This window comes from Talpa europaea, assembly GCF_964194135.1.
Source record: "Talpa europaea genome assembly, chromosome: 14".
Taxonomy (NCBI): Eukaryota; Metazoa; Chordata; class Mammalia; order Eulipotyphla; family Talpidae; genus Talpa; species Talpa europaea.
This window is the reverse complement of record NC_140082.1, coordinates 83,451,893-83,523,981: the sequence shown is the minus strand read 5'-3', so window position 1 is coordinate 83,523,981 and position 72,089 is coordinate 83,451,893.

The window sequence follows — 72,089 nt, the reverse complement described above, 5'->3', positions numbered from 1 at the left end:
CACCAGCCAAATGCCTCAGATTATAGACATTATTGACTGAATCCCCCAGCTTTCAGTCCTGGATCTCAATTGCTCCAGCAAGGTGTTTCTCATGAAAGAAAATCCCTGAGTCCCATGAGGTAAATGCCTCCTCCAAATGTTTCTGGGATTGAAATCTTCCCTTATGCCACATGATTTCTGTAAATCAAAGATGTTTGCGTCAATGAAACTGTCCATGTCCAATCTTTTGAAAACAGAAAACTGCAGGAATAGATGGCAAACCTGGCCAGGGTGGAGGAAAAGACTTCTGCAAATATACTTTTGAACTCCAGAGAACAAGACCCATTCTCAGTCTGCAGAGCTAGAAGAAGAAATAGAAGACTCTCTCTCTCTCTCTCTCTCTCTCTGACATATGTAGAACATTTGTTTCCGTTTTATTTCTGCTGTCATAATATGATGGTTTTATTCAGTTTTTAAACATGCTTCAGCTGGAAACACTACATCTTTAAATCAGGCAACCCTGGCGTCTGTGTGAATCCCCTTGCTGCGCTCCCTCACCTTACCCAGGTGCATGTTAAATCAGTATTAATGACAATATCATTCTTGTGCAGTCATCTCCTGCCTGCAATTTGGTTTTAATTACCCGCCACGTTGTCTTTCCCTCTCACTGACAGCCATTAAATAGGGAATGACACCAGAGCCATAGCTGTGTGGAATATTCACATCGCCAGATTGCTTCCCCTTCATAAAGCAGGCTGCAGTGCCTCCTAGTGGCGGAGGTCGGAAAGGGCCCTCAGAGTTTTCTCAGCACTTCTCAGGTTAAAGATTGAAAACGGCCTGTTTCTAAAGGAAAAATAAAATTAAATTAAAGAAGTACTTATTAAGGCACAATTGTGATTTGTTAACATGTTTTTTAATTGAGATATAACAATAAATTCGTGCACTATTTAAGTCTTCTCTGACCACCTAAATGGTGGCTTAGAAACAATGATCTTGTCACTTAAAATGTAACTATGGAACTGATCAAAGTTCTTAGAGCAAATCATTCAACAGACATGAGCTTCAAGTCCCCAATGAATGAGAACTCTGGTTCTCTCTTTTCCAGTATGGTATTTTTCTTTTATGCCACCATAAGACTCTCTCTCTCACTCTCTCTCATTTTTTACTTGTTTTCCATTTAATATAATCCCCCCTTTTTTAAATATGAGTTACATTTTTTTCCTAAGCTAAGAGTACATAAATGTATGCAAGCAGTGTCTGTATGTGCAGTTATAAAGCTAGGTGTTTTTTAAATAAAGTTCTCCCTTACAGAGGAGTTTAAAATTGAAGTTGTTTGTCCACATGTTGAAGTCAGACACTGTGCAGATGCTTTGGATCAAAGATGTTCTTTTAATCGCGATCACATCTTACATTTGGGGGAAAAATTAGTAAAATGAATCTGCAGCATGTGCATTTCACAGGCAGGATATTGGACTGAAATTAAAAACAACACGTATATACCCTACATCCCAGTATCCTGGAGCAAGAAGAGGAGACACTCACAAGGAAACAGATTCACTTTTCACTTTCTGATTTTTTTCTCCCCAACAATTTCTTCGTAGTTGGAAAGTTGCAAATCTGTGGGATGCTCTTTCTTAGTTGTTTTCTAGTTTCTTTCAACAGGCGTAATTATTCATTTTGCATGCCGTGAAATGAGAATCATAGCTAGCTGCTTTAATTAGAATTTTAAGCATACATAGTATATGTGATAACTTGTACATGCATTTATTGTGTGTCTGTGCTTATATGTGTGTGCTGATAAAAACCCAAACATAAAATAGAGATACCAATAATTAACGAGCATCTCACTCACTCTACCTTTTCCAAACCAGCACACAGTGATGTTACACATAAATTCATTTGTGGTTATTGCTGCTTCTTTTTAAAAGCAACTATTTATATTTTTGATTTAATGTGAAAATCTGAGCATTTTGTTAAAAATGGAAGTACTGAAAAATAAATTTGAGTAATGCTAAAATTATATTGGTTAGGGCTTGATCTAAAATTTTTAAAAAGACTCGGGAATAAGAACTTTTGCTAAATAAAAAATAAATTGCCTCAAAAACCTGGTTTTTAGTACTTCCGAGAGCATCAGCAAAAGAATTTTAAAACTGTCTTTAAAATTTGGGAAAATGTCATACAATTTTAAAGGGAAAATGTGCCCTGTTGATTCATACTTTCAGAGAACAATATTTGATCTTTTGAATGGTGCCTGAGTTGATTTGATTTATTATCTTAAGAATAATTTGGCATCATTAAATAATAGCTAAGGAAAGTGTTATTCTTTCCAGATTGAAACAGGAAAGTTTATAAATGCAATGATGAAGGTTTAATCTCTGATATCGTTTACATATATTGGTTTACAGCTCTATTGAGTCCAGTTAGACTGATTTTTTTCATTCCTAATATGAAACTTGATGCTGGGAAATCTGATAAGTGAGTTTCATTTCCCTGGAAATTTATTGCTTCTATATCCAAATGCAAAGAACTAACACAAGCAAAAACAATACAGAGTCTGTATGCAAAGCACTAATGAGGACCTCTATTTTCTCACGAAGACTGCATTGGGGAAAAGGTGTTTGAGCCATTAAAATAACAAAGCCTGCTGTTCCTTTTAGGATCTAGGATCGATGATGATCTTTCCCTTCAGCCTGATGGGTGTGATTTCTAGCCAGCCAGTTCTTGAGCCATGTTAGATCAAGAAGAGGTATCTCAGTGAAAGAAAGAGGGTATTTGTATGCCATTTTCAGGGCACTCGCCAGAGAAGCTGTCATGTGGGGCAGGCACTGGAGTTCAATGCCTTCTACAGGCTACCCACCCCCATATCCTCTGGCCTCTCCCCAGAGTCCCTGCTCCCCTGCAACATGCTTGGCTCATCCTGATCTCTGTTGCCTCTGCCTATGGCTTGATTCATTACAGATGGGGCAACAGAAGCTGAAGAACTTTTCAGAGAGCAAACAGTATCATCACATTAATTAAATCCATGTCTAAATTTGTTCCCAACTGCAAAAGACCCAATGCCTGACACCAGCGAGGACCATATCAGTGATATTTATTGAGGGGACTCTGTTGCCAGATACTGCACAGAAAGTGCCTGACTCTGCCCTGCAGTCAGCCCAGGTCAAGGCTCCCTGCCCAGGGAGGTTGGGACTGGAAGGCTGAGGACAGCCGCCCACCAGGAGGCCCTGTGGGGTTTCCTAAGCCCTCCTCTGTCTACCTGGCTATAAAGTTGATCTTTTTTTTTTTTTGCTGAACAGATTGCTCATTTCAAGAAATTTAGACTCTCAACTTGCATTAGTTAAAGCTGATAAACAATGTAACTTCAATTAAAAAAAATAAGTTACATCACATAAGAAAAAAAAGTGATGTGCTTCCAGATGTAAATGAAAGCTAATATTTATAAATAGCAGCCAAAACCTTGTTGGTCAGGAAGGGAGTCCTTGTCACCTCACACAGGACAGGGAATCAGGTTGAGAAGATGAAAAGACACGATTTTGTGGGGTCAGGATGCTGAGATGAGGCTGAGAACCGGAGAGAAAACACACACACAAGCTTGCACAGATAAATAGAGACCAAAAGTAGGGGGTGTGCATGTTATTTGGGGGGACAGTATATAAACCTGTCTCATTGAATAAATTTTATCCTTTAAGACAGTGTTTCTCTGGTGGGCAGTGAAAGGTTCAGAAAGTTTGAGTTAAACAAAATCAGGCAGGTTTCTTTCAAGAAGGACTTGTCAAGCCTACGTATTTTAAAGCCTGCATATTTCAAAGCCTACATATTTTAAAGCACTTAGAGAAATTTAGAATATGTTATCTCCTCAACTAATTTAGTCTCAAAATGTTTACTTCTTTCTAGTCCTTCTGTCAGGGAAAGGTTACAGACACCCCAGAGGAACTGTTACTGCTGAGAGGAGGGTAGACAGAGGTAAGGGGCAGGAATCCTCCAATACTTGATGAAGACAGACTTTCTCCTGTGGTCCATAAAACGCCACCCGGGTCTTTGCATGGGGGGAGTGATTTCTACTGTTACGTTAATGACAGTTCCAATCTCCAAGGTTGAGACAGCAGACAAGCATATTCTCAAACACCGTGGGGCCAAACTTGTCAAAACAAATACAAGACGCTTCCTTCTTGCTGTACAGCGTAAGCAGGCGTGTGCTTTGCGGTGCTGATTTACTGGAATTAGTCCAAGCTCTGTGGTTGGAAATAACCCACGCTTTACAGGTTTTATGGAGTTCTGGGTTGATATTTTAATCTCACTGAGTATTAAGGATAGCACAGAAACGAAGCTGGTGTAGAGCAGTAAGCGTCTCAAAGGTTTTTGAGCACATATGGCATCTCCCAAGAAGAAGAAAGCAGGAAATGTGAGCCCATTGAAAATGAGGGGTGGGGGGTGGGGGTGGATGCACAGACATTTGCCGGCCCTATTTAAGAGTTACAGTTCTAAATTCTGAAGGTTCCAGACTTCTCCCAAGAAGCGACTTTTCTAAATGGTGCCCATTATCATGCAGATTTTTAAAAGCTCTCCCTAATATAGAAATAAGCCACAGGTTCTGATGCCAGTGACATTTTCAGATACTGAACCTTAGCAAAATTTTGGAAAGTGCAGCAGTCATAAAAGCTGATATTTATAGAGAAATTGGGTATGTCGGACCCTCTCTACATATTTACACTTTTAATTCTCACAACCACCCCGGAATAAACGCTGTCATTGTTCCTTGATTTAATAATCAGAGAATTACATCAGAGGGAGTTAAGAAGCTTGCTAAAAGCTTGCAAAACTTGATTAAAATTAGTTGGAAGTTAGAGTTTAGCCCAGTTGGGATTGAATCGAGTTGGTAGGTATTGACAGGCAGTCTGACCAGATCCCTTGCTCTTAACCACTGTGCAATTCAGCCAGATTCTGGTTAGAAATGTGGCTTACAAAGCCTTCTCTGTCCCTCTGGTTCAGCTAAAACAGCAACAATAGCAGACAGATTTAACTATGGGCCTGGCAATGTGTGAAACCACTTGCATTGTTTATCTCATTTAATTCTTGCAACCTTCCCATAAGATAGGCAGTTATATTAACTCCATTAAATATACGGGATACTGAGGCACAGAAAGGTTAAGCCCTACATCCAAACTCACACTGTAAGGCTGACACTAGAGAAACTTACTCTATTGAACCATTTCCTCTGGAAATTTGTTATATTACATAAAGTTACAGGTGAAAATCAAGGTCAGCTCTTGTACTTATTGCTTTGTATTTTCTTTCCCCAGTTAAAGAGGGAGATGGAAAAATATTTATTAGCCTCGGATCCCAGTGCTTTCGTGAGCTGTGTTTATCTTACATAGGCTGGGGTGTCTATTATGTAGCCACAAAACTCATTATGATCTTCTAAAATTGCTCTTTTTCATGTTCTTCTTTCAAATAAAATGTTCTAAACAAACAAAAATCATACATGAGTGTTTTCCTTGAAAGCCAAACACTAATGAAGCCCGACTGCCCTATTTATAGCGTTCTTTCCTGTATTGATCAAGCCTATTGGGAGAAAATGAATGTGCAAGAGCGGCAGGTTATACATAATGATATACTGGTTGACTATTTTAAAAATTGGGAGATGGAAGCATTGCAATCAAAATGAAAGATTCTTTCACCCAAATGATTTTTTATGTTGTCATCTTTCTTTGAAGACATTGATTGAATATTTCTTTATGAGCTCTTTGCTGTCAAAAGGTCTGCTTATCAGTAAATACTGTGTGTAATGTCTGTTTTGAATTAAAAATTTAAACAACTTATAATGGGTTCTCTGATCTTATTTTTGCCCTTGACAAACATTTTCTTCAAATCACTGGAAATATTTATATAGAGGCCTTAGATTCTGATTTTCCTGCTTGTAATGAACATATAGCTGTGGCTCAATATTTCCTAGTAAAACACTATCGCCAAATGTAATATTAATACATTTTTCTCCTCTGTACCTTCTTTTGGGTATATTTGGAAAGTTGTTGAATACCAGTAAAGACCTTTGTTTACTTCAGAACTGAGAGTCCTTTGCTAGCAACAACTGTGATTCCATAAAGGGAGCTACAGTTGCTGCATTTTGAAGCCTGTCTCTGGAATATTTTAAGAAATTAGAGTGTATTAATATCCCTGGTATATGAAAGGTGTATAACAGATATAAAATACCTCTGTTTTAGAAGGGCATTTGGAAACATCTGTGCAATTCTTGAGTGGCCATTTTAATCGGTTATAGATATTTGAGGGTGATGGATATAAATAAGTGTGCTCAGGCTTGGCCAGTGCTATAAGTCAGTCAGCAATCGTGAAGTCTCCACACAAATGTTTACATACAACCCCATGGGAACATGCGCTACCTAAATTTTCAAATGACAGTGTCCATTTGGTCCTACAAATATATCCGTGCATGAGATTTCCATGCAGCAAATAGAAACAGTTTTTTTTAGCAAAGGGGAATTAAAATAAAGAAATTAGGTCCTTTCAAAACAGAAGGGCTGGAGAAGTAAACTCTCAATTGTAACTTCAGGAATGATTCAAAGACCTTGCAAACCTGGTATGCTGATGAAAAGACAAATTGGCAGGACTTTGGAAGATGGGAATTCCAGAAAGTGCCACAGGCTCGCTGGATGTGGCCAGAGAGTGACACAGGGAACACATATCCACGAAGTACAAAGCTGCCCGTGCCGCGGTGATGGGGCCCATTTTTACTCTCCATATGTGTGCAGGCCTCACTCATCACCTCCACCAAACCTCACGTGCCAGCGCCCTACTGCCCCCCCTCCCCATCACCTTCTCCCTGCCCCGTTCTCTCTAGCAACCCATGTACTTACCACTAAGTCTAAGCCTCGTTTTTGCTGTGCTTTGTCAGTATGTTTTTTGGTTATTTATATTCCAGAGATGAGGGAAGCCATCCCGTATCTGTCTTTCACCTTCTGATTTATTTCACTTAGCATCATCACCTAAGGACCATCTATTTTCTCCCGAAAGATAATATTCCACCTTTCTAACCAGTATTCCAGGGAGTCTGTATTCCACAATTTTTTAGCCAGTCGTCTGTGGGCCCTTAGGATGGCCCTATGACACAGCAATTGTGGAAAGTGTTGCCATGAACTATAGAGGCACATATGCCATTTTCTTTTTCTTTTTTAAAGATTTATTTATTTATGCATACAAAAAATGGGGTACAGGCCAGAGGTGTGGGGTGTAAGTGAATACACCAGACACAGAGTGGGGAGCAGAACAGAAAGATCCACTGAGATACACTGCTGAGGGGAGCAGTGGGGAGACAGGCGAGGTCTGCTGCGCCCTGTGGGTCAGTTCACAGTGCTGTGCTTAACAACTTGCACCACCAGGGAGGCCCCCACATATGTCCTTTTCTACTGGTGTTTTCATATTCTTTGAGCATATACCCAGCAGAGGTGTTACTGGACCATATGGGATTTCCTCTTTTTTTTTTTTTTTTTTTTTTTTTTAGCATCTCCATACCATTTTCCATGAAGGCTGCACCAGATTGCATTCCCACCAACTGTGGGTGAGGGCCCCTTTTGCTCCATTTTCTTGCCAACACTTGTTTCCATTCTTTTTGATACAGGTCATTCTCACCACAGTGAGATGTCCTTGCGGGTTTTCATTTGCATTTCCCTCACAATAAGCGATGCTAAATAGTTTTTCACCTACCTGTAGGGCATCTGGTTATGTGCTTTCAAAGTATCTATTTAGGGGGCCTCCCTGGTGGCACATGGGGTTAAGACACAACCTGTGAAGCTATTCGCAGCCACTGCAGCACGAGTTCGATCCCCAGCCAGGGAGGTGACCCACATGGTGCAGCAGACCTCTCCTGTCTCCCTGCTGCTCCCCTCAGCAGTGTACTTCAGTCATTCTGCCTGTTCTGTTCCCTACTCTGTCTCTGGTGTGTTCACTCACCCTCCACACCTCTGGCCTGTACCCCAGTTCTTGTATGCATAAATAAATAAATCTTTAAAAAAAGGTATCTATTTAGGTTTCTTGCCCATTTTTGGATTTAGGTTGTCTGATTTATTTTTGTTGTTGAATTATGTACGTACTTTATGTATTTTGGAAAGTAACCCCACTGGGCATGCAATGTGCAAATATATCCTCCCATTCTGTAGGTTGCCCTTTTTGGTGGTTTTGTTGGAGTTTCAAAAGCTTTTTAGTTTTATATAGTCCCACTTACTTATTTTTGCTTTTGTTTCCCTTGCTATTGGGATTATATCTATAAACACATCTTTGCAGTCAATGTCCTGTAATGTGTCTCCTAAGATTTCTTTGAAGGATTTTATGGTTTCAGTTCTTATGTACACATCTTTAATCCATTTTGAATTAATTTTTTTGTGTGTGGAATTAAGGATGGATCTAGTTTCATTTTTTCATGGAAAAAAGAAGGAAATTTCACAATATGCTTAATATGGGTGGACCCTAAGGACATTATGCTAAATGAAATAAGTCAGTCACAAAAAGACAAATGCACTATGATCCCACTTGCATGAAGTACTTCGAGAAGTCAAAATTAAAGACAGAAATTGTAATGTTGGTTGCCTGGAGCTAAGGGGAGAAAAGAATGAGGAGTTATTATTTAATAGATATAGAGTTTCTGTTCTACAAGATGAAATTGTTATGGGATGGATGGTGGTGATGGTGTCTCAGTGGCAGTGTATTTAATACACTTAAAAAGAGCTAAGAGGGTAAAACGTATGTTTATCTGTATTTTACATTAAACAAATAAGTCCACACAAATACTTAAACAAAAACTATTTCAACAATTTCCTACTCACAACACTCACAATAGGAGAAGCACTATCAGTGGGGAACATTCTTTGATGTCAGCTGCATTTATACTTTCAGATGACAAACTTTTAGCAGAAAATGGTTTTCTCATCAGTGACACAAACTCCTTCAATGGTTCCATCTGCAGATTTGGTCTCAAATGTCACTGTAAACACAAGTCCATGCAGAGTAGTTTTTTAAATAAACTTTTAATTTTGAATTAAAAAATATACCTCTTTGCATGCATACCAGCCATAATGAACTCATTCTTGGTGTGTGAGAATTTCCTTGAGATTTCACAAGACTAATGAGGGCAAGGGTTATGGATATAACATTACATATGTGGCTTTAATTTATTTTTCTTTCTTCTATTTTTCTTCCCTCCACCCCCCTTCCTAGTTTCTGACCTTCCTTTCTTCCTTCCTTCTTTTCATTTTTTATACAAGTTCTGCATAAATGACAAGATTAGGTGTTTTTCTTCCAGTCTCTTCCTAGACAGATACTTACAGACAAATTCTTCATTTTTCTTTAAATTAAATCAGAGGATGTTTATTTACTTCAAGTTATAGGTTATATACAAATATTTTGAATTTATTTTAGAAAAAAATAATCACCTTATAAACGGACTTATAATAAATTTCCTAAATGGACACTTTAAAAGCTACTATGTATTTCTTAAAGAATAGAAATTCATTTTTATATTCTCCTTTGGGGACTGTTTTGAGTTTAAGCAAGCTAGCCCTTGTAAATACAGACATTACATCAAATGTTGTGAAGACAACCAAAATCCTACTCTTTGAAGAAAATTTTCAATCACAATAAGTAGTCAATGACGACAAATCATGCTTAAATACAATTATTTATAAAATAACATCTCAAGAAGCATATTAAGGGCATAAAAATGAGTAAAAAAATTATCAGGGTCATTTACACTTTGCAACCTCAATTTGTTCTTCTAGAAAATACCTCATCAGATGCTATTTCTACAGAATATAATGTGAACAATGTATTTTGCTCTCATCCACATCATGAGTGAACCTCTAAACATATTTCCTGTGATTTGGAGGAGATTATAAAATGTTGAATCAGCCAAGTGTACTTTATAATATACGATTGCACCTTCAATGTCAAAAATCAGCTGTTGCTTTAAATCATTAATTTGGAAGTTCTTTGAACAAGGGCAGTGGAAGATCAGTGTCTTGAAGAAAGCACCCAGAAGAATGCAAAGCAAATCAGGATCAGAAAGGGTTTTGTAGAAGTGATGTCATCAACAAGAAGTCAAAGAAGCTGAAATGTGTAGATGAGACACAGTTCCATGAAGATATGAAAAACTCAAGCAAATTTCTGAGTAATAATGGGGATTTCAGCACCACTGTTACTGCAAAAACTCATCAGGTGCTATTTCCACAGAATATACTGTGAACCATGTCTTTTGCTCTCATCCACATCATGACTGAACCTCTAAACATATTTCCTGCAATTTGGAGGAGATTATAAAATGTTGGATGAGCCAAGAGTTGTGAGTGACTGAGATGAATGCTGATGAGGACACAAGGATGGAGAAGTGGATGTTTGAGAGGAGACATGTAGGTCAAATGCAGTTTGGACAGAGCGTACAAAGAGGCAGATGAAATTAGGCAATCACGAACTCATATAATTTTGCTTTATTTGATGGGGCTTTGAATGCATCAAATTTCTGGGTACTGTTGTAGGTCTTCATAAGACAATTCTGAAAATGCAGATTATTTAAAAATATTTGATGATGTGTATCCTGTAGAAAATGGGAGAATTACCAATGAGTTTTGGGCAGAGAATTATCATAATCATACTGTTGTTTTAGAACAATTATTCTATAAATGCAGACTGGATTTTCAATGGAATAAGACTTGGGTATAGTTTTTGGGTTATTTAAGAATCCCAGATTGAGAGTTTAGCATCTAAAAATAGTTTGTGAAAAGAAAATGAACTGAACAACCAAAGATGATGCAATAAGGATCACAGGACTTGATGACCTGAAGTTGTGGACAGAACTTGGAATATTACTAGAATGATAACTCCACAAAAGGGAATCCTGCCTTAAGGAGTTGGAAATAGTAAAAAATAGTAAAAAAAAAAATGTTTTTGGTATTGAAGCTGCATATTTTTAACACCTCCTTTTTGCAAATTTTCATTGCTCTAGTACCTCTATAATTTGCAAAGATATATTCAAGATTATCATGAACAAAGTAATGCTGCAAGCATTTGTAATTGCACTTGATTGCTATTATCATGCTGTGAAAAAAAACTACCAAAACTTCAGTGGCTTAAAATGCAATTAACCATTACTTCTCTTGAGTCTGAAGGTCAACTGGGTGGCACTACTAATCTGGACTTACTTGATCAAAGTTTGGCTAGCTCAAGTCTCTGCGGTCAGGTGGAGATCAGTGGTCATGGCTAGTTCTACGTGAGCTTCAACTATGACCACCCTGATCTTCCCCAGCTGTCTTTCACATCTTTCACCAAGGTAGCTGAGCATGTGCTCATGACAGTCAGAAGACCCACACAAGTACTGGAGATGCAAAAGTTCTGTTGAAGCCTCTGTTTACATCAAGTTTGCTGCTGTCCCGCTAGGACTAGCCACCTAGCCAAGCCCAGAGTCAGTGTGGGAGGCACCACAAAATATGTGATCCAGGGAGGCATTGTTGAGGAGAATGCATCTAATATAGGGATTTTCAAAGTCCCATAATGAACATGGGGTATCAGATGGTTTACATTACTCTAACAGTGGGTTGTTGAGTTGATGTAATGATTTTCTTGTATACACTTCAACTTCATCCTTGAGACTTGGAAAATTGTGCTGCTCCTCTGATTACTTCCACTGTTTTCCATAGTCAATACCATAGATAAACTGAGACAGAATGGATATCTTTTTTTAAAAGATTTATTTATTCATACAAGTACTGGGGTACAGGCCAGAGGTGTGGGGGGTGAGATGATTCACTACAGACAGAGTGGGGAACAGAACAGGCAGATTGACCAAAATACACTGCTGAGGGGAGCTGCAGGCGAGACCAGAGAGGTCTGCTGCACCATGTGGGTAGCTCCAGGGATTGAACTCGGTGCTAGAGTAGCTAAGGACGGTTTCACAGGTTGTATCTTAACCCCTTGCACCACCAGGGAGGCCCCAGAATGAAAATCTTAAGTAAACTGCTCATTTTTGCTATCTCCGAGTCATTTAGATAGTTTTCCAAATTTAGGGAAGTTTGTATTACCATTGAAGGTTATCTTTACAAGGGCTGATCCATGTAATTAAGATTTATTTTATTTCAAATAGCCAAACTATATTTTTCTCTGAAAATATTTCTTCTGCCAGCATTAATCAATGCTTATATAATATATTATTTAAAGAGTGTCGGTATTGGACCTCCCTGGTGGCACAGCGGTTGAGTGCTGGGTTGCAAAGCTGCCCACAGCCTCTGCAGCGCCAGTTCGATCCCCGGCTGCTCCCCGGCCACCGGAGGAGGGTCCCGCATGGCGCGCAGACCTCTCCTGCCGCCCACTGCTCCCCTCAGCAGTGTGCTTCGGTCCTTCTGCCTGCTCTGCTCCCCGCTCTGGCTCTGGTGAATTCTCTCACCCTCCCGTGCTTCTGACTGTACCCAGTGCTTGTATAAATAAAATACATAAATAAATAAATCTTTGAAAAAAAAAAGAGCGTCGGTATTATTCTAATTTTAATTTTAGTCCTGAATTTTTTCAGAGCGCTATGTCATTTATAATAGTGACCATTACTTTGAAAAAGCAGTTCCCCAGCTATGTTCAGTTGTGGGTTGCTGTGTAGACAACATAGAAGATTCCATTCTGCACATTTCAATTTTCATTCAAATATTAGTTTCAAAGAGGTAAATACCCAACCTTCCACCAGGGATTACCCCTCCACAGACTGAAGATCCATAAAAGTATGAGAAGCATATTGATTTACTGAGGTTAGAAGAACCTTCCAGAAGATGGTACTATCACATTTATTTTATACTATTTCTCGTGTAGGTACTTAAGTCCTGTAATTACTTTAGAATTTATATTTTAAATACTTAGTTAGATGACATTATTTCCTGAATGCCATTTTTTAAAGTGTTCACTAGTGTTTCTTAATTAGAAAGAATCATTTTTATCTTCCCTTTTTGTTCAATCAGGAAAATCGCTGCTAGCTAGCCAGTGTCCTTGCTTTTATTGGTCTTTCAAGCCAATATGTATGCATCACTGTTGAAGACAAATAAATGAACTTAAAAATGAAAATAATAATTGTTATTATGATTATATTATAAAGCAGGAAGAATACTTGTGAACACCCTAACAAAGGTAGTATATGTGGACTAATGGAGTAGAAATGGCCATCAGCATCCTGACACCTGATTTTATTAATTTTTCTCTTTCCATGTGGTTTCCATCTGTTGCTTGTGAAAAATTTCACTGGGGTCCAGTTCACAGTAGGGCTAACTGAGCTCTTTAGAAGAGTCTGACCCTTAACTGAGCATTTGGGTCTAAGGTATAAGTCTTGGATCTGATTACGTCTCCATCCTGGCCCACTTCAGGAAATTAGAACCTGACCAGCTGTGTTTCCAGGTTTATAGGTTGGAGGCAGTTACCTGGTTCTTTCTCACCCAGTTCGTTGTCCTTTACACGGGAGTAGACACAGATGTATTCACTAAACCAGTTTTCCCCAATGTTCCGTCATGATTTTGCCATATCAAGTCCCACCTACAGTCCTTTTTACTTAACAGTGAGTGTGCGTGTGATATGGAGTCACTTTTGAAAATATTCAAATTTATTGCAAGTAAAGCTTTGCGTGAATAATAAAATGGAAAACAACTATTATCTTAACTGTAAGTTAGATAGCCACAAAAAAAGAGTGAAAACAAAGCACAGTTTCTAAATTTGAGTTATATATTTTAGCAGGTCAGGGCTCTGAAACTGATGATCAACTGTTTAAAAGACTAGCATCAAACTCAGCCTTCTTACCTGGATAGTTGTTATGAGGAAAACACCTTGGCAGGAGGTGTCTGTGACATGGTGATTCATCATTAAGATCATTGTATGCATCATCATTTCAGTCACATCGTTAAAGTGTAGTGTCTGCCCTCACATTTGGAAACACTCTGATGATCAACTCTCAGCCCAAAAGGACAACCCTGGGGCCTCCCCAGTGGCTCAAGGGGTTAAGACACAACCTATGAAGCTATCCACAGCCTCTGCAGCACAAGTTTGATCCCCGGTCAGGGAGCTACCCATACTGTATAGCAGACCTCTCCTGACTCGCCCGCTGCTCCCCTCAGCAGTGTATTTCAGTCAGTCTGCCTGTTCTGTTTCCCACTCTGTCTCTGGTGAATCCTCACACCCCCCACATCTATGGCCTGTACCCCAGCTCTTATATGCATAAATAAATCTTTTTTAAAAAAAGGCAACCCCAGCTTTAGCTGATGATGCGTGGAGGCAGCAGGCAAGGGGATGAGATGAAGACTCTATGAGCATCCTCTCCAACCTTCTCTCTCCAACCAGATTCTGCCTCCCCTCTTCACTGTTTTGCACGAAGCCCCTCTCCATGACCTCGTTCCAAACCTGATGATATTCTTCTTTTATGAACTAGCTCAAGATGTACTCTCTTCCTAGGTTTTTAAAATGACCCTGCAACCAAGTATATTCAATTCCTCGGTGTCTAATTTGGCTCTGAGAGGTGAGGAACTGGTGCAGCTGAAGGAACTGTACACCTGGTGATGAACAAGTGCGGATTCATTTGTGAGATAGAGCATTTCTGTCGCTTTCCCTTTGCCTTTCAGGTTGATTTAGAATTCATGAAATTGTGTCTATACTAAAAAGCTTTGAAGCATTAAAGAGAATTATTTAACAAAATTTTTTAAAATGCCACTGCAAATTGGTTTGTCATGAAATTCTGGGGCTTTGTTATTTTGCCACCAAGAAAAAAGCTTGAAAAAAGCTGGAGGGAAAATATGAATGTAATAAATATTTCATTTTTGTAGCACATTGTGCCTTGTTCTTCAGTCTCAGACCTTGCCAGCAGTCAACACAGTAGTAAATTTCAGCACCTGTGGACCTGTTTTGGTAATTTATGATTTCCATTAGATTTCCATTAGAGATGGGCTGAAATGGTTCGGGCAAGTTCATGCTCCCCAGCCCTGCGCACGGTTGGCCTGAGGGATTGTTTGCATGTGGGGATTGGCAGCTCTGGTTCTTTGTTGCCTTTGTTATCTTTGTTATCATTTGGGGCTACTCAGAACACAGAGAGATGTTAAAGACACCTCCCGTTTAAAATTCCTCTTCTGCCACAATCTGTACTTGTTTTATTCATTCATTTAACAAATACTTAGTGGGCACTTGTAGAGTGAAGATTCCCGCATCACTGGCACATTCAGATGAATAGGAGCTGGTCCCTGATATAAAGAGGATTGTAAAGGAAGAGCTAGCCCTCAAAAATAAACATAATTAAGGATTATTATGATTAATAATAACTACGATTAAACAAGTAGAATAAATGAACAGTGCAACCAGCGACCTGAGGAGAACTCTTGGAAGAAATATCAAGAAGATAGGAAGAGGCAGACCCAAAAGCAGAGGCAAACCTAGGTGTGCACATCCTCAAGAGCAGGGAGCACTGATGATGTGTGCCTGTGTGCTAGGGGCACAGGACTTCTGGACATGGATTGGCAAGACAAGCAAGGAACACAGGCAGACGGAGCATATGGATGATAGAAAGCACATGGATGGTTGACTATAATGATGATAAAATTTTAAACATTATAATGGGATTTTCTCTCAGGCAGTATTGTGTATTGTACCTTTTCCCTCATCAGTTCAAGCTATCAGTCAACCTGGTCGTGATGGTGAATTAGAATTGTGGCAACAGAAATGAGAAGAAAAAGAGAGATGATTTCTTCCTTGACATCCAAAATGGAATCTCGGTCTCTGTAACAAGGCATTGTGCTTGAAATCCTGACCTTGGCGGGGGTTGGGGGGGCTGGAGGGGTGTACAAAATAATGTCCCCGTCTCTCCACCGTGAGCCATGGGCAATCTGACAGACTGGGCCTGGAGTTTAACTGGGTGTTCAGAACAGAAGAACTGAGGATTTGGCAAAGGACGGGATAGTCCGTAACCCATCATTTGGGGACAGAAGACGATGGGTAAAATAAAGAAAAAAATATATAGAAAGTTGGGAAAGGAGCCTAGTGGATCCTATTTCCCTGGAAACCTCACTGTGTTGGGTGTGTGTGTGGAGGGGGGAGGTGAGGGGGAGAGGCAGGGGGGGGTGGGTTGGGACACTGAATTCCACCCAGACACTGGGTCACATGAGGGCACTGAGAGGAGGGTGGTGCTGGTTTCTTCCTGGCTCTTCCTACACAACACAGAGATGGCGGCAGGAGATGGTGTTTGAGTGTAGGCAAGGAACCAAACTTAGGGGACTGTGCTGGTTGCTCATGGCACCCTCAGGTAGATTCACACTCCAGAGAGGGAATGAGAGAAGGTCAAGGCCAACAGACACTTGGGATCTGAGGGAAGAGGACATAGGATGTGGGCCTTTACAAGAGTCAAATCACCGAGGCTGCAGACCCAGCTGTGGCTCTGAACAGCCTCATTGTGCGAATGTCCTCATGGTGTCCAGTGAGTGGTACCAGCCATTCTGGGGGCCCAGTGAGAACCCAGGGAAAGTCTTAACTTTCCCTGACTCCAGCCCACCTGGAGAACTTATAGGCCACATAACCCTAAACATAATTTTGTAGAAAACAAGGGAAATGAGGAAAAATATCTAAGAAACTGAACATCTCACTAATTTACTGAGCACATGTTTAAAGCTTCACATGTAATTTGGAGTTTTACATTGGGCTGCACTTGCCAGCTTAAACTAAATTTTATTATTTAAATCTTCTCATTGGATATAGGCTCATTAAGAAAGATAGCTCAATTATTTTTTAAAAATACATTTTATGTGTGTATCAATCTTGACATATAACTTTTAGGAAGCAAATATGCTACATTGCACTAAATTGCTCAGTACAGTTTGATTTAATCTTTTCTTTAGTAATAATCTGACAAAGTCTAGGAGTTTGGCCCCAAAAAGCAACAATGTAAAATATGAATAACACTTCCTGGCATAAAGCTATTCATTAAAGCATTATTTGTAATTACAAAAAATAGCAACAATTCTAACTGCAGAAAGTAAATGCAGTAGAAAAAAAAAACAAAATAATTTTAATAGCATTAGAAAATTTGTGTTTACATCATTAATTTAAAAATAAAAGATTAGATATAACTGGAAATAAATTATTGTTCAGTTAAAGAGAACTGGAGAACACTAGTAGGAAATATATAAATATATCAAAAGAATTCATTGCTAAATGTAGCTTTGTGGTTAGTTGTTTTACTTCTTCAGTTTAAATTTTTTCCTGTAGCATATAATGCAGAAGTAGCAGACGGAAGACTATATAGTGTAAAAAAATTTTTTTTTTACTTTATATTTACAAGATGGCAGCAAGAGGAGGAGACATGGAATGAGAGATCTGAAGATTGTGTTTTATTTCCATTCTTTGACAGGTGTTGATAAATGGGGTTTAAATGGGTAGAAATACTTATCCCTTATAGAGCTAAGCTAGGTCAGTAAGCTGGGACCTTTAACAACATGTATGAATTGGGCAGAGTTTAATTGATAATATTAACCTACCATTTTTGCTGTCTTTTTCTGTCTGTTCTGCTAAAGCTTTCATTTTGCATAAATCTAAATCATTTATTGGATGTTTTCTGATATAACTTTGCCTATAGTCCTAGAAAAAGATGAGGTTTTATTAATTCTTCTTATCAACAACTGTCACCCCTTACAGGGTAAGCAAATTGATAAGGCTTTTTGCACCACTAGCCTCTGTGGCTATCACCTGCGGCCTTGATGGCCAAGAAGGCACTTGGGAGTGTGAGCAAGGGGCAGGTGTGCCTGACTGTGGATACCTGGAGCATAGGTGTACACACATGGGTAAGCGTGCACACCTGAGCCTAGAGGTCAGCGCTATAAGGGCAGCGTCGCTCAGCCATGATACTACGGGAGGAGGTAGTCGAGGGGAGGAGCAGCTTGACTACAGGAGAGGAAAGAACCCCAGAAAACGCCAGATAGCGAGCCTGGAGAAAGTGTAAAGATTCGCTAGGGGCTGGTAGATTTGCCAGCCTGCTGGCCACCCCTGGCCTGGCCTGCCTGCCTTGCCAGCCTGCAGTCTTGCTGCTGCAGTCCTCCATGAGTGATGTTATTGCTGCTGCTCTCAGAAGATGCACAGTCCCCAGAAACTCAGATGCACCCTGGAAAGCAGTTCTCCAGCATCTGCAAGGTATGTCCTTAGCGGGAGAGTGGAGTGTTCCTTGTGCAAAGGATTCTGTGTTCGACGACTAAAGTTTAAATACATCAAATGATTTTACCCCCTATCTTGCTCATGCATAAATCTTTTAGGGGGAATTGTGCGTATAGTATTCCCTCACTTTATTTGACCCAAAGTCCTTCCAATTTTTCAAGAAAGGGGATTCAATTTTAAGCCAACTTTTTCTAGAACTTCCAAACATTGCCAAGACTGTGGCTTCCATGAGAGTGTTGGTGAAATACCTACGTCAGTGGGGCAGGGAAAAACTGAAAATTCAAGACAGACAAGAGACTCTGGGGGCGTCAGTAGGAATAACTCATAAACCAGATGGAGAAATAGAGCTGTACCAAGAGGTGCATCTTCATGGCTCACAAGGGAAGCCTGAGAGCAGTTGCAGCTACTTGATCTGCTTTGCAACCCTCCAAATCACCAGGTTTCCTTACAATAGCCTGTTCAGGAGGATGAGAAGACCTACCAAGTCTTGGTAGGAAGGTAACAAGGTAACAAGGTTTAACACTAGCACTCTCCTGGGATGCAGCACCTGCTTGAGAACATTCATGTTGCCCGGAGATAGGGTTCAGCAGTCAAAGCACTTTCAGGTCTGCTCCAAGGTAAGAAGCAACGTATTTTATGCCCTTTTCTCATTGGCTACACTGAGGCTGGGGTACATTCTTCTGTTGCGTGGATTTGTGCCAGAGTCTCAGTTTTAGAAGAAATTTCAGTATCACTTAAATGTCAACTTGGTCATTTCTGAAATGATCGTATATTCATACATATGTGGTCGTCAGGATTCAACGATCTACTCTTTATAAGGTGCTTGGGAAGGGCCTGTCACTTTGCAAGTGCTCAATAAACAGTAGTTAGTGTCATAGCATTTAGCACAGTAGTTACTTGTGTTGGTGTAGCTGTTCATTTCATGTCTAGTCAGGCTTCATAGCATATGAACCTGAGAGGGGAATTAGAAATTATAATATTGAACTGAACAGGAGCAGATAGACTTGTTTAAGAAACAGAGATTTTGGCATGAGTGCTCATTTTGATCTAATTTTATTTTGGTTTATTAATTCCTTAAACATATAATAAAATCATGCACGGTTACAAGCAGTGGGAAAACGACATATGTGAGTAATTAAATTCCCATTGACTACAGAATGCAGAGACTTTCAGTAACTCCTTGCAGGTCAATGTTTTGACATTGTCAAGAAACACTTACTGATTTCAGGCTCCAAATATTAAAGTTTCAGATATGGCAACCCCATGTCCCGCAAGAGAAGTACTGAATCTACAATTCACTCAGTGCTTTTCATCAGGCTGAGAAGAGAGATGTGCAAAACCAAGGAACGACCTCCCTGCTGAAGTTTTATTTAATTGTGGTGTAATTGAAGCTTTTGGTTATGAAAGTCAAGGGAAGGGTCAAAATACCTGCTAATAGGATCTATCAAGCTTATGGGTTTCGTCACGGTCAGCTTCTCTGGATTTGTAGTCATTTTAATTCATTGCTGTTCTAAACTGCCCCTCAGGGATATGGCCAGGGGAGTTCTTCGCCCTGGCCCCACAAAACCCAAAATCTCCTCACCATTCACTATCATCTTCTGGGGGCAAGATCTGAGGAGGCCCTTCTGAATGTCTGAAAGTTCAAAACTTTTTGGTACTAACTGCAATGATAACTGCAAAGAGCCATGATTTGAATTTCCAGTTTCAACCCCTGTTCCTCCTAGGCCGGAGGCTTCAGCCAAATTGAATTCCATCAGTTTCCTGCAAACATCATGCATTTCCCGCTTATATTCATGGCCGGTCTGCTCTTTACTTCATCTCCATGAAACAAATCTTATCTGTCTTTCAAGGCTCAGGTTAAATGTCATCCCTGACTCCTTTCATGTCAACAATAATTTAGGCTCTTTTCACTTAATTTTTACAATATTTTTTCAAGTTTATCGTTCTTTTTAAAAAAAATATTTTATTTTATGTATTTTTACATCATTTGTTATTTTTGCACAATGCATGCATTTTCATCTTGGTTATAGTCCCCATAAAATCCCCACCCCTTTATTTTGACCCTAATCCCTCTCCCCACCAACCCTCCACAGTGTGCCTCTGGTTTACAGTTGCTTGTTGATTTTTATTTTTATTTTATTATAATTAGTCTTTTTCCTGGTCCCTTGTTTAGGTTTTCTAAATTCCTGCTATGAGTGGGTGCTCCTTTAACTTTAAATGGCTAGGGATCCCTTATGGCACTTACTACTTTGGAGATGCATAGGTCTACATTATATACATGTAGATGTGAAACATGCTTTAGGATTTTGGTACGTATGATCTGTATATACTAATGTATGTTTACTCTCATCAGTGAAAGATGGTAATTGATATGCTGTTGATTGTGTCTTTGTTACAAAACAAACACCAAATCAGATGGATTCATAGTCTGACTTACATGACTCAGTTGAGTATTACTTTTTTTTAAAAGATTTATTTTTATTTATACAAGAACTATGGTACAGGCCAGATGTGTGTGAGGGTGAGAGGATTCACCAGAGACAAAGTGGGGAACAGAACAGGCAGTCGGACTGAAAACACTGCTGAGGGGAGCAGCAGGCAAGGCAGGAGAGGTCTGGTGTGCCATGTGTTTCTCCCCGGCTGGCTGGGATCGAACTCACACTACAGAGCCTGTGGACAGCTTCACAGTGCAGCGCTCAACCACCTGCACCACCAGGGAGGCTCTGAGTATTACTTTTATATTGTGGGTCAGTTGTGGTCTTTTATCCATAAAAATATTTATAATGCATATCCCCTCCCCCAAGCCCTCAATAGGTCCACTTCACATGGTGCTTTTGAACTTAGGTTTTACTTTAAAATAAATACTGACACGTTCCTGTATCTTGGCGATATCGAGCAATAATGGTGGTTCCTTTTTCTTCTTCATCTTCCACTTTCTGTACCTACAAATGTGAGAGTGCTTTGGAAACAGTGCCCTCACTCCTATCATATTTGCAGCAACAAGCATTACTAATACTCTATGGAGATGAGGCAGATGTGGGGCTGCGAGGTGCTGGTGTCACGTTCTCCACACTTCTCCGGGGGTGGTGGTTTTCCCAAATCTGTCACCTTAAGCTGTGCCACTCTGGGCCTGTGCCTCGCTGTCACAGCCCTTCCTACAAGAACATTTTACAGTGATTTTCAATGCCTCTAAGAGTAACATTACCACAGCAGGAGTCCTGACAGTCACCTGTGGGAGGGGAACTTTGTCCACAGGGTGAGTATAAATGGAGTTTAAAACAGTGTTTAGCCACTGTGGCCGCAGATTCAGGGAAGCAGAGTGAAAGCGAGACCTCCAAAGGTCTGCTGACATCAGATAGTGTTAGGTGCAGCAGTGTGTGCATGCCTGTGTTTCTAACTATTTATTTTTAGACTGCGTTGGGGATTTTTGCATTAATTCTTATGCCACAAAATTGGAAAATAAAGCATGTCATCCATCCCTAGCATGTATGTACTTGATTCCCTCTGTAAAAAACCTATTTCCATGTACTGTTTTGAGGTGCTTAGATTAGGACTCCACATACCATTTTGGGGGTCGTAATTCAACCATGGTTGTATAGGTAGGTAGATGGATAACTGAGACAGATAGGCAGATGAAAGCATGTTAATTTGGTGACTATTTCAAATATACCTAATTGACTTTGAAGTTGGTGCTTCTGACCTGACAACGGGTCTGTGGTGCAGGTATGCAGGGTCATATATTTGTAAGTGGGAGAATATTAGTCAATTCTTCAAATGGAAGTTTCCAGTTGTATATAAAATGCTCTGGTCTTTGTACGTAAAATGATTAATTAGATACAGGTTTCTCTTAGGAACTTGGATCTGAGAGTTTCAGTGAAAATTCCCAACTTCAGTGGATCCATTCAGGGCATCTTTGGACCAGCACCCACCTCTTACAAGAGTTCTGATTCATAATTCTGAGTCTGTTCATTTCCAATTTGCGCTCTCAGGATGCTCCACCCCAACCCAGCCACTGGCTCCTTGACTCTCCTGAACTATTTGCCCATTTATTTACTTCAAGTTTAACCTCCTTTGAAGGATGGAAAAGAGACTCTTGTGGCACTCACGTCCTCCCATCAACACTAAATGAGGCTCAAAGGATTTTTCATGATAAAGATATGTTAGAGATTTTCATGCCCCACACATGCTTTTTCTCCCAGTTTTCAACGTTCCCCCATGTGAGTGGCACATGCAAAGGTACATACCTACACTGAACCTACGCTGATGCATCCTCACCCAGAACCATAGTTTATATCAGGGTTTGCTCTTGATGTTGCATGTTCAATGGGCTTCACAAATGTTGGTGGCCTGCGTCCATCATTAGGGTTTCATACAGAGTATTTTCACTGCTCTAACAATCCGCTGTGCTCCACCTAATCCTCCCTCCCCCTCCTAACCCTTAACCACTTATTATTGTCTCCATTGTTTTGCCTTTTCTAGGATGGCAAGTAGTTGGACTCATACAGTATGTAACCTTTTCAGAATGGCTTCTTTCACTTAATCTTATCTATTTAAATGTATATTTAAAGTTGCTCCCTCCACATCTTGATAGCTCTCTTCATTTTATTCTATTATATTTTTATTTTAGAGGCACTAAAGTTTACTTATCTATGCACCTTTTTAGGGGCAGCATCTTGGTTGCTTCCAAATTTTGGGAATTTTGAAGGAACGTCTAGGCAAAAAGAGGAATGAGGAGCTGGCATGTGCAGGCTTTTGTGTGCACCGAAGTCTTCAGCTCCTTTGTGTATGTAGCAAGTAGTACAGTTAATTGCTGGATCTTATAATAGCAGTATGGTTTGAGTTTTGTAAGAAACTGCCAAACTGCCTTCCATGGTTGCTCTACCATTATAGGTTCCCACCAGCAGTAAGTTCTTGTTGTCCCATGTCCTTGCCAACATTTGGTGTTGTCAGGGTTCTGAGTTTGGACCCTCTTAATAGTGTGCAATGCATCTACTTACTTTAATCAGCATTTCGCTGAGGACATGATGTACAGCATCTTTTCAGATGCATATTTATCATCCTTCTATCTTTGGTGAGGTATCTGTTAATGCACTGGGTTATTTTTAAATTGAGCTATTTGTTTTTTTGAGTTTCAAGAGTTTATTGTATAATTTGATTAACAGTTCTTTTTCAGATTTGTTTCTAGTCTGTGACTTGTTTCTCACTCTCTTGACATTCCTTGTCTCTCTGAGAGCAGAAATTTTTAATTTTAACCAAGTCTGGCTTACCTGTTTTTATCAGTCTTTGATGCACTTTTCTTAGCATATACTTCGATGAAATTCTATTGTATTTATAGATTTTTGTAGCAACTCTAAAATCAGGGTACAGAATTATAACCTCACCCCCAAAACACTCCTTCATGTAAAACTTCACACTAAGACACCTCTCTTACTAAATTTTAAACAGTAATCAAGGTGTCAGAGGTTGTGCTCACTCTGGATAGCCCAGTAGGGAATATCTTTGAGCTTCTAGTGGCATTATTGAGTTGTCACCGTGTCATTCCAATCCCTGCTTTGTCTTCACATGACCCTGCCCTCTTCCATCTGTCAAATCCATGTCTGTCTTCTTGTGATTAGGACCCACCTGGATAATAAGGATAATCTCTTTTGAGATCCTTAACCACTTCCACATAAAAAATGTTTTATCCAAATAAGATAATGTTTACAAGTTCCAGATGTTAGTACTGATATATTTAGGGATCATCAGTCAGCCTACCAAACCCTGTGAAAGGCACCTTTTTTGTTTGTTTTTTTTCCCATTTTGGGTTATTACAAATAAAGCTTCTAAGGACATTCATGTACAGATTTGTATGTGAACCTAAATTTTCATTTCCCCAGAAAGTTACCCAGGCAATTGCTACACAATATGGTAGGGAAAGGTTAACTTGTTAAGAAAGCACTGACAAGTTTTCAACAATGTCTGTGCCATTTTACCTTTCATTGGCAATGTCTAATAAATCTATTTGCTCTGTCAGCACATGGTATTGTCAATATGTTATTTTAGCCATTCAAATATATGTGTAGGGGTATTTCATCATGGCTTTAATTTGCATTTCCCTAATGGTGAATAATGTTGAGATATTTTCATGTGCTTATTGGGCATCCTCATATTCCACTTGAGGAAGAATCTGAGATTTTTGCCCATTTTCTAATTGATTCCCTACTATGGAGCTCTTAGCTATTATTCTGGAAAGAAGTTATTTGGGCTTTGTAAATATTGTCTCCCAATGTATCTTATCTCATTGTCTAAAAGTTTTTTACACAGTTTAATTTTATGCATTTCCTTTTAACAATTTTTACTTTTAAAGATACTGTTTTTGATGTCATACCTGAATCTGTTATCTGCCCCTAAGTAAAAATATTTCCTTATGTTTTCTTCTAAGAGTTTTATGTTTTAAATTTAGATCTGATATACATTACAGTAATTATTGTATATGATGGGAAAGTTAGATCAAGATTTGTTTTTCACCAATGACTACCTATTTTCTCTTATACCATCTATGAAAAACTATACTTTCTACCTTGAGTTGCTTTTGCATCTTTGTGAATAACCAGAAGGCTATAATTATGTTGGCCTGTGTCTTGCTCTCTATTCCTTTCTATTCATTCATCTGTGTTACTCCTTCTATTAATATTATTTTTTGATAGCTATAGTGATGTAGAAATCTTGCATTGACTTTCAATCCATAATTGTCAATGTATGGGCATAACCATGCATAGTTAATGAATTTTGCAAGATATTCTAGGTCCAGCAATAAGCAAAAATGTTTATTTTGGAGGCAGATTTGTGTGAAGAATATTTGTCAGCAGGGAGAAAGACAATGTGCTTGCTTGACCAGTTCCATGGGAAAGAATACCCGTCACAGTATACTAGCATAATAAAATGGGTTTCATAAAATTTTAAAGAATATATTTTTAGACTTTTAGGAAAATTGCCCAGAGCTTATGAAACATACTCATCTTGATCTCCTCTACTGCCATTGCTTTCCTGCAAATTAATTAGTAAACAGAAAAGAAATGTCAGAATCACCAACACTACAGAGTTAAAGATGGGAGCATTTTATTTGTAAAGGGTCAGCTGGACGCAGTCTTGAAGTCTCCTCTGGGTGACTGTGGACTATTGATCTCCCTATTGTGGAATGTGTCTCAGTTGAAGGTTAGCCAGGGATCCTCACAATAGTCTTTCTGCAGGCAAGCCTCCTTCCTCTGTTCATGATGAAACTGTTTAATTCATAAAGCTTTGATGCTTAAACTGCTTCTGACCTTCTGTGAGCACTTCAAAGGGGAAAATTAGCTTCCTGGAAAAATATAATGACCTAAATCCAGCAATTTGGAACACACATGTTATAATCTGTTGAACTCATGTTGACTATTTATACTGTTTCATTGGGGAACAGATTGTCTTGGAGGCCTAGGATTGGAGAAAGGTGCTAATGTGAAAAGTTTGGAAATGAGTAGGTATTGATCCCTTATTTCAGGGTCATTATTAAGACCCTAGCACAGTGGTAAGGTTTCAGAAGTGGGGCATAAAGGTTTTTCCTCTGTATTTGGTCTTTATTACTGGTATTTGCTAAAGTAAAATGATACTCATGATATATACAAAGGAGTAGCTGTGAATTTTTTGTTTTGCTTTTTGTTTTCTCATTTTCAAAATTAAGCTGTTCAAGAGAAGTTTTAATTTCACATAAATTAAGAAAGTAGGGAGAGTCCCCACTTACTGTCTGTGCCCACATGTATAAAACATCCCCACATCACACATGACAGTGCTACCTTTGTTGGAACTGATGAACCCATCTCAACACAGCATTGTCTCCCAAAGCCCATAGTTTACATTAGGGCTCACTCTTGGTGGTTTGCATTCTGTGGGTTTGAACAAATGTGTAATGACACATACTTATCATAATGATATCATTTAGGATATATGTACTGCCCTTTGTAGTCTCCCTATAAATCCCCCCACTTCTAATACAACCAATGATCCTTTTTCTTCCATCATAATTTTGCCCTTTTGAGAACATTACATAATTGGCAGTGCACAGTGTGTGACCATTTCAGAATTCCCTATCTCTTAGTAATATGCTTTTGAGATTTCTCAATGTCTTTTCATAACCTGATAGCTCATTTCTTTTGATTATTGAATAATATTCAATAATCTGGGTGAAACACAAATAACTTGTCCAACCACCCACTGAAGAACATCTTGGATGTTTGCAAGTTTGAGCAACTATAAATCAACTTCAATGTACAGGTTTTTGCGTGAACATACACTTTCAATTGATTTGGATATTTGTCAAGGATTGTGATTTTTAGAGTATGTGACAAGCATATGTTTAGTATTGTATGAAACTGATGAACTATCTTCCAAAGTGACTATATCATTTGGCATTCCAACCAGCAACGAATTCCTCAGGTTGTTCACATACTTCCAGTATTTGGAGTTGTCGGTATTATGGATTTTGGCCATTTTAATAGGCAAATAGTGGTATTTTATTGTTGTTTGAACCATTTGTCTATTTTTCCATTACCAGTCTTCATTACTCTAGTTTTATAGTAAAACTTATAGTAGGGTCATGTAAGTCCTTCAGCTTTTTTCCTGCTCATCAGTATTGAAATGGTTATTCTGAATCTTTTGCCTCTTCATATAAAATTTAGATTCAGTTTATCAAACTACTTTGCTGAGATTTTGATTGGAATTGTCCTTGAATCTATAGATCAAGCTGGGATGCACTGACCTATAGACAATTTGTGTTACTACCCAAAAACATGGAATATCTCTTTATTCCTTAATTTCATTCTTCAGAATTTTGTAGTTTTCTTCATATAGATCTTGTACATATTTTGTTAAATTTATACCCATGTGTTTCAATTAGAGGCTGCTAATATGAATGATAAAGTATTTTAATTTTAAATTTTACTTGTTCATTGTGTACACATAAGTAAGCAATTTATTTTGCTTATTAACCTTTATATTCTGCAACTATCCTATAATTACTTTTTGTTCTAGGCACTTTTTGTCAACTGAATAAAAAGACTGCATAGGCAATAATGTCATCTGTATACAAAAACAATTTTATTTCTTCCTTTGCAACCTGTATATTTCATTTGTTTTTCTTATTGTATTTGATGGAACTTCAAATATGATGTTAAGAGGCAGTGATAATAGGAAATATTTGGTCTTTGTTCTGTTCTTGTGGAATAAATTCAAGTTTCTCACCAAACTCTAGGTTTCTTGTAAATATTCTTTATCAGAGCTAAGGAAATTCTCCATCTGTAGCTAGATTACGAATAGATTTTATGTTAGATATGTCAAGGATTTTTTTCTGTATTGATTGATACAATCATGACTTTCCTTCTGTAGTGACAATGATATATTTGTTTATATTTATCAATTTTTAATACTGAACCAACACCATATGCCTGGGATAAAGCCCACTTGTTCAAGGAATATAATTCTTTTTTTTTTTTTTGCATTGATGGTTTCATTTTGATATATTGTGTTGAGAAGTTTCATGTCTATGTTCATGAAAGACATTGCTCTGTATTTTCTTATAATGCCATTGTAGAGCTTTGATTCTAGATAATGCTGGTCTCATAGAATGAGTGACTAGGGAGTCCCTCTGCTTTTGTCTTCTTGAAGAGATTGTAGAATATTCATATAATCTCTTAAATATTTGCTAGAACTCATCTGTGAACTTATATGGTTCTAGTGCTTTCTCCTTTGGAAGGTTATTAATTGTTGATTCAATTTCCTTCACACATGTAGGACTATGTGGATTCTTTTTGTGTGAATTTTGGCCAATTATGTCTTTTAAGGAGTCAATCCATTTCATCTAGGTCAGCAAATTTGTGAGCATAGAGTTTTTCATAGTAATCTCTTATCATCTTGACTATGTCCATGAAATCGGTAATGATGTCCCCTCTTAAATTTCTGATAATAGTAACTTGTGCCACCTCTTTTATTTTCCTAATGTTGTTGGAATCATCAATTATTTCTAAGTTTGATATTATAGCATTTGATTTTCTGTTAATTCACTGTCTTCTATTTCATTGAATTCTACTATAATTCTTTTTTTTCTGCTTAATTGAAATTTAATTAGCTATTATTTTCAAGTTTTCTAAGATAGACACTTGGATTATTGAGTTTAGATTATTGTTTTTTCCTAATATGTTTTAAATGTTATAATTTGACTCTAAGCACTACTGTCACCTCACCCTACGAATTTTAAGAAGTTTCATGTTCTTTTTCATTTTCTCCAAAATATTTTACATTTGTCTTGTGATTTATTTTTTGAAGCATGTTATTTAAGTGTGTTGCTTAATCTCTAAATACTGTTTTATATGTTATTTCTATTCTTTTCTGTTTCTTTATCTGATATTTCCCAGTATGCATATGTAAAATCTTTTCAAATTGTCCTACAGTTATTTGATATACTATTCAATCTATTTTCTCTCTACTTTCAAGTTTTAGAAGTTTCTATTATCCTCAAGCTCAAAAACTTCTTTCCTTAGCTGGGTCTATTCTACAAACGAATCCATCAAAGGCAGTTTTCATATCTGTTAGTTTTTGCTCTCTAGTACTTCATTGATTCTTTCTTAGAATTTCTATTTTTTCTGCTTACTTTACCCTATGTTCTTGCATGTTGTCTACTTGTTTCATTAAATACCTTAGTAAATTAATTAGTTTCTTTAAAAATGTATGTCCTGATAATTCCAAAATTCTTGCCACAGATGATTCTGGTTCTAATGCTTTCACTTGCATCAAACCATTTTTTTTTCTCTTAGTATGCCTTTTTATCTTTTCCTGAAAGATGAACATTATATACTTGGTAAAAGAAGTGAAAGACTTGGGTATTTTTCTTCCCCACATATGTTCCACCCCAATAAACCCCTGCAGTGTCATCTCCCATATATAGTTCCTCCTGAGTAGCTGGTTTACTAACAAGAACAGAATGCTCTGGTGTATTTCAAAATGTATTCTTTCCCCTCTCTTTGCTAATTGCACAAGGAAATTTTTGTCTGATAATTACTGTGAGGGCCTAATAGAATTCCTAGAGGTCAGAAAGCCAAATGTACAGGGGTTCCCTATGACTGGATCCCCCTAGAAATTCTAGGCTCAGATTTATTCACAATGAGCCTGCAGAAATTGATAAATTGCGGTTTAGATTTTTCTACCTGGAACTTGTTCCATAGTTTTCACTCCTGGGTTTCTGCCACAGGAAGCCATGAATTTCTGTATCAGCCTGTCTGTCTCTCTAATCTGTGAGGCAGCAATTTGTCCTGTGACCTCAATTCTCTGATGCATCTAAGAAAAATTAAAATTTCAGCTTATTCAGCTTTTTACTTATTTTTAGAATGGAGTGGCAACATCTAAGCTTTTTATATGCCAAACTAGAAACCAGAAGTCCAGCCATAAAATTTTAAGTTGAAGCCTTTCATAGATGTTCTTAGTTTCACTATAATTTTAAAGTAGTAATTTCCCTCAACAATCCTAATATCTGTAGCTAATTTTAAATAAACTTTCCATATAAATTAGCTAATAATTTCTTCATAAAGACCAAATTCAGACTAATGAATAGCTTCCAGTTAGAAAATTTAGGGTACAGCTCACAAAGCTGTAATTCAAATCTTAGAATTCTGGGGTATGGAAACCAAAAGGATCCTTGCTATGAAAAAGAAACAAAAGCAAAATGTGTCTGTAAAAAAGTAATAAATACAGATAGCAAAATTGAGTGTCTACAATTCAAGATAATCATGGCAGGCCTGTGATCATCTAGAATTAGACAAGAGTCATCAAGGATTGAAGGGTAATAATTAATGAGATCATATGTAGTATTGTGCCCAGGACAGTAAGTCTGTACCTTTTTTCCCTGGCATACTTAGTAATAGCTTTCCTAAGTTGATTTATACATTAAGTAGAATGGTGATCCTAGTAATAATTGACATCTACAAAGAAAGCCTCTAACAAGAAGGTAGATATTCGGGGCCTCCCTGGTGGCACAGGCAGTTGAGCCCAGTGCTGTGAAGCTGTCCGCAGCCTCTGCAGTGCTGGTTCAATCCCTGCAGGCCATGAAGATACCCACATGGCGAGCAGACCTCTCCTGTGTCACCCGCTGCTGCTCCCCTCAGCAGTGTATTTCAGTCAGCCTGCCTGTTCTGTTCCCTGCTCTGTCTCTGGTGAATCCTCTCCCCCTCCTGCACATCTGGCCTATACCCCGGTTCTTGTATAAAAATAAATAAATAAATCTTAAAAAAAAAAAGAAGGTAGGTGCTCTTACATTAGGAAAGCCGTTGATTCCAGAGATAAAGGAGCATGTTTTGGAAGTGACTTCAAAATGTTCATCAACTTAAGCACCTTCTGCTGTGATGAACAAATAGGTATCTTCCAACATTTCTGAGCTAAAGATCCAGTTTTTACTTTTCTCTTGGGCATTTTCCCCATTAATATTCTAATAAATACTGACACTATGTACCAAAGAATTATTTTGTCTTCCATATTTGCCTTCATTCTCACTGTCTTCTGTCACTTGTGTCTCTTTTCTTCTCTTAGAGCAAAGGTATCACCATGCCCTGTTTATCACGCTCTAAATTGTGCCCAAATTGCTTCAGTTTAGATGATCTTTTTTTAAAGATTTATTTATTTATTTATACAAGCGCTGGGTACAGTCAGAAGTGCAGGAGGGTGAGAGAATTCACCAGAGCCAGAGCGGGGAGCAGAACAGGCAGACTGACATAATACGCTGCTGAGGGGAGCAGTGGGCATGGCAAGAGAGGTCTGTGCACCATGCGGGACACTCACCATTGGCCGGGGACAGAACCAGCGCTGCAGAGGCTGCGAGCAGCTTCGCAGCCCAGCACTCAACCGCTGTGCCACCAGAGGAGGCCCAGTTCAGATGATTTTTTAAATCTCAAAATAGGGACAGGGAGAGGTCTCCCAACCTCTATTATCAAATTCCATATTATGTAAATTTTCAGAAGTGGATTATAGCATTACCTACTTAAAAATCTTAGATGCCTTCCCATTGCCTTCAGTATAGTAAGCCATATTCCTGAGAAGGGCATAGAAGGGCCTTCATAAACTGGCCGAGATTCCTTTTGATTCTATACCACTTCCACACCAAAGCTCCAATAAGAGAGAACTACAACTATTGCCATGAGCAGGAAACTCACACCTTCAAATCCACATTTCTATCCACATGAAGTGGATCCTAGGTAGGTCCCACTTGCCCCAACTGCCAGGGTTAATTCATCCTCCAGATCTATTCCTTGTGGTCACTTTCTCAAAGACTACAGACTGACATGATCCCTTCCCTGCATATGTCCAGCTACTGTATATTCACAAGTCTACCACAGCTGTTAGCTTATGGCATTGTATTTAAATGCTCAGTTTGCTTTCTCCCCAGTGAGAAAAACATTATATGGAGGAGTCATGAGGAGAAATGTCTATTTGAGAAATAGATATAGTACTGGCTCATAAACAGACTTTTCAGCATTCATTTCTCTTTTCAAAATTAAAATCCATTTTTATAGTTTATTCTAATAGCTGGAAAATAAAAGGCTAAGACCCTAGTTGGGAGGACAAGGGAATACAGAGTGTCTTTAACAAAGCCTCATTCTGGTCCTCCTTTATAAGGAAAGGAGAAAGTTCTAAGTCATTGGAAAGAGGCAGGAAATTGTGTTTATTGCAGCTTTAGCCACAAAAGTTAGCAAAACAATCTAAGTGTGCCTGTCAGCAGATGTATGGATAAGAACGCAGATAGATGTATCTCATAGAATATACAGTAGAATACTATTCAGTCACAAGAAAGAAGGGAATCTTACCAGTTGCAACAACAATGGAGCTTGAAGACATTTTTCTAAGTGTACAAATGCTCCTTCTTCTCCACACCCTTAGCAGCAACATTTTTTTTGTTTTTGGCTTTTTTTTTTTTCCCACATGAGCCATGTCAAGGGAGTGAAGTGGTATCTCACTGTGGTTTGGATTTGCATTTCTTTGATAAGTGATGAGCATTTTTTTTTTCATATGCCTGTTGAAATGTAAACTTAGATGACTTGGCAAGGATCTTGATTGGGATAAACCTTGGAAGTTTCCTTGATGGTGAAATTTGTCAATGATCTTATGACTCAGTTGTTGGAGGTTTGAGATACATTTGCAGAGTTATTGGTGGGGGTGTGTGATCAGCTAGAGATTCAAACTAGAAGAGAGATGTGAACATTTTCCCCTAAGCCAAATACATTATTGTAAACCAATGTGACCTCCTTTTTTAAAGGAGCTGTCATTTCATAAAAAAAAAATATATTGGATTATAACAGTGTAAATAAAAAGTGCTATATTTCTCCCTCTCCTATGGAATAACTTCCAAAACCTCAAAAACTGGTGTCATGAAATATCCTCTGGAAATTTATTCACTTTATTTCAAACATCTCTTATTTTTATTTTTTTTAAAGATTTATTTTATTTATGCATGTAAGAGCTGGGGTGTAGACCAGAGAGGTATGAGGGGTGTTGAGAGGATTCACCAGAGACATAGTGGGGAGCAGAACAATTGGGTTGACTGAAATACACTGCTGAGGGGAGCAACAGGTGAGACGGGAGGTCTGCTGCACCATGTGGATCAGCTCCCTGACCGGGGATCGAACTCATGCTGCAGTGGCTGCTGATAGCTTCATAGCACTGAGACTTAACCCCTTGCACCACCAGGTAGGCCCCTATTTCTTGTTTTTAAATGTATATATGTGCTTTCTGTGTAGCACATATTTCGTTGCAATGAAAATATATTAAATGTCAAATTAGAATATAAAATGGCCACTATTTTATTTTTTATTTGTTGCTTGAATGCCTAATTATTGGTTGTTTCTCTCATTCCCCCAGTCCAGCTCTCAATGTATTATTGTTAATGCAACTTGATTTCTATTTAGTTACTCAATAGTCAACAGGATTTTTGAGTCTCGAGAAAAAAAAATGCCTACACTTTATGTGACTTTGCAAAAGTAATTTAATTGACCTCAGAGTTTGACCTCCAAACTAGAATAGTAAGCTTAAATTGAAAGAAAGTGTAAATATCTGAAACACCCTTACAAACCCTCACCAAGGCCAGGTTTGCTGGTGCCCATATTCTGCCATAGGTCAAATTTGGGGTGAGGGCTGTACTGTGTGATGAATGTGAGGGATTATTCAATTGATGGAGCAAGTCCGTGAACACAACATGCTTCTTACACCGGGATCTTCCATCTAAGTCAATGGCTTTCTTGTCTTCAACTTGGGAGCAGATATGAACCTCCTTCTTGGAAAGACTTGAAAGAAAAGTTACATTTTCTAGAGCAAAGTAGAATTATTATTAATTCATAGGCATTAATTTATGATGAATTAAAGTAATTAGTACTCTTCCCTAGTCAGAATAGTAGGCAAGGAAAATCATTGGAGGGTTAGATGAGAGCACTCATATGCATTATTATCTCAGGAAACATGGTTACCCCTAGCATTTTGATATCTAAATATTATTTTCTAAGTAAAGTATTTATTTAGAACTAAAGTTTTTATGACAAATGTCAAGGATAGGCTTGATAGTTATACTTCATTCATGGGAACATAAAACTTATTGTTGGGTTTATATAATTCCTTTTATAAAATAGCCTGTACAGATACTATATTTAGAATACCAAATGAATGGAATGCATTAAGATGAAGGTTGTTGCTGAGTTTGAGAGTGAATGGACCTCACCGTACACTCATCACCTTTAGAGTGAATAGAGGACCAAGCACAGGCTGAATAGGTCTTCATGAAAACTCCCATGGGCCCATCTCAAACACATGGGATCATCTTCATGATGGCATTTGGAGCTCTGGAAAAGTAAGGCACTGTGAAAATTCAAGGTTGGGTTTTATTATAAATGCTGTCATTGAAAAAAATGAAATCAACCGGAATAGGTTAGTTTAATTGAATTTTCAGCTTAATGGAGAGTTATCCAAGATGCTTTCTTGTTTTAACACCTGTGATTTAAACCTTCCTTGTATGCATCCATCCACTCCCTCCTATTGACGGTGCAGAGAAAAAGCAGTTTTTTTCAGTGACCCATTTTACAAAATCTTCATTTTTCACTGTGAATGAAATCCATTAAGGAAAGGAAAGGGAACAGAAGAAGTGTTTTCCATCTTATCTGCTCAGTAGCTTACTCAGTAAGCTACCATTAACCAGCCTGTGACTATCCCTTCTCCTGTGTGAAAGAGTATAACACCTGCCCACCTTCCAGAGGTTGAGAAGTTTACATTTGCAATGCAATGTGCATATACTTTGAAAAGCATATAGTGTTATAGAAATATTAAAGATTCTGTGGTTAGGGGAAAAAAGACTGAGCTAAATATATACTAACCCTTGAGCATACCCTATGGGTTTTATGTTGGATTCATTTTCAGTAGTTCTTTGCTGCAGCATTCAATTTTTAATAAGCTGCATCTGTTTCCTAAAAAGATGATTTGAGAATTTTATCTGCCAATAATCAAGGATTGAACTTAGGTTCTAGCCTTTAAAAGATCTCCTTGGTTACCATGGAGTGAGTACATTTTATGTCCTAGATACAATGTTGTACACCATGCCTGTAACCTCATTCTCATCCAAGTAATAGCAAGAGTCTCGATTTCCTGCTTTTCTAAAATTAAATAAAAATCATTAAAATCTATTTGAGGGCCTCCCTGGTGGCACAAGGGGTTAAGAAGCAACCTATGTAACTATCTGCAGCCACTGTAGCACGAGTTTGATCCCTGGCCAAGGAGCTACCCACATGGCGCAGCAGACCTCTCCTGACTCGCCTGCTGCTCCCCTCAGCAGTGTATTTCAGTCAGTCTGCCTGTTCTGCTCCCCACTCTGTCTCTGATGAGTCCTCTTACTCCCCACAACTCTGGCCTGTACCCCAGTTCTTGTATGCCTAAATCTTGAAAAAAGATCTATTTGACATACAGCATTCAGTTAACATTAGTTTGCTGTAATTTAGGAGTATAGGGTAACACCTCTTCAGATATGTTACCACACAAACCCACCAGCAAAACACCCACAGTCCTTTTCTGTAGACCATATAGGCCCCTTCTTTTCCCATCTCATCCTCTAGTAGCCTCAATTCTGAAATCATATTTTTAGGGTTTCTTTTGGTTTAGTTTTTTCCATCCTTTTGTTTTGTTTCTCTGTATTCTGTAGATGTATAAAATCATCTATTTAAAAATCACAGTATTTGTCTTTTCACTTCTGATTTTTCACTTAATCTCATTCAGTTCCATCCATGTTGTCATAAATGGCAAGATTTCATCACTTTATGGCTGAGTAGTATTCCATTGTGTGGCTGTAGACTACATCTCACTCATCACTAACCTGCCTTTGGGCACATAGGCTGTTATCAGAACTTGGCTATTGTAGATAGTGCTGCAGTAAACATAGTACTGCATAATTCCCTTGGCATTAATGTTTTGCATTCTTTGGATCAATACCAAGGAATGGAATTTCTAGGTAATATGGTATGTATGTAATATTTCACCTCCACATTGTTTTACATAGGGGCTGGAAGAGTCTACATTCACACCAACTGAGTACTATGGTTCCTTATTCTCCACATTGTCACCAACATTTATTGTTTCTGATTGTTTTCACATGGAGTATTCTCATGGGAATGAAGTGGTATCTCATTATGTCTTTGATTTGTATTTCTCTGTTGATAAGTGATGCTGAGAAATTTTTCATATGCCTGTTGGAATGTAAATTTAAAGGACTTGGCAAGGAGTTTCGTTGGGGATGTGCTTTGGAAGTACCCCTAAAGGGGATATTTGTCAGTGATCTTATGACTCAGTTGTTGGAGGCTTGAGATATATACATCTGTTGAGAGTTTTTGCTTCTAATGACAAGTCAGGATATTGCAAGTTTAAAACTAGGTTAATTTTTTTGAAATAAAAATACCTGGAAGTTGCCAAAAATCCTGGTTCATGATGATCAATTTCAAGATAATATTGTTTGAATTCCCTCATTATTCATTAAAATACAAAAGAGAGGAGGGAAGGAAAGTAGAGAGTAAGGAAGGGAGAAAAAAACCCTAAGTCAGAAGTTCACTCATAAATATAATTTGCTAATGTCACTCCCATGTTGTTGATTCCCTGAAATGTTAAACATTAATTATGAATGAAAGAATTTATCTTTTTGACATATTCAATATCCCCAAATTTACCTATCCAATTAAATTTATAATTATTATTTAATCCCAAGGACATAGCTATATTCCAAGGTCGAAAAATAATGATTGACTAGCAATTTTTTTCTTTCTTTTCCTCTTCCTCATCATTTTTCAACAGATTCATTCAGTGTGATATGGATAAAGTAAGGCTGTATACAAACAGATCTCTTGGTGTTTTCTCTTCCACTTGTGGCTGACTTTTGACCAACACAGATTTTAGCTCTGTGGGTCCACTTACTTGAATTTCTTTTTCAACCTGGGGTTCTGCATACATGGACTCAATCAACCCTGTATGTTGGTTGACTCTACAGATGCCTGAATCTGTATGGCAGGATAACTATGAATTATATGGGGAATTTTGAGACTATGGAGGGGGTAGATGCTCCACTCTTTGTGTAGTTCAAGTGTCAATGGTATTTAATGAATTTAACTCATATACATCAATTGAAATCAACCTCCATCTCAAGGATGAAATTTCCAGAAGGAAATTTCTTGTTAAATACTTTAGGTCAGTTACTATCTACCAAGACAGTGAGACAACATTGTGTTTCCCTCACTTGGACTTAGCCATGATTTAGGTTAGCCCTGCTCTGAACTTACCCAGAGGAAATTGTCTTGTTCTTTGTTATTCGTACCAAAGAAATCCTCTTTTCCTCACCTCAACATTAAAATAAATATTTATTTATTCTCTAATTTTATTTAAGCACACGTATATAAATGCCTATGTTATGAGAAATAAAATATATTATAATAGGTTGCATCTCCATATGGGATAACATTCAAAAGGGAAAAAAGAATATTTTTTCTATATCTGGGTACACCTGCGTGTGTGTGTGCATTTTTAACGTTGGCAAACATTTCAGAATGTGCATAGTGTATTTGTGTGTGTGTTTAACCATAAAAGTGTTACTTTGGAGATGATTCCTGAAGAATTGATAGATTTGTCTCATTTTCCCTTGTCTCATTTTTTTCCTTTTTTTTTTATTAATGAAGTGCCATTGTGTCATTCTTTTTAAAGTTGGCATAGCATCCCAGTGTAGATGATCTCATCATTTTAAAGTGTTCTTATTCATCCTATTTAATTTTTGCCCTGATTTATAACATTTTTAAATTATGTTTATAATTTTGTTTGATTTGTCATTATAAAGAATTTTCTCTAAAATTACATGTTAAACTAATTATATCTGTATTCTTAAATCCAAGTCTTGCTGAGCTGTAGCTTTCATGCCACTAACTGCACTGTTGATTACCCAATATCCACCCTCATTCACTTAATGCTTATATCTTGTGGTAGCAGAAAATATGATCTATCTCCCTCTCAGCCTTGTTGGGGAGAGATAGCTATAGTTCCTATAAATGACTGCTGGATATGTCCTGGGGAGCACTCCTTCCAGAAAGAAGAGATGATATACATGTTGCTCTTCTTCCTTTATATGTATGAGGATGAGCTCTTTGGAGTCATCTTGAATTTTTGATGTGACAAAGTTATGGCTAGCAAGACACGGATGCATATATGAAAAGGGGGAAATACGTAGGAGACATAATTCCACAGCAAGTCTATAAAAGTCTTGCAATATATAAAAATAGCCTTTATCATTGTGTCACTTTGGGTTAGATATTTTGTCACCAGGGGTCACAAACATTAAAACTGACAGAAACTCGAATGTACTGGGAGGCACTAGGCATACGAAAGCAAGCAAACACCTTTGTTGCCCACTTTGAGACAGATGCTTTATCTTTCTGAAGCTATGTTCTAGTTCTTCACCTGTTGACAAATCCACCTCGTCAATAGAATCTGCACTAAAAATTAACTTCGACTATACTGGATCATAACCATTAGCAGCTATAGTATCTATATTTAGACTGTGATGAAATTGAGATAATGATCATTAGTAGTACTTCAAATTACTTTATCATAATAGATTTTGAATTTAATAAACTTTTAGATGGGAAGAAAATATTGCTACATCAAGTTTCATTTTCACTTAATCTTTTCTTGGCTAAAAAATGCTGATTTTGTTTATAAAGTGAAAGTAAGTAACAAACAAGACTGGAATGATGTATGATTTTTTTAAATTGTATTTTGCAATGCTAATACACTAATAGGTACAACATAAGATGCATGTATATATTTTCATATTTTGGAGAAACAGCATTCATGAAAAGTTGCTAACATCCCTTGGTCTAAATAAAAAAGAATAGAATTTATTTGATGTGAGATTTCTTTTTCTTTTCTTTTTTTTTTTTAAAGATTTATTTATTTATATAAGATCTGGTTACAGGCCAGAGGTGTAGCAGTGAGAGGATTCACCAAAGACAGAGTGGGGAGCAGAACAGGCAAACTGACTGAAATACACTGCTGAGGGGAGCAGTGGGTGAGACAGGAGAGGTCTGCTTACCAGGTGGGTAGCTCCACGGCTGGCAGGGGATCGAACCGGCACTGCAGAGGCAGTGGACAGCTTCACAGTGCTGCGCTCCATCGCCTGCGCCACCAGGGAGGCCGGTGATTTCTTTTTATCAAGAAAAGAAATAAAGGAAATAAGAAAAATTTGATTTCCGTAAACATATGCCTGAGTTCTGTCTCCCGACCCCAGAGATACTTGGAAGAGATATTGCCCATCGGGGTGAATGGGACGTTCTGGCCCAGTGCTGTCCAGCACAATGGTATATGGCAAGATGAGTTGACATGGCTTTGGGAGAAAAGAGGATTCAAGTCTTAGCTAAATATCAGCATGGGCTGTATAGTGTGAGATTCCTCCATGGGACAGCCATCAGCCTCAATAAAGGCTACAAGGAATACAAGTAATAACACAAGAGGGAGGAGCCTAGGCATGAACTGTGAATGATTTTAGGTATCCTATCTGTGAGTAGATGGCAAATAAACATGCTGAGTGGCTACACAAAGGCCTGGTATCTGCGTAGAATGGAAATCTGTTCAGAAATGAGCTTGAATTGTAAATAGAGCATATTTATATTTCTCAGACCTTGGCTTTATACTATTCATTCAAATGGCAACAGCTACTTAAAGAAAAAAAAAAAAACAAAGCAAAATACAAAACCTTTGCACCAAATCATGCAATAAAAGTGAAAATGAATAGAGCTTCCATAAAACTCATAAACAGGTGGTCGCCTCTGCATCTTAGTAAGAGATCGGGAAAAACATGAATAAGAGGAGTTATTGGATTAAAGTGCCATTGACAATTTCTAAAAGGCTTGGAAGAGGCTAATTCAGTCACTTCATATTTATTTGATAGTCATAAAGCTATAAAGTCCATTGAGGGAAAAAAATGTAGTCAATTATGTGGCAATACAGTGAAATAACTATTAAATTTGGAATCATAAATATTTTTACTACCACAATTAGACAGTGAAAAAGAATTGTTACTTTTCACACATTCTTCAAAGTTAATCTGCATGACCCTGTTTTATAATGCATTTATGACAGCATAATCTCATCTCTGCTATGTAAATTGAGTTGGATCCATCTTTTCTTTTATTTGAAGCACATTTTGCTGGTGGTGGCTGGATAAATGTTTTCATAAAGGATAATTTGGTTGCCCTCCAGCACTTGAATGTCTGGTATTGCACAACCAGGGAATCGGTGTCACATTAAAGCAATTCTTATAATACAATCAAGGTCCTCATGTTGGACCCTCCGTTAGATGAAACAAGCTAATGAAATGTATTGACCCTCCTCACGCACTTCTGAAGCAAAATGACTAAGCAGTATTGAGACTACATGAAATGCATTGACATTGATTGTGAAGTCAGCATTGCCCAGTCACATTGGTGGCTGATTAAAGTGTTACATTGACAATATAACCCCTTTTGAACAGGAAATTAATACCAGCTTGGTGGCAAAGAGATTCTTCTTCCACAAGGAAACTCGCATCATCTTTAATCCTTTTTTAGAAAAAAGAGGTCACATCTATTGAACTAGCATAGCCTTGAGTTTTCTTGTTATGAAAGAATGATCAGACGTGTCATCACTGTAATTATTTCAAAAAATAGGACGCCTATGGTATTTCATGCTTATTTGGGTGATAAATAACTGCAAAACAAGGCAACAATAAAGAAAAGATTTTGAACCTTTCTTTCCATTAAATGGGCATTTAGTTTAAACATTAGATGTATTTAGCATCGTTCATTTCCCTTTATATTAAATAAGAGAAACCTCACATTCTAAAATTCTAGTAGCTAGATATTATACCCAAGGATTTAATTCTCTTGGCAGTGACTTTGTAGACATTATCATGTGCCTCTATTGTAAGATTCAAAATGGAGGAGTCAAGATGAAGGATCAGACTGTAGACACTCTTGACTTGCCAACCCCCAACATCCTGTTCCCCTGTGTCATGGAGGAGGGAAACTATTGCTTTCGGTTCCAGGTTTCCCATTGCTTCACTAATTTCCCTTCCAGTCTTGCATAATTCACTCACTGGTTAACACAAAGTTGGCATTCCTTCCTTTAAGAGTTGAGTTACTTCCACTTATGCAGGAGGGACATTCATGAGGTCTCCTCCTTCAGAGGGGATATGAGAATGAGTTGGGTAATGAAGGTGGGAGAAGGGATAGGTATGTGACGGGACTTATCTTTTTCCATTTTTAAGATTTATTTATTTATACATACAAGAACTGAGGTACAGGCCAGAGGTGGGGAGGGGTGAGAGGATTCACCAGAGACAGAGTGGGAAGCAGAACAGGCAGATTGACTGAAACACACTGCTGAGGGGAGCAGTGGGCAAGACAAGAGAGGTCTGCTGCACCATGTGGGTAGCTCCCTGGTGGGGGATAAAACTCATGGTGCAGTGACTGCAGTGAGCTTCATAGATTGTGTTTTAACCCCCTGAGCCGTGTAGGGTAAATGATTTTCAGGCTTTTCTGCCCTCCTACCATTAGGATTTCCCTGCCTGATGGGGCACCTATGTTTTGTTACATTGTTATAAGTTATATTGTTTACTTCTATAGCTGAATTGAGAAAGCCACTGAGGGCTCCACCAGTCTCCTTTAGCCAGTATGCTCAGATCATAGAAAACCCGCACTGTGCCCATTCTGGCACTACAGCCACCAGGGAGTCTCCATCTTTTTCCATTTTTAACCATATTAAGATAAAGGGATAGCTGTGAAGACCTGAGTTCCACACACTTGCATTGCTTACCCTCCCTGGGTGCTAGCTTTCATGTCTATTAGTTTACCTTCCTGCTGTCCTACAAAGTTGGAAAGTAACTATCTCTTCTGCTTTCCTTCAGGAATGCCTCTGGTTATGACTTGATGGCTTTTAGTCAAAGCATGTTATAAAAAAGAGCAGGTGTTCAGTGTTGCGAGCCAGCCGCAGCAGTCTGGGTGTCAGGGGTTCCTGAAGGATGGGAAGGCGTCGGCGCAATTGTAGAGAAAAATAGTAAGGGAAGGGGGAGAGGGAATGAGGAGACGCAGACACTTTATCAGGGTGCTGACATCATCCTGCTGAGGGTCTCAGCAGCCCTTTATTTATACTAAGCAAATCGTGAGTACACAAGCATAAGGTAGGAAGATAACAATCATCACATGTCCTTTTTCAGGAGCCGCCAAGGGTCTGTTTGCCTTCCGGCAGAGGTGTAACATTTATTATTCTTTGTCTTAAAGAAGGCACAGTTGCTAAACAAATGTTTTCAAAATAGTTATTTACTTTAAACAATCCAACAGTTATTGTATTACTAGCAAAAAGCCTATGTGTCTACAACTAACATTTCTAAGTTTGCCATGGTGAACTATTGATTAACTATGGGCTGAGGGACAAAGGGCAGGAAGTTACCTGGGGGAAGGGAGACAAAGATTATTTCTAACTAACCTATGAAGTTTAGACCAACATATAACTAATTGATTAAAGTAAAAAACAGAAGGCTTTTATTTAGAAATTATTATCTATATTGTTTTAGCTCGACCAGTCATAAAATTGCTGTTGACTTATTCTTGAATGCATATTCTAACAGCTACCATACCAATTGTCACCTCCAGGGGAATCAGCCCTAAACAAACAGGAAGAATTTAGCAGGAGTTAGCTATGGTGCCTCCTGGCTCATCAGGAATTTTCTTACACTTGGAGCATGGATCACGTTTGCCACCCAACTGCTATCTTTAAAGTAATGGAATTTCCTTCTCCAATTAACCCTTGCCTCAAAAGACCACATCTCCATATTAAAGACTTGGCCAAGGGATGTTTATAACCTTTTGTTCCCAGAAGTTTTTTCACTTGTTAATGTAAGGCCAAATGTTGACTGCCTTTTGGCAGAGAAAAACTAATTTTATAAAAAATGTAATAATTGTATTATGCAGTGCCATTTGCCATCAAATTGGTTATTGAGTAATTGATCAGTATTTGCAGTTTTACTTTTAAATGCATATTTTTAGCAATGGTAGAAACTAGCCATAAACAAATGAGGAGAATCTTGGAGTCAGCTAACGAGATTCCTGATTTTTCAGAAATCTGCCCCATGCCCGGACTTTTGTCAGACGACATGAGTAGCACGGCTCCCAATAGTTCAGGAACCCACACTCCCATTACAGTGACTCTCTGCCTGGTCCTGCCATCTTTACTCACTGAAAATCTCACTAGCTAATAACAATGACTATGCTATTTCTAAATTCACGCATATGAACAGAGACTCTTTCTTTGCATCTGCTAATTTATAACACTGGAAAGAAAATGAAAATAAAATCCCTCAAAGGAAATAAAATGTCTTAGTTTAGTTGTGTTTCAACACTTGTGGTTCTCAGAATTTAAATCCTACCAACATAACAGTTTATGCTTTCTGCCATGAATTGACTAAAAAAAAAAATAATAATAAGTTATATAACCACTATAAAGGATAATATTCCAATATTCTGATGATAACCAGTGACTCCAACCTTTAAAACATGATGTATTATTGCATTTTAGGAGTTCTGTATATATCTGGCTTTTAATCCCTCTTTAGATATGTGATTTTCAAATACATTTTCCCTTTCTGTGGATTCTTTTTACTCTCTTGATAGTGTCCTTTGATGCACAAAAGTTTCACATTTTGATGAAATCCAACTCATCTACTTTTCTTTTGTGGCTTGTGATTTTGGTGCTAGCGTGAAGAAATCATTGCCAACTCTAATGTTATGAGGCCTTCCTTTATTTTCTACTACAAGTTTTACAGTTAGCCCTTAATGTTTACCTTTCTGATCCACGTTAGTTTTTGTGGCCAATGGACTTGAATAGACATTTCAATTCAGTTTTTCAGATGAAAAACTTGTGGATTGATGGTGATGTCTGAATAATAACATGAATGTACTTAATACTAATGGACTGTATATTTAAAAATAGTTAAAATTATAAATTTTGTGTAATTTATATTTTACCACAGCTTTTTATAAAGCAATAATTAAGACATTTAATTTTAACAAATTGTAGAGCAAATAAGGCTTACATATCCGGTTAATTAATCAACCCATTAATTCATTCTAAACCTATTAAACATTTTTATATCTAGATACTTTGAATCCAAGAAAATTGAAGAATAAGAAAATCACTGTCCTCCAGGATCTTAGTCTGAAGAATATTCACATAAAGAAGCAGTTACTAATGTGAAAGTTGAAACTTATTATATACACAGCCCAGGGATGAGCATCTGTTGAGATGTTGTGAAATATAATTTCAACTCTAAATTATTGAGTATAGGTGCTATATTAAGATATAACTCAAGAGTGATGCAATTTAATCATGTATGTGTGCAATTGTTTTTTCTAAGTATATTCAGAGTTGTGCAGGTATTTCTACAATCAGTTCTAGAATACCATCATCCCCCAAATAAATTCCCCATTAATTTAGTCACTTTCCCACTTAGCATAATGTTTTCAATATTCATCCATGTTGTAGCATAAATCAGTATTTTTCATTGTCAAATAATCTATCATGGATATACCACATTCTATTTATGTATTCATCAGGTGATGGACTGTTAGGGTTTTTCACTTTTTCATTATTTGAATACTTCTGTATATATTCACACATAAGATTTTTTTTGCAAGGGCATATGTTTTCATTTCTCTTGTGTGATTGTATTATTGAAAGGAATAAGAAATAGTTCTGTATTTAATATTTGTGGAACTACCAGATTATTTTCCAAAGTGGCTGCATCATTTTGTGTTACCACAGCAGTGTATGAGGGTTCCAGTTTCTCCACATACCTCCACATTGTTCGTAATTATGTCTCTTTTTTTCTATCCATCCAATATGGATGAAGGTGGTCTCTCATTATGGTTCTGATATGTATTTCCCTGATGATTATCTCTATTTTTAATATATTTTAACACTTATGTTGTGGGTATTTTTAATTGAATAGGATATTTTGAGATAGTAATAATTGTGTGTTTGTATGTATATTTGTGTAATAGGAGATTCATGATGAAAAGTTGAGTTTTTAGACTTATGAAGACATACATAGAAGTTTCAGAGAAGACCAGGCAGCTTTACAGGACAAGAGAATAACATTTTTTAAAAGATCAACACAGGTGTGAGAGAATTTGTCAGACTTGGTGTATATCAAATATTCTGAAATTACTTGAAAATGCAGAATGTACTTTAGTCAGTGATAAGCTATGATTCTGTAAAGGAAGGCAAGGGACAATATATGAAAGTTCTCATTGAAGATTTTGAGCCTGAGAGTGACCATATTTGATTTTTTTGAAATTATACTCTCAGCTTTTTCCAAAAATATTTGGTTGTTGTTCCAAGCACAGGACTATCAATTCAGATGACAAATGTTTAGGATCCAAGGCTTGTCAGTGAATTATCAGCATTTGGAATATAAGTTCATATCTATTGAACATCTTCATCCTTACCTCTGCTGCTTAGGCATTCTTACTTTATTTTTATTGTATTAAAACCAGTAGGCTTTATTGTTGTTGTTGTTATTAAAATATAGCTTCCTGAAAAGCATACCACAATTTGAAGAATGGTTTCTAACATAATTATTCTGTAGATAAAGAATTCTTAACCTAGGATTTGTGGTATTTGAGAGAGTTGATGAGTGGACACCGGGGGTCTGTATAGTCCCTGTCTTTCTATGAAGATGTGTTTTTATGTGGGCACCCTGACCTCCATCTAACTCTGAAAGGGAGCCTTCAGCCCTGATAAATACTGGGAAGTTGTACTCCCCTCAAAGAACTCAAGAGGTCCAGAGTTATGATTTATGTAAGAAAGCTGAGTACTGATCTATGATTTTCAGATGCTCTCATCCTCAGGGGACTTGAAGAAAAGAACAACTACCTCCACACATGTACTAGTTTGCAAAATCCAGTAATTAGCAAAGCGCTGAATTAAGACACACAGGGTTTTCAGCCTGTTCTCCAGATTTCTGTGCTCAGTTGGCATAAAGTGACTAAATCTGATGCCTTGTACAGACTCATGTGCTTTTATTTTTGTAAAATAGACAAGCCTCAATGGGACTGCCAGAGAGGTGGGTGAAAGGTACCGTACTCTTAAAAGAAAATCTTTGCATAGAAGAATAATTTCTTCCCATTTTGTACAGCAGGTTTATAGGTTGAAGATAAAATAAAAGGTAAAGGGACCTCATAAATTATGCTGATTTATTTTCTCTTAGTGAGTCAAATAAAACATCTTACTGTTGTTCTGATAGTTAAAATTTCCCTGGCATTATCTGTAGAATATTTCTATCTGGAATATCCCTTTCGATGGGAGAAGGAAACCCACAGTTTCCTAGAAGAAAATTTTCAATGACTATTTTCATTTTTTAAAAAATAACAATTATGGTTAATTATTGCCTTTCACTATAGCACAAGGTAACTTGGTGTTCAAAGGCAATATTTGTGAAATAGTCACTTTGTTGGTACCGGCAAATCCTGGGGCTGGCATTACAGTTATAGACCCGCATGATTGAATGTTGCCATATGGCTTCTATTTAAAACATTCCCCCAAAAAAGATGCTACTTTATCCAAATGAGCCTTCACCTATTACAGTATCCAAGTTTCATGGAAGGGGCCTGCTAACATCACCTGATAGCTCTTGTAAGCAATGCTCAAATCAACAGATCTTTTGTACTTCTCTTTAATGGAGTCTGGATGATGAATTTACATCTATATATCAGACACATTGTCTTCTGCCCCACATTACTAATGTCAGAAAATTGCCTCTATAGAATTCATCAAAGTATTTCTATAGACTCATTCCTTTATTATCTTTCCTCTTGCAAACTGTATAATTCCCCCTCATTCCACGTCAGGGGAGACCTTTAATCTTGCCTTGCTGCATTCTGTGGGGCTTTTTACATTAAAGGACTTGAGCAGGTGCCACAACAGGCAATAAGAATGGGAGCAAACAACCATGGAGCTAGTCCTCTGGCTGAGACTTTGAAATAAATGGCTATACTAGGAACCAGAGCACCAAGGTGGGGAGGGGCTGGGGAAGAACTAGAACAAAGCATAGTGGCTAGGGCGGTGGGCATACCCCCAGGGTAATACCTGATGAGGGCATCCAAATATCACCTCTATTAAAAATAAATTTAGAAAATTTGAGTGATTCCACTCTGGAGGTACTTATAGCTTAAAAAAAAAAAAGCTATATAGGAAATATTCTCCAATGGATCACAGCCTTAAGTGGGTTTGAATATCTGTTACACCAAGATTCAGATTATCACTCATATTTACACATTTGTTTTTTCTTTCAAAATCTCACCTGATTCTCCTGGCCCCATCTCCAATACACTAATTCTTAGTTCTAAATTAATAAGATACTGAAAGGAGTGAAATTCTGATGTTGTCATTGGAGTATGTCCACCTCACCTAATATAATTGTTATAATTGTCTCCTTGGATGTGACAGACAAGTTTATACAATTCAAGGCTCTAAGCCTTTGGTGTTTTCAATGCTTATTCCAACCTTCTCTTGGCATTTGCTCCAATGATATACAGTGGGAAGTGGAGTTAAGTAGATGCTTTCCTCAAAGGCGGGTGTGCTGCTGACAAGTGCAGGAAGGACAGGGGTGATACAGAGAAACAGTTGGTTAAAAGGATAAAAATCAATGAGCTAAAACAGATTTTTTAAATTAATTTTTATTAAACATTCTTGCTTATTTTTTCACATTATGGGATTTCTCCCCACAGGTACGGTCACCATGGTTTCCCAACCCCAGTCCTCACGCAGTCCTTGTGGTGCTCCCCACTCTACCCTCCCATAGATTGGTGTGGATACACCATGGGCAGTTTTATTCCTTGTTCTCACAGATGCCCAGAACTTTAATTCCTCAGACTCTTCCACATTTGTGTCAGTTTGAATGTTTCCAATAAAAAATCATTCCCCAGATATGACATGTGAGGACTAACTTGCCCTGCGACACCCTAACCAATATGGCTATTGGTATCAGAAGAGGTTGCAGTCAATTTTAGTTCTCCTAGTTGCATTTAAGTTCTTCTAGCGTTCAATTTAAGTTCTTTTAGTGCATCTGGAATTGGTTCTCTGATTTGGTTGAATTTAAAGGAATTAGTGACCTTACATCTAGTGTCAAGAGAAACACTGGCTGCTCATGACAGGATTGCCAAATTTCTTAAATTATCACCTGTGAACACCCAAATCTATTGACTCTGGAAGGTTCGGTCTGGTTTATCCAGTAGCTGCTGCCACTGTGTATGTCATTTGAAATGCCTAGGATGAGCCAGAAGGTGAAGTACATCTAAGGTGAAGGAGGCCCCTAAGCACCCCTGAGGGCTTGTATGACCTCTTGTCCTTCAGAACTCAGGTCATGTTCTAGGAAGAATGGAAATCATCTGGTACCAGCAGATTGTTTCACTTCTTAACTTGGGATGGAATTGAGAAGTTGCATGTATTTTTTTCCCCCTTGGGAAATCGTCCTATCATTTTTCGTATTCCAGTGGAACTCACAACTCAAGTTTGACAAGAACAGGTGCATGACTGCTACTTTATACTGCGAGACTATTTAGGATGTCACCATTTTTATCCTAAAGCCATATCCCCCCAAATTATTACTATCTTAGATTTAATTATAAATTATTTCAAACATTTCAACTTCTAACATTACTTTATTTAAAACCAAAAAGTACATAAACAATTTCAGTTCATTTCAGAATGCCATGTATTAGTACATCACATGAAATGAAATGGTTCAAGTTCATCCTAGATTGTAGAGAAATACAGAAAAAATGCAAATACACGGGACTTTTCTTGTCTTGCTCTTAGGTGGCTTTATTACCTTCTGTGGTTTCAACTGAAACTCAAGGTAAATGATTCTAACATCTAGCTTCAGATTAGTAAGAATTCTCTACTGGTGTCTCCCTAAAAGTGAATTCCAGACTTGGTCTGTGTTGAAAGAGGAAGCCACGATTAGGAAACTAATAACTGTGTATATGGACAAACATTCATAAAGAGTTGGCTGGATTGGCTCCTCTGGGAAGTCGAGGCTGTTCTCCTGGTTTATGACGTAGAGTCAGGTGGATCGAGTTGACAGTGGACAGTCCTCTGCTAACACACACCTATCCTTTGGGGGCTTAGTGTAAGGCAATGCTGTGACTCTGCTGTGCTTGTAGAAAAATACTTATTTTTTTTCTTGCAAACTATATAGCTTTTCTTCTTTCTCATTCTATCCCCTGCTTGCTCCAGGCTTGCTCTGCTATTTCTGAACCACAGAGCAAGGTTTCTACTTACAAACCACCACCTGGTAAGGATAAGTGGGCTCAGAGTCTATGCACAAAATACTCAAAAGATAAAAAAAAAAGATAAAATGGATAAGAGCTTTTCAATCATTTTTATAAAGAATGTAAGCTAATTAAAAGAGGACTCTATCTTTCCTAGAAGGCGGCACTGATCTTTATTATTAATGCACGCCAGCATTCCATAGCTGAGCAAGATGATGGCCTGTAACATCAGGAGCAGTTTCATCTGGAGCCTAATTTGTTAAGTCTTTTCTAGTATTCTTAAAGTGTGGCCTCTGCCACTGTCTCTCTTCTGCTTCTGGTCTTATTCTGAACTCTGAGAAAGTGCCTCTCTTTCTGTCTTCACCTGAGAATTAATTTGCAAGGTTGTTTTTATCTTTTACCACTTTGCTTTCATTTTCCCCTTTATTGTCTGATCATAGAAACTGTTGCCAAAACATGAGACATGCAACCTTTCCTTCTCTGAGAACAGCATTATCAGCAGAATGAACAGAAAGGCAACTAAAGGGTGTCACATTTTTACCTGAATAGTGGAGTTTGAGATTAAAATATGCCCACAGTAAATGTGTTAAGTATGAATTATTCTGACATTCATGTGAATAAATATATATTGAACACTTCTATATGGCAGGTTTTGTATTCAATGCTGAGAAGATAAAGATGCTTAAGAGAGTTCCTGCAACCATGGGGATTATCGTATTTAATGCCTTGAACTTGTTGTCCTAGATACAAGGAGGATAAAAGGACAATTAAGTTACAGTCTCCACTTTCAAGGGATTGATTTCATATAAATGTGTAAATAAGAGAACAATACAAAATATTGTTCCTGTCTATGTATGTGAAGATGTCAAAGGTGAGAATCCACGTGAGCCAAAGTGTTTGAAGAAGCTGTGTGGAGGAGACAGTACTTATGTTGGATCGAGAAGGATGGTGTGAAATTATAGTACATTCATACTATAGAATATTGTGCACCTAGTTAAAAAAATGATCTAAATGAATATTCGTGACAAACGCTTGAGTAAGAAAAAGGTTGTAGAAAAATACATATGGTGTGATTCATTATTTATAAACATAAGTCAAAATTTCTAAAAATAAGAATGGGTTGAATTTAGGCAGATGCTAAGAAGGGGAGACCATAGCAGATAGTAAAATTTCCACAAATCCATATAGTCTGCAAACCAAGAACCGAGTCAATGGTGATGAGTTCTCTCGAGTGAAGCATGACCCAACAGTGCTGCAGGACAGACTGTGAGCACCTGAGCACTGGAAGTTTACCTACCTTTATGGTAGAGAAAACTCTGCAGAAGAGAGGCACAAAAATAAAAGTGAGACGGAGGTAGCTGTGCTTAAGGTAACAGTAGGAAGTAATCGAGAGATAAAACAAAATACCCCCAAAGAGGTACCGATGGAATGCTCAAACTTTAGAGAAGTTGCTGGCATTTTGTCAGTGAAAAAGTAAAGAGGAGGGAACCAAGTGAGGGGAAATAAAATAAGGTAACTAATGATACCAGTTTAGGTAAGTGGAAGAAAGGGCATAAAATGAAAACCAACTGAGAATCAAAGAATGACTTTTCTGTGCCTTCCCTAAGGCTACTGGGAGGGAGAGAAGGTGGATATAAAATAGACCTCTAATCCCAGCTTTATTTTCCATTTCATCTAGTGGAAGAAAGATGCAACAAGAAAGGTGAAAACTAGGTATTCCAAGTTATCAAGTTTTTTTAAAGATTGATTTACATAGGGGTGTGGGTGCCCTTTGGAATCACTGTTTCTGTGTCATTTGGGTAAATACCTAGGAGTAGAATTGCTGGATCATATGGAAGCTCTATGTTTAGTAGGTCGAGAAATCTCCACACAGCTCTCCATAGTGGTTGGACCAGTATGCATAGCAGCACTATTTACAATAGCTAAGCTATGGAAGCAACCCAATGCCCAAAAATAGATGACTGGATCAAGAAGATGTGGTACATATACACCATGGAATATTACTCAGCAATCAAAAAAGATAAACACATGCAGTTTGCAGCAACATGGATGGAGCTAGAAGGGATCATGCTCAGCGAAATAAGCCAGAAAGAAAAAGAAAAATACCGGATGGTCTCACTCGTAGCAGGAATCTAGAAAACCTAAATAAGAGACCAGGAAAAAGACTAATCAATACAAAGTAAAAATCAAAATCAACAAGCAACTATAAACCAGAGACACACTATGGGGGCGGGGGGAAGGAGGGGTGGGGAAAGGAAGGACTAGAGTCAAAATAAGGGGGGGTGCAATTGTATGGGGATATAACCAAAATGAAAATGCATATATTGTGCAAAGATGAAAAAAGATGTAAGAATTATATAAAATAAAATATTTAAATAATAAAAAAAAATTTTAAAAAAGATTGATTTATACAAGAGCCGGGGTACAGGCCAGATGCCGGGGAGGGCGAGAAGATTCACCAGAGACAGAGCAGAGAACAGAACAGGCAGAATGACGAAATACACTGCTGAGGGGAGCAGCGGACAAGACAGGAGAGGTCTGCCTTGCCATGTGGGACCCTCACCGGCCAGCCAGGATCGAACCGGTGCTGCAGAGGCTTGGACAGGTTCACAGCATGTCACTCAACTGCCTGCGCCACCAGGGGAAGCCCCCAAGTTATCAATTTTCATTATAGTTATCAAATCCTTCATGGCAGGCTTTGCAAATGCTCCTGACCTGGCAGCTAAGTGCATTGATTCTTCACTCTGGGAGAGACCCTCCTATCCAGTGGTGCTCCCAGAGCCCTAGTTTAACCATCCAGAAGGTTCTTATTTTTTACCTGTTGGGACAAAAACCAAAGAGAATGAGGAACACTATTTTGTCTTTGGAGCTGCATAGTTCTATCATGGCTAAAGGCAGGACAAGCATTGCTTTTGGGGATTGAAGCATCACTGGCTTCATAGACTTGGCTGATTTTCTGTCTGGCAATACAGCTCCAGCAGACCTTCAGCCTTCCTGTCTGTTTGCTTCTGGTCAGTTCCTTGTATAAGTAACCATATTTGAAACACTCTTCTAGCCCCTGGATTTGCTTTTATTGTCTGGCCTTTGTGATTGGCCTGTCTTCTTTGCTTTTCATTCATCAAAGTCCTCCGAACCCATAAGATTGGGTGAAAAGATACCTTCCTTTGGCCTTTATTTGGACTGACTTCCATTTTCTTAGTGCTCAATAACTCAAAGTTCTGGAACCCTGTACCTTGCTGTTCTGGCTACACAAACATTGAAGCTCTTTCATCCTAAAGTCCCCCAAAATCTGGATTTCCATTTGTTTTTATTCTTAAGGCATTCCTTAATCCTAAATTTCATTCCATTTTGTCTGAACATAGGGTCATTCTAGCTCATACTTTCACTTAGTAGATGTTACTAGAAGCAGCAATGAGCATCTTACATGCAAAATTATTCTGATTTTTTTCTAGCTACTTTCTTTGGTCTTAAAGTTCTAACTAAATGATTTGACATTAGCTTCCCAAGATGTGATATCTGTGTGTTTGCCAACCAACACCAAAGCGTGAGGAAAAGACAAACATTTTTATGGTATCACATTAGTTCCTGATAACTATTCTCTATTGGCTAAATTATGGCTAAGGTGCTGTAACCAAGAGATACAAAATATAGTGACTCCAATAAAATGTTTTTCTCAGTCTGGAAGATTAAAATGGAATGTACACACATGTAAATGCGCAAGTGTATGTCTGTATAGATAATGACTTGGTAATAATGCAATACACAGAAGAGAACATAGCCCATTGTAGTTTTACTTATTCAGCAAAAGACAAAGAAAAAGTGAGTGGGGAATAGAAGCACATAGCAGTGTCATAGAAGTCATGTGTGTGGGAATACACTACCACTCTTGTAGACCATTTGTTCTTCTAGGCACATACACTACTTTATGTGATCTGCAATAATTAGTCACAATATTATATTCTTCCTTCTTTCTTGCCCCACTTCTGACATCAAAAATAAACCTCTCACATCGGAGATGTTATCAAAGGTCTTTGGGTCTTAGTTCCCTGTCTAAAAGGAAAAACAAAGAAATAAATAGAATCAGAAAACCAAAGACAAAATGGCAGCCGCAAGCCCTCATATGGCAGTTCTCACCCTTCATGTCGACGGACTGAACTGAGAAGTTAAAAGACACCAAGTGGCAGGATGGACGAAGAAAGCAAAACCCAGTGATATGCTGCTGACAGGAAACTTACTTCAGTGATTATTTCCTTAAATAAACTTTCTGTGCCTTTGTCTTTCTCTTTTCCTTCTGAGACTCCCGTGATACAGATGCTATTTCTCTTCAAGTTATCTCAGAGGGCTCTCATTCTTTTCTGTTTGCACATTTCCAATACCTTCTTGTTTTTGTTTTTGTTGTTTTGTTTTTTTAATCCTAAATATTGAGTTTTTCTATCTGGCATCTTTTCCCTTCTGCCTGAAGTTCTTTGCATTTCTTATAGCAAGCACAGTGTTGCTGATGGCTAATTCTCTTAATGCTCCTTCATTTAGAAATGTCTTTATTTTGCTTTTAACCTTAAAGGATATTTTCACTGGTATAGATCTCTGGCAGGAAGGCAGCAAGAAGTCAGATAAGACAAAGGAACTCACCTTCCACATTCCAGTAGGATGAGCGTGTGTAACCTCGGCTGCTTGCACTCAAGCTGGTGACGGCGCTGCTCAGCCTGGTGTTCAAGATGACACGTTCTGGCCTTCAATTTTCACCTTTATCTTCCAGTCACCCTTGTCTAGGTACCTCCTTTCTTACACACAGTGTCTCATTTACTCATTGAGCAGTAGGTTTTGAGCACTTAGTACATATCAGACAACACTAGTGTCTTGTCTTTCCCTCTTGATGCTGACAGTGCAGCGTTGAGACTTCCAAATATGCTTGACACAACTGCTGTTGTCTCTGCAGCCACACAGTTGGTTTTTTTTCTTTATTTTGTAATAATTGGGAATTTAATAATCCACATTAACAATGGATAGAGTCCAGAGGATCAATAAATAAAAAAGCAGATATGAACACTATATGGAAAATCGACCTAACAGACATTTGAGGAACATTCTATGTGATATCAGCAGAAAACATTCTTCTGAAGTGGCCACACAGTTATCCCCTCTCCATATTGACACCCTCAGATATAGGCTTCCGACCTTTCACCTGCACAAGGGCAGCACATCCTTATAGTAACTCCATTTAGTACAACTTTTATCTCTTCCTGAGGAAACTAAAATGGTATTGAAGAAGTCAGTGCCCATCTTGGTGTGTGGACATGCTTAGTGATGAGTTGATGATGCCATTAGCTTCCTCATTACTTGATTTCTAATATCTATGGAAATTATAAGTCAGGAGCTTTTAAGATGGAGCAAGTTAAAGGACATGTGATATCATCCACATAATAAGAGCTAAGTTCTGCAATAACACTTCAAACATTGTGATGTTTGCATGCATTAGAAATGGCTTACCAGTTTCTTTCCACACCAATATGAAACATCAACATATCTGGGTGGAATCATCATAATCCCATATTGATATTTCACTGTTAATTTGTTCAGATTCCTGTATCATGATGATGTTTGAAATGTTTTTGCACTAACTTTTGTGTTCTTTCAACCCATGAATAAATCAAGAGAATCCGAAGGCCATAGACACAGATTTCCTTTCTTTTGCCTATTTCCATTCACCGAGTTATCGGTCCTCCCATCTGCCAGCCAAGAATAGCCTCAGCAGTTAGTGGTGCTATGGGAGTTCTTCATGTCAAGCAAACTGGTTCAAATCCAACAGAGGTCCAGAGAACAGTTTTTGATACTTGAAACCCTAAGTCTTTACTTAGAATTTAGTGCATGTGTATTAAAGCCTTTCTCTTAAACACACACACACACACATACACGTGCATATTCAGATAAAAGCTAGATCACTGTTATTCATCCTTTGGGAATCACAAATCAAAATACGGACAACATTTTCCATGCCACGGCTGAGTGTAAAAGGACGTATGTGAAGTATAGGTTACACAATTTCAGAATAGCTAGTGGTGAATAGAGTTGAGGAAAAACTGGAACCTCTTTGAAAAACCCAAAGCACCAAGCCTTGAAGATGATTCATTTTAATGCATAAATGGTGACCTCTATCATCTGTGCTCTTAAATTTGAGTTTCTTGGTAGGAATTCTGCATCTAATCTTGATCTGGCATTGTTCATTGTGCAGCAGCTGACCACACCACATCAGCTGCTAAATATTTTATATTTAATCAGACGAGTTGGAACTCAGTTTGTCTCCAAGTGAACAGGCTCTCCTGCCTTTAGCTAAGAAGAGACCACGTCAAATGTCCCTTATTCTTGTCTAGCCTCCCACACAGCCCCTCAGTGCACTCTGTAATATATAGACAAGGAAACCATTAGATGAGAACTTCCTCAAGAACCACAAGTCTTGCTGCAAACATTGACCCCTCTTTTACCCTTTTGTGATGGAAGAGATGTGCCTTCTCCAATTGGGGACCCATCTCCCCAGTGGATTCCCGTTCCTGCCGCCTCCTGTCATCTCAAGAATATTTTCCAGAAATGTCGGTGTGCTCTTCTTATCCACCGATACTTAACACATATATAGACGATATTGATAAGCTGATAATCCCCATGCTTTCATCTCCCACCACAACTCTGGGCTCCAGGCTCATGGCAACTTTTTTTTAAATTTTTTTTTATTTTTTTAAGATTTATTTATTTATTTATACAAGCACTGGGTACAGTCAGAAGCACGGGAGGGTGAGAGAATTCACCAGAGCCAGAGCGGGGAGCAGAGCAGGCAGAAGGACCGAAGTACACTGCTGAGGGGAACAGCGGGCGGCAGGAGAGGTCTGCGCACCATGTGGGACCCTCCTCTGGTGGCCGGGGAGCAGCCGGGGATCGAACCGGCGCTGCAGAGGCTGCGGGCAGCTTCGCAACCCAGCGCTCAACCGCTGCGCCACCGGGGAGGCCCATCATGGCAACTTTTGACTTCATACTTCAGGGCTTGCTTTTTGATAGGCATCTCAAATATCTGATTTCTCTTCTTGATATCTGCATTTTAGTAATTAGTAGAGCTGTTGCTTAGGCAAATACTTTGGGTCATTTGTGATCTTTGTTTCTCTCATAGCCATATCCTCCAAAACATGTGTGGTAACCATACCCCAAACAAATTCAGATTGGCAAGTTCATTGGCAAGGGAAGACTGAACCAGATTTTGCTGAGGAAAAAAATGTAAATGTGACTTTCACAAAAATATTGTGAATCAGTGCCCAACTTATTTTTAAAATTTAACTCTATAAAGGATACAGAAACAAATGAAAGAAAAATGATGAATCCTGTATACTACCAATGCAGAATAATAAAAAGTTTTAAAAGGCACAATTCTTATAACCTTATCTTCAAAAGTAAATGTTTTTCTCTTCTTGTAAGAGCTAACTCTGTTCTGAATTTGGCTTTTATCATGCTTATGCGTTCCTGAAACTATTCTATTTTTACAAATTAACATGTGAATAAATATATATGTTCACATGTAAAATGGCTTATAAATGATATTGTTTGTGCTCTTGGGCAATTTTCCTCTTTGTGTATTTCACTGACCCACCTCTGACTCTAATTAATTTCCATGGATGACAGCATCCTACACTCCACAACTATTTCCCCTTCTGCCAGTGGAACTGGTTTTCAGTTTCATGACTTTATCAGCAATGCACCTATGAATATTCTAAGTCATCTAGTACATATGGACAAGCATTTCTGTAAGACATATACAGAGAATTGAAATTGTTAGGTGATAATATACAGACATTTTACAACTTTACTGGATATTGACAAATCATTTTTCAAATAGCTTGAGTCAATTTATATTACCAGCAAGAAGTAAGATCCCCTTTGCTTCACATCCTGGCCAATACTTGGTATTTTCAGATTTGATGTTTTCCAAGCTGATGGGAGAGGGAAAAAAAAAAAAGTAAGTTATTTAATTTGTATTTTAGTTCCCTGTGTGTATTAGTGTCATAGAACATGTGTTCACACATTTAGTGTCCACTCCTGTCTCCTCAGCGATGCATTACTTGTTCAAATCTTCTGCCTTTTTATAACAGTATCATTCCTGAATAGTATGGTTTTCATTCTCAAAGAAAAGAGTTGAAGAACTGTCTTTTCCTTGAAAAGAACTAAGGCTGCATCAAGTGAGCCTGACTGTGGCCACTAGATCTTTTTATACTTTAAAAAGATGAAAACAAAATAAACTAAGGGAAAGATACTCAGTGGTCCATGACCATACTTAGAATCTCATTACGTTATCAATTGGTCATGGAGATGAGGCTTCTCTGCCAATGGTCATTGTGCTGAAGGAGGCCCTTCATCACAGTGGTCTTGAGTGTGTAAGGGACATTGACACAGCAGTAAGGAGTGTCTCGATGGGCCCAGGGAATATGCTGTGAAGGGCCTGAATCCAACCCTGCTTTGCTTTGGCTCATCCCACTGATGGTAGAGTTAAGGCTGCCATCCAGACTGAGCTGGCTCTTCCAAGCAGATGTGCACAGGTGGCCCACAATCAAGAGCAGCACCATAAATAAAGTTTATTAGGGGATTAAGTGATCACTTGTCAGTCTTAAAAGTAGTAGACTTTACTCCCAAGTCTGACTCAGGAAGCTGTGAGGGATGTCCCTGGCTGCTGCTAGTTCTCCTTGTCCATGAAAGCTTTTTGTTTTCTCTGTCTGTCTGTGTGTCTGTACCTCTACAGATGTCTGACTTTTTTTTTTTTTTTGGCAAAATACACAAACCATAGCAATGTAATATATTCAGTTACATAGGACATAATAAAGCATTCATGTTTTCCTCCCTCAACAGATAGAAAACAGATGTGGTTCTGAAGCAGCTCAGAATGTGAAGGTGTAAGGAAGGAAAAATCATATTTTGCAGTCATGAAAATGAAAGAACTATATTTTCGGACTCGAGTCAAGATGGGTATGTGGGTTCACTTCCACACCTGGGAGGGTCATTTGTCAACATGAAAAGGGGGAAAGTAAGTGATCAACTTGAGTGCAGCTATTTATCAGTGACTGATACTTGTGGTCACATTGAGATGGCCATAAAATTAATAATCATAATGAGGCAAAAAAAAAAAATCCTGGCAATAGATTGAAGTTTCATACATTGAGTGCAATTGAGATGATTGAATCTTCTGTGGATTTTATAGATCACATTACAGGGGAAATTTGAATTAATCTCAGTCTCAGTTTTCCAGTGTGTAACGGGGTGAGCCACCCTGTTTGAGCCCAGGTATTAGAACTAGAGTAAGAAAAAGTATAATTTTATACCATCATTTTAGAAATGAAAAATAAGACCCTGGGTGTTACTTCCATTTCCCACAAAAATAGAGCCAATAAGTAGGGGGCTGAGTGGGGGGCAAAAAGTAGCATATTTAACTTAAACTTTAAATCTGATGTTATTTCTTTTAATATACTTTACCTCCCCTCTTGGTTTGATGACCAAATGAGGCAAGGGTAGAAAAATGTTTTTAAAAAACTAAGCCTATGGGCCTCCCTGGTGGCACAGGCGGTTGAGCGCAGCGCTGTGAAGCTTTCTGCAGCCTTTGCAGTGCCAGTTAGATCCCGGCTGGCTGGCAAGGGTCCCACATGGCATGGCAGACCTCTCCTGTCTCACCCGCTGCTCCCCTCAGCAGTGTATTTCTTCAGTCTGCCTGTTCTGTTCCCCACTCTGTCTCTGGCGAATCCTCTCACCCTCCCGTGCATCTGGCCTGTACCCTGGCTCTTGTATAAATAAAAATCTTTAAAGATAAATATAAAAATAAAAAACTAAGCCTGAAGTCAGTCAGTTATATGCCTTATGGTGTTAATTCTTAGAGAGGGAGAGAGCGAAGAGAATTGTGGTTCAGTCTTTGCCAATCGATTAAAAATAAATCACCAGGTAGGGTTTTCAAGTGCAGAACCAGTTTTCTAACATGAGCTGACATCTCGAGTTGGGTAGATCTTTGTTGGGAGTTTGTCCTGTGCACAGAAAAATGCTAGCAACATCCTATTCTCTACCCATTAGATCTAGTTTCATCCCCACCCCGATGGCCCAGCTGTGAAAACCAGAAATGTCTCTATAGATTGAAAATGCACCCACTCGGCTCCTGCCCCACAGTCCTCAGTTAAGGGCCACTGGTGTACAGACAGAGTGTGATGCTTGTTCCCAAAAGATGTGCAGGGTGGAGAAACAGGGTCATGCTAGACTCATGTAAATGTCCTTGTGTGCACAGCAGATGCCAAAGATGGGCAGGTTGGTATTATACCCATCATGGAAGCCTTTATGTGGAACAGCAAAGAATTTTTGTTGCTTTCATTTTTAGACTTTTATTTCATAAATATGACAGCAAAGGCTTCTATGACAGGAGGAGACACCATCAATTTAGGAGTAAGAAAACTTTGGCTTCTGCTTAAATGTTTCATTTCTCTCATTAAAAAGTTGTCGATTATCACTTTTCTAATTTTATCATAAGCAAATACATAAACAACATAAAATGCATGCTTTGTTGAAATTCAAAGAGGATAATTTTGAATTAGTTAAAAGGTCTGAGTGACTTTTAGTCTCTTATTCAAAAAATTTTCCTTGTTCTTGATAATATATTGTTTTTCCTCTCCTTTGTTATACAATCTCATTATTTTTGTTTGTAGTTTGGTATATTTGTCTACCAATTGTTCTGCTTCTTTAATAAATACCCCAATTATTACTTTCTAGATCTCTGTCTACCTCTCTTCTCTTTGATCATTTTTATTTCTTTCCTTCTAATTTTTTTTTGTTACTCTCAAATCTGCCTTCCATGTCAATGGCCACATTTGCAACATTATTCAATTTTTTGCTGCTCTAAATATGCTCTTCATTTCTGTACCAGACTCTTATCAGATTTTTTTTGAGACAAACTGGTACATACTGAAAGAAAATAAAAAGTCAGTAAATGAATCTGAATCTGTGTCCAAAGGTAGAATAATACCCCAGCTCAAAGACAGTTAAACAGAAAGGATTTTTTCTTATCCAGTATTTTATATGTTCAGACCTTCAACAGATGAGACAAGGCCCACCCACATGGAGAGGACAATCTGCTTTATTTACTCTACTGATTCAAATTGTAGTTTCTTCTAGAAACATCCTTACAGATACACGCAGAATAATATTAAATATTTGGGCACCCTGTGGTTCAGTCCAGTTGACATAAAATGAAACATAACATTGGCCTGCAAAGTCATTAATTCAGTCCTGGACAAAGGTCACTCTTTCTCCATGACAATGAGGAATGGCTCCACCTGTGCTCCTGTTTAGAGAGCACCTTCACTCTTTAGCCCAAGGTAGCTGCAGGGACCCACTGCACCCTGCATCCCTCCCAGCAACATCCACTGTGGCAGATACGGGGGGTGACAAAATTTCTAATTTCTGCCTTACAAAGGGTAGGAAAGGGAAGCACCTTAGTTCTAAGCATGATTTTAATGAGGGTACGAGGAAGCAGTACAAATAATCAGAGGCAGAAAAAATGATATGTTACTGGTGAATGCTAACACTGAGAATTAAAGGTATTTCTATGTCAAGGAAGGATTAGGTGCTCATTAACTTCAGTATTCTATGCATTTCCTTACATTTAACTCCCAACTCCCAAAATAGTACCCCTGTTTTAATTCTCTGCCTCTAAACAGTCCATCTACAATAAATTGGAGGGTCAGCAGATAATTAACTGAGTTAACTGCAATAGCAATAAAGATATTGCAGGTAATGTTGCAAATACACATTTCAGAAACAGAAGAGTCAAAGTAATCACTCTATGGATTGAGGAAAAAAAAAAACACATCTGAAAACAAATCACAAAAGTCAAGTATACAAATTGAAAATATTTAAATTATTCCACTTACCAGGTTTTTAAATGATTAATAACGAAAATGTAGAGCCCATTTTAAGCACATAATCAACAAACCCAAGAATATTATATTTTAATGAGTTCCAGTTACAATTAAGTAAATCACTCTGACTCTCGATGAAAGTGGAGAGCTGAGGTGCATTAGGAGGGTCTGCAGGCTGCTCTGCAGGCTGCGGCAGAGCCAGGGGGAGAAACCATTGGCCGCCTGGGGTTGTGGGGAGGTACTGGGAGTTCAGAGAACTGAACCTGCTGGGTTCTCAGAGCAGTTACTATGCAGCAGATTTTGTACATAGAAATGTATCTGCATAAACTGAGTCATAAAGAGTTGAGTATGGAGCCCAAAGCCTACAGCTGGAAGTGACAGTGCAGAGACTCAAAGGCAGGTGCTGGTCTCTGGAATTTGCTCTCTTCACTGCCTTTCTCCTCACCTCTACAGAAAGGACTGGAGTTCTGTTTCACCATTCAGGTCACAGCCCAAGAGGGTAGATCTTGGCATTTTAATCACACACACACACCCAACTGGCAGAAATTGCTTTGTCTTCAACATCTCAGAAATCCTCAACATAATGTCCTCACACTAGAATTTTGGTTAACTAGGAGGAGAAGCCAATGTAGGGTCAGAAAAGAAGTCGTCAGAGGAATAAGTAGAGAGACAGGAGAAAAATCTCAGGGGAGATTTGGTCTCAGTAAAATATTTTGAACACTTTCTGTGTCTCAGGTGCTGTGGTCTATGGTTCAAGTATATTTCCAGGGAACACTCACAGCAGCCCAAGCATCCACCTTAGGCGTCCCTGTTAGTGATGAGGAGATAGAAGTCAAGAGAAGTTCAGGGCCATGTTCAAAGGATTGATTGAGAACATATTTGAACCAACTTGAAGCCCTGTCATCTGAATCTGTGATTGTGTCCTTTTTCTAGTCAATCAGAAAGTTTGGGTCAGATAAGTCAACAGAACAGAAAAACAGGGAAAATGGATCGAGAGGAGAATTGTTTTACAACAGTTGTTTTAATGGTTTCTGTATCTTTAGTGTTAAATCCCACAGTGTGGAAAGGCTCCACTCACAACTCAAATCAAATATATAAATGACCACAGTGTGAATTTACTAGGTGGGGGATCCACATTTTAATATATAAGCATAAAACAAAAAAAGGGAAGGTAACAAAACCACTCGGTAAAGTTCAAGAGACTGGTGACGTGGATGGGCAGGGCCCAGTCTGGACAGTTCCTGGCATCCCTCATCTGCAGGGAGGGGAGGTCACTATTCCATGCAAGTGCCCCTGGCATGTCTCACTCAGCCCTGGAGGAGGCTTCACGACTGCAGGTGCTAAGTCCAGAAGCATCTCCAAGGTGGTGCCCATATTTATACCACTTTTCAGAGACAGCTTCTCTGGACCTGTTAATTTTGATGAGGCAGGGCCTTTCTGCATAGCCAGGTTTTTATCTGTTCTGGTCTTTCATGGGTCAGTTTATCAGTGTCTTCCTAAACAAGTGTCTGCTTTCCAAATGATAAGTTGCTCTCTCTCAATTGGCCCATTTTTCCATCAGGGTCAGTAAGGACCATTACAATGTCAGTACATAAAATATCTTGATCAATCAGGAGCTTTACAATATCAATGCTTATGACAATAGCTAAAGACCTGATAATAAATTCAGATACCATAAAGGTCACTCATACCAGAGATCCGAGAATGAATGAAGTATTGGGCTCCCCTTAGATCCGCCGCACACACAGTCTTCTCTGTGAGCCCCTGGAGTGGAGTGGGGGTTGGTTGTCCTGAGTGAGGTCTCTGCTCTCTGGACATGGGGTTCAGATAAGTGGAGACCCTCCAGTATCCCCAAGGCCCTCTGTTCTAGATTAACACCTTGACACAGACCTCCCCTGCCTGGATGGGTCCATGGATTCTGAAGCACCCACACAAAGAACTGGGTGGCCCCTTAACAGGCTGGTGCTGAGAAAAGCTGTCATGGAGAAAAATTCATGATTCTATGCTGTTCTTTGTACCCCTCACAGGTACAAATTTTGATCCACAGGGAAAGTTTGACTTTTAATTAAAACATGCTATTATGTCGATGTCCATCAGAAAACTCTAAAACAGGCCTCATCAGGCAGAGCCCTGCAGCAGGGGTTGTTTCTCTGAGTGGGAGGTGGCTGGCCTTTCTGGTTGCCTGGGACTAAGGGAACTCCCAGGAAGTAACACTATTAGGGCTGAAACCAGCAAAGTCCTGGAAAACCGGAGAGTCGGTCGCCTGAACTGTGTGTTTGAGAAAGACCAACACGGCCTCGGGTGCAGGTGCGTGCCACTGACATGCAGAAAAACACATCTGTATGGGGAATAATTCTGCGAGCACATCGTGACATAGAGTTTCGAGGTAGGAATAGTATGAGTGAGGTTTCCCTGCCCCTAGTTCCATTTGTAGAAATCTGGTTGATTTTTTTTTAACATATGCTTTTTAAAATTATTAATCAGTCCAAATGCGCTGGCAAAATTTTTACTAGGCCAATGTGTATTATGAACAACCAAAACCTAAGCTCCTCAAGGGGTCACTTAGGACTAGTGTTGAGAGAAGTTTCAGATCCACCTGGTCAAACAGCCAAGAATGCGAGGCCCATGAAAGAAGAAAAATGACTTCAGTTAGTCCACCAAGCCCTGTTTTGTTGGGGTGCAGTGGTGAGGCACCATCTTATAAGAGACGTTCCCTTCTTTGATAATTCAGCATTTTGCCACCCTGAAGACACAATTGGACCCCAATTCCAGTTGCTTTATGTCTCAGGATTCTGTTGTGTTTGTCTGAGCTGGCAGAGTTTCCGGGTGAGGGCTGGGGATTTCTGCAATTTCAGCAGGAGGGCTGCCGTCAGGGGGAGGACAGCAGGCAGGACCCCTGGTAGTCAACCTGCGAGAAAGCCCTCAGGAGGCCGCTGCATCTGAAACTTAGCCCCGGGAGAGCTGACATCTCTCGAAGGGCTGCCAAGAAAGTCTCTCACAAATATGGAAGTTTGAGCCATTATTAAGAAGCTCACAGTTCCTGCTTCACAGACGCAGCCCACCGCTGAGAAGATACCCACTGGGCCCAGAGAGAGAGGCAGAGAGATCAGCCAAAGAAGAAAATGTTTGGGGGAATCCTCATTCAGGTGGAGAAGTCGCCTATCCACTATCCCAACTGGGAAACCAAGCTGGGAAAAAGCCAGCAGATTCTGTGTGTGTGTGTGTGTGTGTGTGTGTGTATGTGTGTACGTACGTGTGTACCCACTCAACACACAGTGATATTAAAAAAAATAATAATCATTTCCTTGATTTAGGAAGGAAAATCCAAGTGGAATTAGCTTGTCAATAGGAAACCATTACTGCTTATAATTTATTTCAGAATGTGGAAAGCGTTGGGGGTAGGGAGGCACCCTCGGCTGATCATTTGCAATATTCTGTAGCCAGCTAATGACCTTTTACATATGGACTTGAGCAGACTCGGGGTGCAATCTGTTTCCCATGTCCCAGCAGGTCAGGCCTAATTGATATCATTAGAGCCCAGTTCTTTTGCACGTGGCCTCGAGACGTCGGTGTTAGCAAGAAAGCTGCTTTTGATTTATTTTGCTTTTCTTCTTCATTCTTTACCTCTTTTCTTTCTTCTTTTCTCAAGTTCTGCTCAAAGGCCAAACTTGTGAAGGTTAAAAACCCACAATCCAACTGCAGGGTTGGAACATTCTGGCTTGCAAATCTATTTCTAAAGCTGGGACATCTAAGAGAGGCCCAGGGCAGGTAGAACGGGTGGTTAGGGAGTCTGTGTGTAAGACACACTAAAACATTTCAGTCACTTCTCAGATGTTTCTTGTTCCTGTTGGGGGAAAAAAAGTGTCTTCTTGCTCCAGCTGCAGAAAAAAAAAAAAAAGAAAAGAAAAAAACTTGAGACCTGGAGGAAAAACTCTAAATGATCTTATAAAACTTTTCTCTGTTCAGGTTCAAGTTGTGTGTCCCCTCAACTGTGATGCTAGTTTCCTCCTAGCCGTCAGCTCATAATGCAAGTTTTAGACTCACTGACTCTGCTGAAATATCTTTGGGTTTGACTTCTTATTTAAGCTAAAACAATCCAATAAATAGGTTCACAGTGACAGCGATAAGTAAGCTTGTGTATTTCGGATGATTTTCAAATCTCTCCATCTGTCAAGAGAAGTGATGCTGAAAGCCATCGGCCAGCAAGCAGGGATTCAGCTGCTTCTGGCAGGAGCAGTGTCAAGTGCACCCTCCTCCAGGACAGACACAATGACGAGCACAGTCTCAGCTCTCAACAGGATGTCATTAAAATTAGCCTATGCATCCCTCTTTGATATTTTACGAAAATGGAACTGTGAAAAGAATACATTCCCAGAATTTTGTCCTTGTGATAATTTGTTAATCTTTTGTGTTATAGAGTACAGGGCAGATTACAGCTTTATTTAATTGATGTTCAAAACCTTACAAGGTATGAAGGGCATTTTGGGGTTATAGATGTGGATTTTGATTGAGAGAAGAAATCGTGTGTGTTCACATAGTGCAAGGTCTAGTGCTCACTCCCCCTCATTTCTAGTTCAGGGCAATGTGTGCTGCCAATAGCATCTGCTCTGAGTGTCCTGAACCTACCATGTGACTCGCTACCCATTCAGTCTCCTCTACCCAGGCTTTGTGTTTCTTCATTTTGCTAAATCCCACTTGCTATGTCCAGTTTTGTTTTACTTTTTTTCCTAAGCTATCTCTGACATTCTTCTCTCTGCCTGGAAGTCGTCTTGATAGCTATTGATATTTGTGTTAGGCAAGGAAATAACATTATGTTCTCAAGGGGGTAAAGCATGTTCCTTATCATAGGCTAATTCAGTGTTTCTTATACGCTATATATTTTGTGAATCTCTGAAACATAAATAGACTATAGTTTGCTCAATTCAAATTCAATCCAGAGGTTAGTGATGTCCCCAGGCATGTCACCTTCTGGTGACCCCACTATCCAGGCCAGGTTCTCAGCCGACCACCCAGGTCATCATGCCCACTGCTCTCTGTGGAAGGCATTCTATTTGGGCACTTTGGTTAAAATATCACAGAATTGTTTGGGAGTCAGAAAGTCACAGAAAATGGCATTGCAAAGGAATCAAGAGCAAATGAGGACATATACTCCCTCTCCAGAGTCTGTGCCCAGCTGGTGATTGAAAACCAGGGCATCCTGAAGCTGAGGGCCCAGGAACCCAGCTCCAAATGGCAGCAAAACCCCAGAGGCAGGGGGAGAATTTCAGGTGTTCTCCAACCCAGTAGCCATCACCAGCTCTGATTTTACAACTGGATTATTTCACATGAAAGATTCTAATCTGTAGGATCTAATCTGGATCTAATCTGCAAGACAGAAATGGACCTAAACTCACAATCTCACTGACTCACTGCTTGAGCTATAATTAGGGAAATGTTTTCCTTTATAACACACATTAGTTCCTCCTCAATCTTATAAAGTGGCTGAGTCTGATTATTGGTGAATTTCAGGGAGAGAAAATAAATGGGGAAAAGAAAAATAACTCTGATCCAGCAAGAGATCATAAGGAAGAGAAACCTTATCTTCAAACCAGCATTTCCAACACTCTCTCAGCTGCAGAGAGGGCAGACCTAAGTCTGCCTGCACCTTTAGGCCAATTAAAAAAAGACACCTTGTCCAGGCAGAAACAATCCTATGGTTTCTTCGCCTTCTTCCAGGGATGCCGGGTTCTGCTGGGGTAGATGGCTTTGCAAGCTAATTGAAATGGACTCCAGGCCCCCTACCCTAGGGGGTTCAGGGCAGTGAGCACTGTGCAGACCTGCACAGGGAGCACTGGCTGGAGAAAACCCACGCCTCCCCTCCTCTCTGCTTCTTCCATCAAAATATGACGTGCCACGCTCAGCCAGAAAACACAGCGCCATCGGGGACCATTATCACCTAATACATCTTTATGGGCAAGGAGTGTTCTACAGACACCCCTTCTTGTGTGCAGATTTAGACTATAAATTTCCTCCACTTCTTTGCCATGATGTTACATCCTCTCTCCACCCCATCGATCCTGTTCTCTTCCTCAGTGGTCACACTGCCCTCTGTCCCACCTGTCGCGGAGCATCTGTGCGCTGACCCACACAACCCTGCACACATGTAAGGCACAAAGTGTCCACACCATGATGAACAATAAGTAAGTCCCAGAGGCAGCATCGGGTTTCCACAGCTTCATTCCACCCCCATTTTCCTGGCCTTTATCCTCACCCCTCCAAGTGCAAAGGACTTTCTGTGGGGAAACCAGATGACGGAACTCTGGTGGCAGAGGTAGACTGTTGTTGTGCTGTTTCTTTGGGAAATCATTGGTAAGGTGCAAAGAAGCCTCTCTGGGGTCTGGGAGGGGCGCGATGTTTATTTGCTTTCAAAGGTTTGCTGAGATGTAATCAAAAGCACAGACAGGTTTTCATCCTCTTAGGGAAATGTCTTGGCTTGAAAACAACATGTGAGCATGGACAAAGTAGCTCAACTGCCTCTGTTTTCTAATCTGCAAAATGGGATTGACAGCACTTCCTGCTGGGCTCATCGCAGGAGGACATGAGCATCTGGCCTCCTCCGAGGGGGTGGGATGGTGGATGGATTCCTTTCTCTGTTCTGTTGGGAGTCTTTCCTGTCTCAGCTCTTTCTTTATCTCTTTCTACCACAACTCTTCTTGCTTCTCTTCCTCTTCTCCTGCCTTCCCCCAAAACGAGTGGCATCTTTTTTCAACCTGTTCTTTGGAGAATTTTCTTTGGCCGGGTGATATCACAGCCCTTCCCCTCCCGTGACTGAACCACCTTGGAATCCTCGTAAAGGTCTCCTGGTGCCACCTCGGGTAGATCCAGCCCCAGAAAGACACCTGACTTCAGGGACAACTTTCAAATTGAAAAGAATGTTTCTATTCACCGCATCTTTCTAACTTAACAAGAGGAAGTTAAAAGTCTGGCTCCTGAGCCCTGGGAGCATCAAACTTTACACAGTTTGCTTCACCATCACCCCAGGACAGTGAACTATTCCTGGAAAAAGCTTTTATGGCCATTTCAAGAGAAACCCCCTGTAACTGATTAAGGACCTGGCCCAGCAGGAAAGCAAAGGACAGGCCTTTTTTTGGATGATTTCCCCGCCTGAGATTATCACCCTGGGTCAGTAAGAAACCATTTATGTCGAGTAGTTTTATTTGGATTAAAAATATATAGGTTTCTAGCTTTGCACCCCATCTCCAACCAAAATCCTTTGGGGCCAATTCAAATATGGAAGGTGAATGAATTCAGGGGTGGTGGTTTGTTTTCTGTTTTTGTTTTTTTTTTGTAATCTACTTTAAAATATATGTTCATAATACTCTGCTTGCAGTTAAAAGAAATCTTTATCGCCATTTGAGTTTCAGAATATGATTCTGTAGATCTGTGAAAGAGAGATTGTGTCAGGAGCAGTTGGGAGGGAATATTGATCATTTCTACCTCCCTCTTGGCTTCTCTCTCTCTCTCTGCCCCGCACCTGCCTCCTTCTTGCCCCACCCCCTCCCCACCCCCCACCCTCCCATACTGGGAATTATGGTAAGCACTTCTGACAAAGCCACAGCCAAACACAACTGCCTTTCCAAGAACAAGCCCCTTCTTGTGAATTCATGTCCCTCAAGTTAAATTCCGGCTGCTTTACTCAAAAGCCGTTTATTCAAATGTATTTATAAAGCAAACACCAAAACCACCCACCGTCAGATGCTCACACATATGCACACTTAGACACCTCACCAGCCTGTGCCGACCTGACAGTAGGCACGGCTGCTTCATTTTGTTATTCAAAATGCAATAATTAGCGCCTGTTAAAGGGGGAGGAAGGTGGAGAGAGGCATCATTATCTTGCAACAAATGACTGGAATCAGTATGTCCAATTTTTCAAGATTCAGTGCTGAAAGGAAAATCCCTGCTATCAATTGATAGGATGAGGCTGGCCAATTCCACTTGCCGCATTGAGACATCAACAAACGGCTTTTAGCCTCCTGTACCGGGAAGACAGTCTTCACTGGGATTCCCCGAGGGAGGGGAGGTTGAAAGTGGTCTCGCTTCGATTTTAATCATTTACTTCCTAGGTTTCGAGGCCTGCTTTTCCTTTTCTAGCTTAATTTCCTTGCTTTTGCTTGTGTTTGAACACAGTCCCATGCTCTCCTGTCAGGGACAAGAGGCTCTCACGCTGAACTCCAGTGTGTTTTTATTGGTACAAGGTTGTTTGCAAATCCTCTTTTATTTTTAATTGAGGTAATATTAGCTGACAATGCTGTGCAGATATGTGCCTGAGGTATCAGATGCCAGCTGGAACCCTCCAGCATGTCCATGCTGATGCAGGCACCCTGCCCTTGTCTCTCACTGCACACAACAGTCTTCAGCATGCCTGACATTTCCAAATGGAGAGAATGATGTAACAGAGAGGCCAGTGGATCCCTAGCCTCTATCCAAAGCCTCCCTTTGGGTTCACAATGTGGTTTTATAAAAATATATTAGAATAATACACTCTTGGCAGACATTGAACTCAGTCCTGGAGTTCTAACTACAGTATTTAAATTGACAGCTGTGGGGATTCTTGATACACAACAATCAATTTAAAATTATGAAATGGGACCCAGGGCGGGTTCAGGGCATTAACATTCAGAAACACTTTGGCATTTGCCATAGAGATGGACCAGGCACCCCCTCAGGACACCTTTTAGTTCATCAGTTAAACTTTCTTTCATCCTGGTTTCAGAATAGGGAGCTCAGGGCCTTCACTTCATCTTGCAGGGCTGATTAGTCGGCTAATGGACCATCTTTGTGTGATCTCAAGTTTCTCATATTTCATTAAATGCAGGAGTCACCCTCCAGAGAACACTAGTTTCTGAGGTTCTTCTGCAAAAACAAAAGTATTTATGTCTTTTCTGTTTTCCAGAACTTATATAACACTTTTTAGTCGCCTTGTCAATGATGCGGTCTAATGCATCAAAATTGGTATTGCACTTTGGCAGACCCTAGCTGGAGTCAATCTCAGGGGTGGGGGTTGTGGAAACGTTCCTCCTCAAGTCACAAGTCTCTGGTCTCCAGCAACTGACTCATCTGCCCGGCCAGAGAAAGAGCATCCTCTGTCTGAGAGGAGACTCCCCACATGATCTTCTCTGTCCTGTTTGGACAGGTTATTCCAGAAAACATGCAGCGTGCACTTACATCGAGGGGGCGGATGCATCCGTTTCAATTGTTTTATAATCCTTTATGCTCATTGAGTTCATTATTTTGATTTTGAAAAGTTGTTAGAAAATAAGTATAAATGAAAACGTCAAGACCAACCAAAAACCTGTGTGTGTGTGTGAGAGAGAGAGAAAGAGAGGAGAGAGAAAAATTTTTCAGCAGTTATTTATAGTTATTTATTGAGTATATACGACTTTGGCCAGGCATATTGGTAGACATCACATAATCATCCATGGCCCTTGAACTCCACAGTGTTTTTATTGGTACAAGGTTGTTTGCAAATCCTCTTCTTTTTAATTGAGGTAACATTAGCTGACAATGCTGTATACATTTTGGGTGCACAGCCTTCCACCCCATCCGCTGTATGTGCCACATCACTCCCACCATCAAGTCACCATCACCCCACACATGGACCCCACTCCTGTTCCTCTGCCTGCCCCGTCAGCCACCACATTTTTCATCACATCTATGGTGGGTTTGTTTTCAGTTAGTTTAGTTTGTTTTTTTCTTTATATTCCACGTGAGTGAGATCATACATTGGTCTTTCTCCATCTGACTTAGTGCACTTAGCATAATCCCCTAAAGTTCCACCCATGTTGTTGCAGATAAGATTTCCTTTTTTTTTTTTTTTTTAAATAGCTGAGTAGTACAGAATTAGCCTGCAGTTAGGAATCCCACCTACAACAGGCTGTTTTCCTGGTTGTCAGTCAATGAGTAATCTATCACCCAGATTTAGAAGAACTTAATTTCATCAAGAATACAACAGAACATATGACTATTTCTTGCAAAATGACTCACAACCCTTTCAAGACAAATTGCAATAGGGCCAACACTGGAAGGAAAGAGGGAGTAAATAAAGCTCCAGACTTCTCCAAGGCACTAACTAGTCAGAAGGTCACTGAGTCAGTGATGGACTCATGGATTCTATTCTCTTCCTGCCTGAGCAGCTGCTTGCATAATAGCTCCTCCCTCATGCTTGCTGGATCGCTCTCTGTCTCAATATATATATACACACGTATATATATAACACATAAATGTCTATAAAGTTATTAAATTGTATATAGTTATAAAATTATACATGGTTATAAATACTATATAATTATACATTATGGATATGATTTATCTAATTATATGTAATCTATAATTATATATATATTTTAAGAATAATCTGTTATTAGTAGAAATTTTGAATGCTATAAAAACCTATAAAATAAACTACTAAATCACCTAGTCTTCTCCACATAATAAGGAATAAACAAATAAACGGATGACCCTTGATACCAGTAGTTAACAGCTAGGTTGTAATGTTCCCTACTGAACATAAACATTCCCAAGAATGTCAATAATAATTAGAACAAGGTCATTCTGAGATGATGGCAAAATTTGATAAAAGCAAAGCCACTCTGGAATCATTCCTGATACACAACAAGCACCAGAATGCCATGCAACAACAAAAAACATCCAGTGACTTCCTCTTTGGGTTATTATTGGTGACAAGGACATCCCTGGTGACTTTAGCCCTGCTTCATTTCTTCCCTCTCCTAAATAACATGAAAATTTCCAGTGCTCAAATGTTCTTGTTTCAAGAGCACGTTCATGGTCAAGATCAACCTTTCATTTCCTTAAGCACTCCCAAACCCCAAGCAGAATCCGGAACCTTCTACAACATCCCACCCCAGTACCCTCTTATGAAGAAAGACACCAGTGTGATTTCCTGGGATACAGGTTAATAAACCTACCTGCATTCCCAGTGTCCTTTGACTGGGAAAAAAAAAAAAATCATACAGGGTATGTAACTTCTTTTTAACAGAATAAGGATTGTTTTTAAGCTATTTTTAAATTTAAC